The sequence below is a fragment of the Antechinus flavipes genome, chromosome 2, assembly GCF_016432865.1.
Source record: "Antechinus flavipes isolate AdamAnt ecotype Samford, QLD, Australia chromosome 2, AdamAnt_v2, whole genome shotgun sequence".
NCBI classification, from domain to species: Eukaryota; Metazoa; Chordata; class Mammalia; order Dasyuromorphia; family Dasyuridae; genus Antechinus; species Antechinus flavipes.
This window is the reverse complement of record NC_067399.1, coordinates 477,676,955-477,749,043: the sequence shown is the minus strand read 5'-3', so window position 1 is coordinate 477,749,043 and position 72,089 is coordinate 477,676,955.

Sequence of the window (72,089 nt, the reverse complement as noted above, 5' to 3'; positions counted from 1 at the left end):
CAAAAGATCAGAGCTGAATGGAAAATTTGATTTTCAAATACAGAACTTTGGAGAAGCATAAGAAGGTAATCTGAAAGTGATATCCTAAGAGATTTAATAAGGTTTATCTGTTTACACTCCTACACTTACATATAAGATAATACTTGTAACTCATTAGAACTTTCTCATTCTTTTGGCAGTTAGTAGTAATATATATATATAGAGACAGAGGGCACAGTGATATCCTAAGAGATTTAATAAGGTTTATTTGTTTATACTCCTACACTTACATAGAAGATAATACTTGTAACTCATTAGAACTTTCTCATTCTTTTGGCAGTTAGAAGTAGTATATATAGACAGAAGGCACAGATATGAGTTAAATATGAAAGGATAAATTTTTTTTTTAATGATGAAATTATGGGGTAAGAGAAAAATGTACTGGAAGAAAAAGAAAGGGAAAAGTGAAATGGTACAAATTATCCATCATAAAAAAAGACAAGAAATATCTTTTATAGTAGAGGGGAAGAAGAGGAGGAAAGGGTGAGTGAGTGAATCTTATTCTTATCAGAATTAGCTCAAAGAGGAAATAACATATCCACTCAATTAAAATAGGAGGGGAATGGGATATGGGAAAGGAAAAGGATGATAAAAGAGAGGGCATATTGGAGGAGAGAATGGTCAATAGTGAGGAGGGACAAGATATATATATATATAATATATATATATATATATATATATATATATATATATATATATATATGAATGACATGCCCCAATTGAAAAATGATCAAAAGATATGATCTGTGCCCAAAGATCTATACATTTATGTATAACATTTGATCTAACAATACCATTACTAGGCATGAATACCAAAAGAGATTAAGGGGGAAAAAGGGAATGTACAAAATATGTATATATACAAAAAATATTCATAGCAGCTCTTCTATCAGGGAAAAAAAAATTGGAAATTGAGGGGATGTCCATCAATTGGGGAATGGCTCAATAAACTATGGTATGTATTTGTGATTAAATATTATTGTTCTTTGGGAAATGATGAGCAGGATGCTCTCAGGGGAAAAAAAATCTGAAAATTCTTTCAGGAACTCAAGCAAAGTGAAATATACCATATACAAAATAATAACAATGTTCTGAGATAACCAGCTATAAATGACTTTGTTATTATCAGTAGTACTCTGAAAGACTTATGATGAAAACTCCTATCCATACCCAGAGAAGGAACCGATTATGTTTGAATACAGATTGAAGCATTCTTTCTTTCTCTAACCCCTTCTTTCTTTTTTAACTTAATTTTTTGGGGGGAAATCTATGTTTATTTTCCTTACAATTTGACTTTTATGGAAATGTTTTGCATAACTTCACATGGGGTTTCTTAATTGTGGATGGGGATAAGAGAAAGAACATAGAACTCAAAAAAATTAAAAATAAATGTAAAAAAATTCATTTTGAATATAGCTGAGGAAAATATTAAATAAATAAAATTTTAGAAAAAAGAATATGGCATAAGCCAGGCAAATGAAAGTGGGGGAGAGCCTGTGGAAATGAACTAAGTTCAAAATAATAACAAGAATTTATTGTAGAGAAGAGAAAGAGCAGTATGAGATAACTTTATCAAAAACCTTTGCTAAAATCTGGGAAAACCAGTTGCAAATTTTACTTATTCTGTAATTTAGGAAATGTGTCAAAAAAAAGGAAATGGGATTAGTCTGGTATGATCTGTTCTTGATGAAGATAACAAGAATTTTGCAATAATAATGATAGCTAGCATTTACATTGTACTTTAAGTTTTGCTAAGTACTTTACAAATCTTATCTTATTTAACTCTCACAACAACCTTGTTTGATAGGTGCTATTATTAACTTCATTTTACTGATGAGGAAACTGAGTCAAATAGAAGTGAAATAGCTTGTTTGAGGTCATATAGCTAGCAAATGTATTAGGATGAATTTTAATTGAAGTCTTCCTGATTCCAAGCCCAAAGCTCTATCCATTTGTCAAACTTCTCTTTAATAATAAATTCTACAATTTCCCAGAAATTGTTTAGCCTATTAGTCTCGAATTTTCAGTCTCTGTTCTCTTCACTTTTCAGAAAATTGGGACCTTTCCCTTTTGCCAGTCTGTCAATTCTGTTAGTATTTCATGATATAATTCACTGGGGCTAGGTGTGAGCTCATGTAGGGCATTTACTATCTATTTACTTATCTTTGCCACCAATTACCTCTTAGTCATTTTAGTTGTGTCATTTAAAGTTCAAACATTATCCTTCTGGATCAAAAAAAAAACACAAAAAAACCAATAGCACAACACAAATAGTGTGCAATTGCCTTGCCTTTCCTCATTTGTCAGTTACCAAATTCTCTTCCCTAAGCAAAATTCTAATGTAAATAATAGTCATAATAGTGGCAGAAATATAAACAACATGATGTAAATCAAAAAATGTCCATTATTCTCCTTAACTTATGAGATTTTCTTATTAGCTTTCTAAAATTACCCATGAATATTCTTACCTCAATTCTAAGTATCTTGTTAAAACTTTGACAATATCATCTCTTATTAATTTAACAACATTGAATTCCCCTTCCTTAATTTCAGCAACTAGACATTCAGACTAACTTTTTGTTTAACCAATTTGTCCCACCCACCAACCAATTCCATCAATTTGCTGTGTTCTCCTATTACACTTACATTTCTTATTTGTCTTATTTTGTCAACTACTTTCTCATTATCCATTCCTTAGTCTTCCTCTTCAGATTCTATTCCTTGATATTCTTTAACCCTCATTAATTCTTTTATATACTCCCTAATCACCCTTCATCCTGTTCTTCCAAGTAGAATATGAACCAGTAGGTGGGCCTGGAGACTGGTCTTCAAATCTGTCTCAATTATTACCATTTCACCTAAATTTTTCCATCCAAATTTAACCTCTGACCTATTTTACTAGTTTTAATGCTTCCAAGTAACATACATGATCTTTCATTTATCCAGTTCTCAAATCCTTCTCTTTTCTTTCATTACTGCTTTCACAACATTTCCCTACAAAAGCTTTGATAGTTTATTTTTCATTTGTTCAATTTTACTTTTTAAGATTTCATTTTTTCAAGTTTTCTCTATTCAATTGTATTTTAATTTGCATAGCTCAGAATTTTGAAATTCATATTTCATTTCTTTTTGAGTTTCACCTGTGCATGTTATATACAATAGGATACGATACATATTATATATGTATATATATTTAAAATTTTGGTCATTTGATTTTTCTGTTTTTGAACTAATTTAGCTACATTATTTAAGTTTTGATAAGGGTTTTATTAGTTTTTTAAAAATAAGATCCCTGTTTTGTTTTTTTGTTTATCCCTTCCCAAGTTTTTTTGGCTTCCATTTTATCCATTTCCCCTCTAATTTTCAATATTTCTTTTGTGCTAATATTGAATTTATTCATTTGATGATTTTTTAACTTAATATTTTCTTCATTTTTTTTTTTTTGCTTTTCAAATTTTTTTGATGAATGGCTTAGAGAGATTTAGAGATTTTACTTCAAAGATGAAAGACTAGAATCAAAAACAATTAAAAAGGATTTTAAAGTATAGAGAAAATCAAGGAATAACAGAAACAGCCAGAAAAACCTGAAGACAGTCTCAAGAAAGAATAAAGAGGTGATAGTTACAAGATAAAGCAAAGGAAGCAAAGATAAATACTATAGAAGGCAAAGCAATTTATTCACTAAATTCACTAGCTATACTAGTGAAACAATATGAGTGTTTAATACAGTTACTGAAATTAAGTATTTTCTTTCTGATGAAAAATTCTGATGAATTAACAATATTTTGGTATTTTAACAATGTCATTATCCTCTTTTGGATAATTATTTATTATTTAATCTTCCTATTATTTAGTATATCATTGTACTTTAAGAACTGATGAACAAGATGATTTTAGAAAAACCTGTGAAGATCTATATCAACCTATGCTGAGTGAAGTAAGCAGAACCAGATCATTGTACACAGCAATAGCAATACTATAATGATGATTAACTATGAAAGACTTATCTACTCTAATCAATACAATGATCCAAGACAATTCCCAAGAACTATAGATGAAAAATATTATCCATCTTGAGAGAGATGAATGAACTGAATGCAAATTGAAACACACACACATATATCTCACCTTGTTATCACTTTATTTTTCTTGATTTTTTTGCAATATGTCTATGGGAAAATCGTTTTGCAATATTTTTAAATATATAATTGATATAAGGTTACTTGTTTTCTCACCAAGTGAAGGAAGACACAAGGTAGAGAGAAAGAATTGTAGACTCGAAATTTAAAAGAGCAGAATGTCAAATACAAACAAGTGATGAATTTGGAAAATTAAAAACATATGAGAAAAAAAGGTTTTCATTATTAAGTATCCCTTTAGGTCTACAATTTTTTCTTGTGTTTGGTCATTCTCTGCCTCATTTTTTACCTAGCCTTAATAACTGATGAGGCATTCATTGCCTCAGTCAAATTTAGATTGTTAAACACATTAGCCTAAAAAAGCTAAGGTCTAACACAGCAATCAGGGCCATCTCCAGTTGTCCTGATCTAAATCTTTTTCTAAATGGTTCCAAAGGAGAAAGTGAACTGATGACTTTGCACAGTCTTCCTTCACTTAAATTCAATTCACTTGTCATGACATCATTTTCCTGAAGCCAGGGTCCTCTTGGAAAACAAAGGACGAAGAACAACAAGAATGCATAACCTATTTTTGTAATGTTACCATTTTATGGTAAGAATTATGTATATAATCATTTTCTTATTCAGATGACACCATAAGCATTTCAGCTTTAGAATCTCAAAACAGTTTGTTTAGTTTTTACAATTTTAGTTATCTTTGTTGGATGTTTTAGATCCAAGACAAGAACATTGAAGTAAGAATTATAACACTATCATTTTTTTTAATTTAGTTAACCTTTTCTTTATAAATTTACATCCTATATCATGTGGTGCATAAATATTTATTACTGATATTCCTTTATTTTCCATTGTTCATTTAAGCATAATGTAGTCTGCTTGTTTATCTATTTGTTTTGTCTAATAGCATGATTGCACCTCCTTTTTTTTAAACATAACTTAATAATATAGTAAATTTTGCTTTATGTTCTCACTTTCATCTCTCTTGTAAGCTCTTCTCATGTCTCATCTAGAATAAGATAATGACCTTCTAATTGACCTCTTTGCATCAAGTTACTTCCCATTGCAGTCCATCTTCCACATAGCTACAACAGCCTTGTTACTCTACTCCATATTCCATAGTAAACTCTAATGGTCCCCTCTTGCTATTAAAGTAAAACAAAAATTCTTTGGCTTGTCCTTTAAAATTCTTACACAATCAGAGCCCAATCTATATTTCCAGCCTAATTATAGATTACTCTGCTTCCCACACTGCACAGTCCATGTTACTGACTTTCTCTCTGTTCCCACACATAACACTCCATCCCTTGTCACCTTGTCTTTGCCCTCATAGAGTCCTTCTCTTCCTTTAAAATGTAACTCAAACCCCACCTTTTACATTCAGGTCCTTTCATCAACCTTTTAACTTTGAATGTCTTCTTTAAATTCAATACCTGGCTTTAAGTTGAATTTCTTTTATATTTATTTTGCATGTACTGATTTGTATACTTGTAACATAGAATAGATTATAAACTCTTAGATAAGAAGGATTGTCTTATATTTAGAATTTATAACTCCATTACCTTATATAGTTTTTGGCACATAGTAAGTGCCTAATGAATGCTTTATGATTTCTTTAATGAATCTGTAGGTGTTTTTAAATTTTAAGCCAGTTTCTTAAAAACAGCAGAGCATTGAGTTCTGTTCTCTTAACCATTCTGCCACTTGTTTTCATTTTGGGGATTATTTAATCCATTCATACTTAAAATTTTGATTGTTAGGCTTATATATTCCTCTATTCATTTTGCATTTTTTATTCCACTTTTCTTTTAAGTCAATACTTGGTCTCAGTGATGAATTTTGATCATATTACACTAAGGTTAGTCTGTTACCACAGGCTCTCCCTGTTTTCCCATTCCTCTTTCAACACATTCTTAGAATTTACTTAAATTTCTAGTTCCTCTTTCTTTTTATACATATTTATCTACTTCTGCTTCTCTTTTATTCCTATTCTTTTCTGTTCCAATTAAGAAAGTGGTAAAAAAAAAAAATCTTCCCCTTCTTCCTCCTCTTCAATCTCTTTTTTTATGCAACTTTTTTCTATGCCCTTTCCACCAAAATTTTCCTCTGTTTTGTCTACCTTGTGTTTTTTCTTTGCCAGTCTATTCTGGGATTTTATCCAAACCCAGGGTATTTTGAATGCTATAGCATTTACAGAGAAGAACAGAATACAATGTTATGAACCTTTGTGAGAAGAGAATTAGTACAAGAGCTTCTTCAGCAAGTGAATGGTTTGTGGTTTAAGATTCTTTGGAGAGAAAGTGGAGTCAACATTGTGGAGTAAAAGCAGGAACTTGCCAAACTCTCCCCCAAACTTCTCCAAATTCCTTAAAATAATGATGCTAAACAAGTTTTAATGCTACAGAATACACAGAAAAGTGGAGTGGAATACTTTCCAGCTGAAGACAACTTAAAAGCTCAGCAGGAAAGGTCTTTTAGACCAGCATGAGAGTTTAGCCCCAAGAACCCAACATTTGAACCACCACATTTTGTGCCAGCAAAGCAGGAACAGGCCTCTGAACCAGAGGTAGTATTGGCAGTTTCTAGAGCTCTCAGTGCAGAGACACCAAAGATGAAGTTGAGGGTCAGTAGGAAAGATTGGTTAGTAAGATGAGGGGCCTTGGGAAACCATCAGAGAAGGAGCAGACAGTGGTGGCTACAGCAGCAGCAGCAGTTTCCATAGGCTTCAGATCACAGAAGGTCTCCTTACTAGTATTGGGGAAGGACTTTGTTGCTTTAGCACTCTAACACTTAAGCCACAGTGGAGTCGGGGCATTTCTTACATTTCCAGAGTAGAAAAGAGTGCTTGGGATCAATCCTTGGAAGCATCTCTGAAAACAGCTGCACAAAAGCTTGAAGCTTAATATAGTGCCTCCTTCACCCTGGAAATGGAGCCCTACTTTAACAGAGTTAAAAACCAAGTAATAGGCTCAGAAAATTAGCAGACAACAAAAAAAGATTCTGACCATAGAATGTTACCATGGTGACAAAAAAGATCAAAACACACACTGAGAGGAAGATAACAAAGTCAAAGTTCCTACATATAAACTTTTAAGAAAAATAAGAATTGGGCTCAGGCCAGGGAAGAACTCAAGAGAGATTTTGAAAATCAACTAAAAGAGATAGTGGAAAAATTAAGAAGAGAACTGAGAGTGGTGCAAAAGGAAATATGAAAAGCTAATGAGGAGAAGAATGCCTTAAAAAGCAAAATTGGCTAGATGGGAAAGGAGGTATAAAAGCTCATTGAGAAAAGTAACTTCTTGAAATTAGAATTGAATAGATGTAAACTAATGACTTTATGAGAAATCATGAAATAATAAAACAAGACCAAAAAAATGAAATATCTCATTGAAAAAACAACTGACCTGGAAAATAGATCCAGGAGAAATAATTTTAAAATTATTGGTCTACCTGAAAACCATGATCAAAAAATAGTCTAGACATCATCTTTCAAAAAATTATCAAGGAAAATTATCCTGATATTCTAGACCCAAAGAGTAAAATAGAAATTGAAAGAATTCACCATTTACCTTCTGAAAGACATCCCAAAATGAAAACTGTGATGACGCGTATTTTAAAATAAGCTGGAGTCAGGAATTCAGGTTAGGGGAAAATCGTCTATCTTTTTTCTTAGTAGAAGTGAAGAAGGATGGGAGGTGAAGGGGGAATAGCAATGCGAGCAGCTGTGACAAGATGCCAGCCAGCAGTCTCTCTTTCCACTTCCTTCTCCGCCCTCCTGCCTCCACCCACCAAAATCGTCATTTCCTATACAACACATCAGGACTTGCACAAAGAGTGGGCGGGGGCCATTCTTTCTCCAAGCATATATATTAATAAGTATGGTCCAATTACTATTTAGCCTCATGTGCTTGGGACCTCAGTGCATCAACTCGAGCCTCAGCCCATTACAGAAAACTCCCAGGAATATTCTAGCCAAAATTCCAAAAATTCCAGGTCAAGGAGAAAATATTGCAAGCAACCAAAAAGAAACAATTCAAGTATAGTGGAGTTACAGTCAGTATAACACAAGATTTAGCAGCTTCTACATTATAAGATTGGAATAATTCTTTATGGGAAAAGGGAGATATTCAATAAAATAGGGGACTTTCAAGCATTCATGATGAAAAGACTAGAGCTAAATTGAAAATTTGATTTTCAGATATAGGACTCAGAAGGAGCATAAGAAAGTAATCAGGAAAGGGATATCATAAGAGATTTAATAAGGTTAATTTGTTTATATTTCTATGGCAGGCTAGCTAACACAGAATTCATTATTATGGCCATTAGAAAGAGACAGAGGGCTCAAGTATGAATTGAATATGAAAGAATAATATCTAAAAAAATAAAATCAAGAGTGAGAGAGGAATGTATTGGGAGAATGGGAAAGGGAGAGGTGGAATGGGATAAATTATCTGCCATAAAAGAGGCAAGAAAAACCTTTTACAGTAGAGACCAATAAGAGGAGAGGAAGGAGAGTGAGTGAACCTTGTTCTTAACATAATTGGCTCAAAGAAATAATATACAGACTTAATATGGGTATAGAAATCTATTTAACCCTACAGAAAAGTAGGAGGAAAGAGAATATTGAAAAGGGAAAGATGATAGAAGAAAAGGCATTTTGGGGAAAGAGATGTCAGCAACAAAATACTTTTGAGAAGGGTCAGGATAAAAGGAGAGTGAATAAAATAAATAGGGAGGAAATAGACAATTAGCAGTAGTAATTGAGAAAAGAATTTTGAAGCAAGTTTCTCTGATAAAGACCTCATTTCTCAAATGTATGGGGAACTAGTCAAATTTATTTTTTTTTTAAAACTAAGCCTTTCTCCAATTAATAAATGACCAAAAGATATCAACTATGCTCAAAGGGTTATAAAGTCATGCATATTCTTTGATCTAGCAAAGGTCATTTCTAGTTATGAACCCCAAAAGAGTTTTTTTTTTTTAAAAAAAGGAAAAGGGCCTAAATGTACAAAATTATTTATAGCAGTTCTCTTCTTGGGGAAAAGAATAGGAGTCCTTATCAATTGGGAAAAGACTAAATAAACTGTGGTATGCTATTATGATGGATTATTATTGTTCTATGGGAAATGATAAGTAGGATGCTCTCAAAAAAAAAACCCGGAAAATCCTTTGTGAATTCAAGCAAAGTGAAATGTACTGTATACAAATAATAGCAATGTTGTGGGATGATCAGCTGGCAATAACTTTACTATTCTGAGCAATGCAATGATCCATGACTACTCTGGAGGACAGATGATGAAAAATGCTATCCATGCCCAGAGAAAGAACTGATTGTATCTGAATACAGATTGAAGCATATATATTTTCTCTATTTTTCTTGAGAGTTTTTTTTTTTTTTTGGGGGGGTAAGTAATCTGTTTTCTTTCACAACATGACTTTTATGGCAATATTTAGCTTAGCTTCTCATGTGCTTTCTTAAAAACGGGTAGTAGCTGAGTAAGAGAATTTCAAAGGAAGGAATAAAGCCAGCAAGGGCAAGCTAAGTCCTAATGACCAGGGAAATGACTTTTATTTCTTACCATATATACCCTAGACTCTGTGTGTATGTATGTTTTTCCATATCACTCCCAGGAATCTTATCTATACATTTACATATTACAGACATCCACTTTTAAATTATATAGAAGATGTACATCCCATCTTCTATCTATTTTCTGCTATACTCTTACTTGATTCTCTATTTTATTTTATTTCCTTTTTAGGAGAAAAGCTCTTGGATTGAACTATCTCTTCTGTGTGATTATAAAAAAACTATTATTATCTTTGTAAATCTTATCCTACACTCCCCTTTTCTTCTATGCCTTTTAACTTAGAGATATTAGTTCATTAAGAAAGCAATGTTGAATGGAAGCATCAATGTATAATAGTGGCAGTGTCCTACCTTCATCCTCACCATGATAATGTTCAATTCCTATTTGCTTCTACAGTCCTATTCTGGGAGAGGGATGCCCTTGAGAATATAGCTATCTACCTTTTGGGGTGGAATATTCTTCAGGGAGACAGGTAACTCTTTCAAAGAAGCTGATTACCTAATGTGCAAATTTATCTGAAAAAGCCCATCTTGAAATTTCTGTCTTTTATTATAGACATTTATTTCCTCTCCCATAGAAATAGTTTTTAGTGGCAACCTTTTATTTCCACTACAGGTGTAAAACTTCTTCATTTTATCATCTCTACTCAATCTTCTTGCAGGATTGTCTTTATCCCATTCTTTCACAATTTCGCTCTCTTGTTGAGAGATTGTAGGAATTATTTTGCCTTCCCTTGACTTGGTAGCTATAGAATACCTGCTCCCTTCTGTCCCTTCTGCTCTCCCTATTCATGACACTTTCCACTCTCTTATTCCCTTCCACAAAAGATATTGATTCTCTTATAAGGGGTCAAGGAATTTAGTCCATGGAATATTGATTCAGCTTTTCTACCTTCCTTCTCTTGATTCTTTAAGTTCCCCTTAAATCTTTAGCCCTTACATTCTTTCTTTTTTGTCCTTTAATGATTCCTCTTTCTTCTTGCTTTTACCCTATAGATCAATCTTTCTCTTTTTTAAAAAATCAATAACCCATAAGCATGACTGAATTTCTTTCATTATTCAATCTTTTTAAAATAATTATACTTATTCACTTTCCTTGTGCTTCTGTTGTTTGGGATGTTTGGAAGTCAAGAAATTTTCTCCTCTTGAGGATTTTTCTTTTTTTGCAAAGATGCCTTAAATGCTTTTCTTTTTTTCAGGCATCTATTTTTTTTTAATTTAATGATTAGATTTGAAGGACATATTAATTTTAGGTTGCAGTTTGAATTTCTTTTCTTGTTGGAATATACTTTTTCCTTCCCTTCTTTGATTCTTCATGATTTGGGATAATCCTACTTTATTCTAATAATATTTCCTTTGTTTTTAAAAGCCTTTATTTCCCTTTTTTTAGCTTTTTATTTTCAAAATGTATGCACAGATAGCTTTCAGCATTCATTCTTGTAAAACCTTGTGTTCCAATTTTTTTCTCTTTCTTTCTTCCTCCTATTCCCTTAGATAATAAGTAATCCAATACATGTTAAACATGTGCAGTTCTTCTATACATAATTCTATAATTATATGTTGCACAAGAAAAATCAGATTAAAAATGAAAAAAATGAGAAAGAAAACAAGCAAACAACAACAAAAAGGTGAAAATACTAGGTTGTGATCTATACTTAATCCTTTCTCTGGATACAGATGGTTCTCTCCATCACAAGTTCATTGGGATTGGCCTGAATCACCTCGCTACTGAAAAGTCATGTTCATAAGAATTGATCATCGCATAATTTTGTTATTGCCGTGTACAATGTCCTCTTGGTTCTACTCACTTCACTTAGCATCAGTTCATATAAGTCTCTCCAGGCTAAAAGCCTTTATTTCCTGCCAGCTTACAACATGCTTTGGAGTTTAAAGACCAGGAATTTTTTCTGGTGCCAATCTGTAGATTTTCTAGATTAATGCTTTGTTGTATTTGTTCAAATATTCTAGACAATATTCTATTACTTACTGAATACAAGATTTTTTTTCCCTTTTTTTTAAATTCTTAACATCCTTTTTGGAAAATGTATACTTGTTAAATTATCTCTGAACATTGTCTTAAAATTCAGTCACTTAGGTTTGTATAAAATTTTTGTTTTTTTAATTGTCTTTTGCTTCTCTTCTACTTTATTTTCTTTCATTTTTGTATTTTTGAATTATATATATCTTGCTTTCTCTCAGAACTAATAATTTTAGAGAGATTCTCCACATATTCAATTAGAATCACAATTTCTTTTTCATTGTTTTATACATATTTTGAATTTCTTGCTTTTGTTCTATTATCATTTATTAGTCAAAAAAGATTCTGTCTTCTATGGCATAAAATGTTCATTTTCCTTCATATTGCATATATTTAATGTTTTTGTTGTTTTCTCTTTGAGGCTGTATACATTATCCCTTTTAATTTTATAGTCTTCTTTATTGATTTTTCTCCTTGTGAGTTAGATTTTTATATGTAATTCTCTTAAATGCAAATTAAGACAACTCTGAAGTGTTACTACACACATATTAGATTGATTAAGATGACAGGAAAAGATAATGAGGAAAAGGAAGGATGTGGGAAAACTGAGATACTAATACATTGTTGGTAGAGTTGGGAAGTGATCCAACCATTCTGGAGAGCAAATTTGATCTGGAAGTGTCTCATTTGAGCCTGTATCCCAAAGAGATCATAAAAAAGGGGAAAGAATTCACATGTCCAAAATTATTTGTAACAGCCCTTTTTGTAATGACAAGGAACTGGAAACTGAGTGGATGCTCATCTGTTGGAGAATGGCTGAATAAATTATGGGATATAAATGTTCCGGAATATTATTGTTCTATAAGAAATGACTAGCAGGATGGTTTCAGAAAGGCCTGGAGAGACTTACATGAACTGATGCTGAGTGAACTGAATAGAACCAAAAGAACATTGTTCACAGCAACAACATGATTATACAATGATCAGTTTTGAAGGATATGGGTCTTTTTAATAACGAGGTAATTCAGGACAGTTTCAAGGGATGTAATAGAGAGAGCCATCTGCACCCAGAGAGGACTGTGGGAATTCAGTGTGCATCACAACATAGTATTTTCACTTTTTTTGTTGTTATTTGCTTGCATTTTATCTTTCCTTGTTTCTTTCCCATTTTGATCTAATTTTTGTTGTGCAGCATGATAATTTTGGAAATATGCATAGAAGAATTTCACATGTTTAATATATATTGGATTACTTGCCATCTATGGAATGGGGTGAGAGGAAAGGAGAGAGAAAATATATTTGGAACATAGGGTTTTGCAAGGGTGAATGTTGAAATCTATCTATGAATATGTTTTGAAAATAAAAAGCTTTTAAAAATAAATTATTCTCTTGATCTTTGTTGTTTCAACTACATATTTCAACTATATACTTTCATATATTTCCCATCAGTATCTAACCTTTGGACCTTTCAACTGCTGCATGACTCATAACAACGGATCGTTGGGTCATTTCTCATTCTTCATATTGGGGGAATACATGGATTAATTAGCCTAAGTTCTTTCCTTGAGTAACCTCTGAAGGGAGAAGACTGAGTCTAAACTGAATTTCTGTTCTCTTTTCTCTCAGCTCTTATGCTTATTCCCTCTATAACTCTGAGTCTGTAAATTTGAGTATCACTTACATTTTTTCATTCAACCAATGCTTTTTCTTTCCCTGTTTTTCAGTCATTGCCTCTTTCCTTCTTTTCTTCATGTGGCTAAACAGAATTAATATGTGTCACTTCCTTTATTTTTTTACACTTTTGGAGGAGGAAAGGTGTTGGTCAAAGTCATTAAATAAGACATAGCCACAGCCTACTCTGTTCAACCGGCTTTGAGCTTGTTTTAGCCGACTACATTGGGCATACAGAATCTATTGGCAGTAGAGATGTCAAATGAAGGCTCTAGTTATTAAAGAGTTTTGGTTTGAATTCATTACTTTCCCCCTACTATGTACTTGGGTTCCAGGTAATTATTTACAGATCCATTTGGAATTAAAATATAGCTGAAACATAATTTTTTTTTTTTTTTGAGGTTTTGGCATTGAAGAAGTTTGCAAAAAAAAAAAAAAAAAGCAACTCTTCTGCCACCTTTCCAGTCTTATGATTAAGAGATAATTTGATAGAAATAAATATGAATTTTTATATCTGGCTTCAAAAAATTAGATTTATAGGAAGTAGAAGAAGAAAGAAAGGATGGTTAGCGAGAAGATTATGAGAATTTTTTTGACTGCTGGTTCCATATTACTTACAAAGTGATATGGTAACCATGTAATTTAATATTATCTTATTCTATATTGAGAGAGGTATTATGTCTACAACAAAGAAAGTGTTAGTCCTGATGGTATCAGATCTGGTCCATACTGGAAGTATTGTATTCCATTCTGGGAGCATCATTTTAAAAAGGATATTGACCAACTGGACATCCAGAAGGCAAACAGAATAATGAAAGGTCTTGAGTTCATGCTGTATAAGGATTGGTGGAGAAGCTAGGAATATCTAGTCTAGAGATTATAAAATACATATGTGTGTGTATGCATGCACATGTGTACATGTGTGGGAAGATAATGACTGATTAATTATTTGATGGTCTGTCATTTACAAGAGAGATTAGATTTACTCTATTTGGCCCTAAAGTACAAAACTAGGAACAATAGGTAGAATACTAATAGCTAGCAGTTACATATTACTTTAAAGTTTGAAAAGTGTTTTACAAATATTATCTTATTTTATATTGACAATGGCTTTGGAAGATAGGTATTTTATTTCTCTATTTATTTTTACAGATAAGAAAACCGAGATAAAGGTCTATCAACTGATAAGTGTCTGAGATGAAATTTAAATTTGGAACTTTCTGATCCCAAGTCTACTGAACCAATGATAGTAGAAAGTACAGAGAGATAAATTTAGCCTTTGTGTAGGAAATCTTCCTAACAATTCAAATTATCCAAAAATGGAATGGTCTTCCACAGGAGGCAGTGATTTCTCTGACATCTTCGAGGATGGATGACCACTTTTGTGGGACTGAAGAAAAAGGGATATTGTTGTAAAGTTCTTGTTTCAGTAAAGGTTGGACCTATTTGCTCTGATGTCCTCCTAAATCTGAAATTCTGTGATTTTGGTTGTAGTCTCTCACTAATTCTGTGCCAACTTGAGCAAGTCTCTTTCTTTGAGCCTGTTTGTTCCTATATAAAACAATGATGATGGAGGGTTTTATGTGAATCCACATTTTTTGCAAACATCCCAGCAGGTTTAGTGATTCTCACTATTATCTTTTGGGCTTCATTCCCACCTAGGTAACCTCGTAGCAAACAAAGGCTTGGCCCTTTTAATCTAGCAATTGCACTGTAATTTGGCTCTGAGTTCTGGAGGCTGAAAGGAAACAATTATTTCACAGAGACACAAATGTTGGGTTGTTTTTATTTTTTTTCCCCCGATTCCAGGGTGTGCTTCTGAGTCAGGGGAGGTCTGAGCTCTGTATTTCATTCTTGGTGGTAATGCTGATTTATGGGCCACGTGGATACAAAGAAGTCAGTCCCATACTCCCCCAAATGGCCCCACCAGGACTGATCTGGGACTAAATAGCTTCCCAAGGCCAAATGTCAGATATCAAGCTCACTCTTATTTGGCAGTCTAAGGTGCTCTGGCTTCAGACTCCGAACAGAAATATTCTGTAGCAAAAGTCTGCTGAGTGTGAGATCTTGACCTACAAGTGCCATGAAATAATTGAGATGCTGCAGGGTGGCCCATAAAGTACAAAAAAATCATATTTTTACACTTTGGACAACCAAGTATTTGGCACGCAGTCTCAGTCGCTACGTAAAGGCAATCTTTATGCAAGATGTTGAGCCTTGTCCCTCTGCCTGAAGTCTTGCTGACTTCCCTCCCTTTGCCTTCCTCCTCTCCCCTCAAAGCAAACATCTTTGCCTTGGACTAATAGGAATATGAGTATTCCCTGGATTAAGTCATGGCAGGGCATGTCCTCCCCAGGGAATGCAGGCTCCTTCTCTGCTAGCACAGAAAAAGGAACAGCGGACATCAGCTCCAAGTAAGCAGGACAGGGAAGCGGACACTTAGCTCCCACTCCTCACCCTCCGGATTCAACAGATACCAACGACAATTAGAAGCCACCAAGGGAATTCCATCAAGCGAGTTTAATTTTGCTTTTACTTTCTCCTAAAAACGAACACAATCTTAGGAGATGTTAAGGAAAAAATATTTATTTTGTGCCAGACACTAAGCTAAGTACTTTATAAATATTGTCTCAATTTTCTTCCTAACAACAACCCTGGGAGGTAATTGCTGTTATAATCCCCACTTATAGCTGAGGAAACTGAGGCAAACAGGTTACATAAGTTGTCCAAGGTCATACATCAAGCAAATGTCTGAGAGCAGATTTGAACTCGGGGATTGCTGCCTCCAGGGCTAGCACTTGTGCACTGCGGCGCCACCTAGCTGTCTCTGGAGGAGTGACAATAACAGCTAATATTTACATGGTGTTTAGGATGTACTTGGCACTCTGCTGAGTGGTTCACAAATATTGTCTCCTTTCATCTCCACTTTGGGGGGAGGGGCTATTCACTACATTTTTTACAGATGAGACAAAAGGTTAAGTGACTTGCCCCTAGTCCAACAGCTATTAAATTCCAGAGAAGAGATCTTAAATCAAATCTTTGGGTTTAATTTGAACTCGTTTTCTTGTCTCTAGGACCAGCATTATAACCATTGCACCATCTAACTAAGGAGGACAATGACCAATTGGAAGGCTTCCAGAGGACAATCAGTGCTGTATTAAAGATCACGAAGACCTGAATTCAAATCCATACTCTGACCTGAATGAATAGACAAAAAACTGTGCTTACATGAGGATTGGGAGCGGGTGGGAACTGGACTAGATGATTTCTTAAGGTCTCTTCCTGATTTAAAAATTGGTGACTATTATTTTAATTCATAAAGAAAAAACTCGGCTATTTTTTTTTTCCTTTCCTCCTTCCCTCCTTCCTTTACTCCATCCCTCTCTCCTTTCCTTCCTCTCTTTCTCTTTGCTTTCTTTCTTTCCTCCCTCTCTCCTTTTCTTTCTTCCTCCCTTTTTTCTTTCTTCCTCTCTGCTTCCCTCCCTCCCTTACTCCCTCCTTCTCTCCCTTCCTCCCTCCCTTCCTTCCTTTCTTTCTTTTTTCCTTCCTTCCTTCCTTCCTTCCTTCTCTTAGATTTAGTGCACCTGATTGGCTTAGCCTACTGATTCTCAGAACTCCCAAGCTCAAACAATCCACCAGCCTCAACCTCTCAGGAAGCAGGTATTATAAGTGTGTTTCATCATACCTGACAACTAGTTATTTCTAATTTTTTTTTATTAATTCAATCCATTAAAAATTTACTAAGTGTCCATTCTGTTCAAACCACAATACTAACTGCTGGATCAGACACAAAATTTAAATAAGATGATCCTTACCTTATTGTAATTTATAATAATTCCTAAAATAATAAGATGCTTTAAAACAAACTAAAGTCTTGCTTGGTAATAGGGAAGTCATCTTGTATGCTTTTATCCTCCTGCTTCTTAAAAATCTCATCGATTTCACTTAGCAAGAGGAGAAATCTTGGTCATAAGTGTTAGAACAGCACCCAATTTCCCTGTCCAGTCTAGAACACTGCTAAGTCTAGAGAATCAATCCCAGGTTCCTAGGTAGGATAGCCAAGATGCTTCTCTCTTCCATTTCTTCTCTTCTTTTCTCTCAAAGAAGGGACCTGTATTTTCAAGGCACTTGTCTCTCTCTTCTCACAGTGTGTGATGTCTGCCCCTAACTAGTTCTCAATAATAGTTCAGAAATCTTCAAATCCAGTTCAGTCCCAGCTTTTAGGCATGTTGCAAATAAGATCTCACATGTCAAAGATTTAAGATTTGGAAGATCTGTGAGGTTGGTTGGCCCCTCCTGAAAGTTAGGTGGAATGGAGAATTTTAGAATATCAGCCTTGGAGTGAAAGTAGATGTCCCACATTGACATCCACTGCTCTTTCTGACTGAAGTAATCAATGGCAAAGTCTCAGAGTAAGAATTTCATTATTTCCAGCTAGTTTACTTTTGCTCTGAAACACACACACACACAGAGTGCTAATCATCAAGTTCCCATGATTGCCTCCATGATAGTGTGTTGTCTAATGGATACTGATGACTTCAGTCAAAGACTAATTTTCCACCTATGACCTCCTTAGACCTTCATTGATAATTAGAACCTAGTGTTTATGGACTTACCCAGCCCTCTGCATATGATATTCTATCTGCGTACTGTATCTCTTACCCTGGCCATAGGCTTTTGCTTTCCTGGATGATGACTGAAGTCCTCAAAGGACTGAGTTATAATATGAAATTTATTGTTTTTGAAGGCAGAAAACTTAAATCTTGGATCTTGGATCCGCTACTCACTCCCTGGTAATCTTGGGAAAGTTATTACCCAATTCCCATACCTAATTACTTCCTTTGTAAAAATAGAGGTAGGGAGTGAACTTCATATTAAGATCTCTCCTACCTCTATTCCCTGTGATAGGGAACCTTAATCAAAGATTTAGTGCTAGAACAGATCTTTGCTGTTGTTCAATCATGTCCTACTCTTTGCAGTCTTAAATGGAGTTTTCTAGACAAAGACACTAGAACGCTTTGCCATTTCCTTTTCCAGCTCATTTTTCAGATGGAGAAACCAAGACAAATAGGGGTTAAGTGATTTGCTCAGGTCACACAGCCAAGGAGTGACTGAGGCCATGAGCAATCATCTGGTCTACTCTTCCCACTCCGTTTTATAGAAGAAGAAAGGTAGGCCTGAGGTGGGGTTAAATAGTTTGTACAAAGTCTGGATAATGATTTGTTCAAGGAAGTGCTAGAGGCAGGCTATATAAACCCAGGTCCTCAGACCCTCGCCACTGAGGCCACGGAATCTGGAAATAGTAAAGGGATCCAATAAGACCCACAGCCAAAGAGTGGATTGGAAATGGAGAGAAGTGTACAAGGTAGGGGAAAGTGTGAGTTAGATGCCTAGGGAAAAGGTGCAGCCATAATAATCTCATTAAAGTATTTAATCTCCAGAACCACATGGAGCTAGGGAGTGTTTGGGTGAGCTTGGATAAAGCTTTTAGTAAACATACTGCAGAACATACTGTAGAAAGACTGGAGCTGTTCTGTTCACAGCAGGGCTCCACAGGGGGGCCCAGTCCCCTGGGTAGCCCCAGGGGACCAAGTTTTTTTTTTTTTGGTTTTTATTTCGTTTGTTTTTTGGCTTGTGGCTGTCACCAGTGGGAAGCCCAGGGAGTCCCTGTTGTATTGGGGGAGCACAAAAACACAACACATAGGAAGGGAGTGTTCAGGAAAGCAAAAAGCCCACGGCCAGGGCAAGGGATTCAATATACAGATGGAATGTCATATACAGAGGCCTGGGTGAGTGCATAAACACTAGGACCTAATTATCAATGATGGTCTAAGGCCACAGGTGGAAAATTAGTCTCTGCTTTTGACCCAAGTCATCAGTACACATTAGACAGCAGGCTATCATGGAGGCAACTTGATGATTAGCAGTGTGTGTGTGTGTGTGTGTGTGTGTGTGTGTGTGTGTGTGTGTGTGTCAGAGAAGAGGAAAAAGTAAGTCCTTACTCTAAGACATTGCCATTTGCCCCCAAATAGTTTATTAAGAGCCTTGTTTTATGCAGCAATCATAAAACAAATAATAATTGTCCAGGCCACACCCAAAACTCAGAGCTAATGAGAGTATATTTTAAATATCAGCAGTCATTCATAGACTCCCAGAGGAGGAAGGGGTTTTAGAAGGCTGCTATTCCAGGACGGCTGAACAAGAATCTATTCTGTACTGTTCCCACATGTGGTCGTCCAAGCTCTATTTGGAAACCTCCAGTGATGGAGAGGGGATGAGGGGTTTGGGGGCGGGGGGGGGGGGAGTGATCTCATCAGCTTCCATGGATTTAATTACCATCCCATTGCTGATGATTCTTATTAATTCTACCTACTCTGCTCCAACCTCTCTGTTGATCTCCAATCTCACATCTTCAAATGTTTTTCACACATTTCATACTATATGTCTAATAGACATCTTAAATTCAATATGTCCAAAACAGAGCCATTATCTTTACTGCTAAACCTCGCCCCTCTTATTTTCCCTTTTATCATTGGGGGCTATTCCATCCTCCCAGTCCCTCAGGCTCACCACATCTCCTCACTCTCTCTCCATACCCGCCTTCCTCTATAGCTAATCACTTGTCAAGGCCTTCCAATTTCACTTTTGCAAAGTCTCTCAAATATGTCTTCTCCTCTCCTCTGATATTGCCACCATTTAATGCAGCCCTCATCATCCCACACTCCTCCCTCCACTCAGCCACCAATCTGATTTTCCTAAAGCACAGGACTGACTATGTCATGACTCTACTCAATAAACTCCAGGGGCTTCCTATTGCCTCCAGGATCAAATACAAAATCCCCTAATTAATCCTCGAAGTCCTTCACAGCCCAGCCTCCCTTATCCCCACCACATCCTTTCCAATATTAGCTGTACCTCAACCAAGACATACAATCTTTCAGCTCTTAACATTTTCTCGGAATGTCTCTCCTGCCTAGAAAGCTCTCCCTCCTGAACTCTAATGACCAACTTCCCTGACTTCCTTTAAGTCATAACTAAAATACCATCTTTTACAGGAAGCCCATCTAAACATTTCTTAAATTTAGTGCTTCCGCTCTTTTAATTATTTTCTACTTATCCTGCATATAACTTGTTTGTATATATTTATTTGAGTCATTAGACTCTGGTCTCCTCGAGGGCAGGCACTGTTTTTTAATTCCTTAATATTTCTAACATTTAGTACATATTAGGTACTTAATAAATGTTTATTGATTAATTGATTGATGGGGGGGGAACAAGGAGCTCAAGACCTCTAGAGGAAAATTTTCCCCATTGTGGAAAACTCAGAATGTTGAGGAATTCTTCCATACATTTAGTCAAAATGTTTAACATGTTCCTTGCTCTGTTCTCTGGAACCAAGTGGAATAAATCAAATCCTTTTTTCTGAGAATAGCCCTTCAAATACTAGAAAACATCTCTTATCGTGCTACCCTATCATCATTTTCGCCCCAGTGTCTTCTCCTGGCTAAATATTCAAAGAAAAATTGTGCTTCTTAATCAGTTTTTGGAAGTTATCGTCATGGTATGTATGTGTGCATATAGATATAGATACAGATACAGATACAAATATAGATATAGATATCATCAACATCATCATCATGAATCTGGAATCAGAATACCTGGTTCCAAAAACTGATTCTGCTGTTTGGGGTGCCTCATTTAATCTCAACAGATCTTAGTTTTCTCATCAATAGAATGACGGTTTGGGTGATAGGAACTTTAAGGAACCTCATAGCTCTAAACCCTATGTAGTATAAAATACACTAAGCTTTGTGAAGTACTTTACATAGATTATTTCATGTGAGACCCACAATAACCATATAAGAAAGGTATAATACATCTTATTCTTTTATTTAGCCTTCAGAGAGGCTAAGGCATCTTGCTAAGTATGGGGGGTATATGAAGACGTAAAAGACAGTCCCTCCTTTCAAGTCTAATGACAAGCCACAGTCTAATAGGTGAGACAAAGTGCCAATAAATATATACAAACAAATATTGAGTCCAATCCCCTCATTTTACAGAGAAATGAAGAGACTGAATAACTTGCTCGGAGTAATGCAGCTAATAAGTAAGGCAAGATTAGAATCTGGTTCTTCCTGACTTCAAATTCAATTCTCTATACCAAAGTGTTTTAAACTGTGGGTCCTGACTCCATGTGGGGTCAGGTAACTGAATGTAGGAGTTAATGAAATTATGATTTATTATCAGTAAATGTTTGATTTGTATACCAATTGCTGTTAGCTATATATCTGGAGTCATGTAAAAATTTCTAGGGTGAAAAGGATTTGTGAGTAGAAAAAGTTAAAGAATCCCTGCATTATACCATGTATAATGTGTACGAGAGGGCATCCTAGGGTGGAAGATGGGAGGAAAGGAAGGAAGAGAAGACAGAATCTGACCACCATTTTTCATTAGTCTCTCTAGCCCTTGTATTTTTCATCCATTTTCCCTGAAGTTTTTTGCGTGAGAGATTGGGTCAGCGCCTCTGCACCGCTTTCTCGAGAGCTGACACTTGGAGAGCAAATGAAGCTAATGACAAGAGACAATATTTTAATGTTAATTAGATATTTCATGTGTCTTAGTTCATCAGAGAAATATTGCTCTTTTATGTATCACATGAAAGCAGAGCTTTCGCTTGGAGGAAAACAGGGTACACAGTCAGGGAAAAGAAGCATTTTCGGTTTTGTAATTATTCAAATTATCGTTGCATTTTAGAAAATTCAGAAGGCTTTGAAAGGCCAGGGGATGATACTTAGCAGTAACACAACTGTGTGACAGGAAGCCCCCGCAGAGGCTTTGGAACACTCTATACCCACCTCCCCCTCCTCATTTCAGAGAGCATTGTTAAAACAGTGCTCTCCAATTAGGAAAGGAAGCCTGATTGAAATGGACTTGGGTCTCATTAGACAACCACAAGGCAGGTAGTGCCCAGCCTACTTCCAGAGCTATCTTCTGTCTTCACTTTGCCAGTGCAGGGTCATGCATTTAGAGCTGGGAGGGACCTTAGAGATAAAGATAAGATAGACCCATTCCTTCACTTTACAGGTAAGGAAGCTGAATCCTAAATAGGTCAAGGATCTGAGGTATCAAAGAGCTAGGAAATGAAGATGGGTCTTTGACTCTCACATCGTTATTCTTTCTGCGCACCAATAGTCTTTCAGACTTGCAGATTTTCTCTCAAACAGAGTTGTTCACGTACTGGTTTTAGGACATAATCACTTAGGCCCCATAATTCCAAGGAGTACCCATTGGCATGAGAACACCTCATCCTAAATGGCTGTTCAGTCATTTATCCAAGGTCCCAGTCACATAGAACCACACTACAGAGAACAGGCACCAGATAGAGTCAATGGACCAGGATGGCCCTGTTATCATTCTTACTGGGAAGAAAAATAAATCATTTAAAAACAGGAGTACCAGAAACAGAGTATAGAGTCTTAAGAATGTTAGCACTGGAAAGAACATGAAAGACCATGTAATCCAACCCCTTCATTTTACAAAGGAGCAAAATGAGGTCTAAAGGAGGGAAATTACTTGTTCTGTCAGAGAGAGAGCCAGGAGTCAATTTTTTTTTAACTCCAGAATGAAGGGATTGGGCTCTAGATCTTTTAGATCAATGTATGAGTCTCTATGATCTCATGATTATGCTCACCTGTCTTCTCAGTCTTACTATCATATTCTTTCACTAACTTTGTATTCCAGTTAAAGTGACCTCCCTTCTCCTATATACAACACTGCATCCTCCTGCCTTTGTGCCTTTTTAAGGATGCCTCTCAGCCTGGTGTGCACCTCTAACTCCATTATCATCTTCCTTGTAGATGTGTCTCAGGTGCTACCTTCTACACAAGGCCTTTTCTGGCTTCCTCTTCCTGCACTGTTAGTATTTTCTTTTGCAACAGCTTTCTTTGGCTTTGTATTATTTAACATAACTTAGATATTGTTAAAATTTGCTTATTTCTGCAGAAAATGTATGCCCTAGTAGAACCTAAGTTCCTTGAGATCAGGGGCACCTCTTACCTAAAGGGATGACTAATAATCACAGCTGACAAGGAATGGACTTCTTTGGGAGATTACTGGAGCCTTCATGAGGAAGCTAAGAGTAGAGGTGTCAAATTCATGGCATCTCAAAGTGCTACCAGAACCAGATTAAAATGTAATTGGTACATGTTTAGTAAAAATAAATTAAAATGCAATACAACATAAATAATATTAATTTGTGATTTTCTAAATTAACATGAGGTCTGGATCTATTTCTAATTGAGGTTGACACTAGTAGTTATAAATAGCAATTCTTAAAAATATTATAGAGGGGACTCACATTTCTGGGGTGGATCACTAGTTAATATATTAACTTATTTTAAAGCATTTATATAGTGATTTAAAGTTAGCAAAGTGTTTTATAAAGTAATGATTCTAGGAATTCAATTCTATCATTTCTATAATTTCAGCATTCTACTGAGCTACCTTGCTGCCTGAATAGCATATGAAGTCCATATTCATTCTCTTAAGAGTCTATAATCCCATTTGGGGAAGGGAAGGAAATAAATATTTATATATAGTACCTATTATGTGCTAAGTACTTTATGAATTTTATCTCTTTGATCTTCACAATGTTTTTAAGAGATACTTGGGCAGTTGAGGATACTGAGGGTGAGCTTGTCCAAGGTCACAAAGCTAATAAATGTCTAAAAATGGATTTGAACTCAGATCTTCTCGACTCTGGATTCAGAGCACTATTCACCACTCCACCTCACTGTCCCAATGGACTGGCATTGTGCATTACCAAAGAGACAATCAAGGCTGAGTTTTGTTTGTTTTTTTTTTTTTAATCGTGTTTTCATCTTTTTTTTGTTGGCATCTTAAAGACCCAGGCAGAGAGCTGTGGAGTCTGAGTTTCCCAGAAATAATCCTCCAGGGAACCAGTAGCTCCAGAACCCAATTCAACTCAATTTAATAAGCATTTATTAAAACAACATGGAAGGAGACAATGACTGGGAAGGAGAAAAACTGGATTCCCTTCTTGTTACTAGCAACAACTTTTGACATTTGTTTAACGATCCTGTGTCTCAGTTTCCTCCTCTCCTAAATAAACTCAACTTCTCTCTAGAGACCTCTCTGAGTATCTGAGAAAGGAATTTAGAAGCCAGCAAAACAGAAGGGGCTACTAGCCTCACCTGTAAGAAAGTCTTGCCTACAAAAATAGCTTCCCAAGGCAGGCAACTTATGGGGTGATTATTTGCACTATAAAAGGATTAATTGCAGGGTTCTTTTTAAAAAGTTAGTTCTTCAATAAAAATGTTAGTTCCTCAAGGGGAGGGATGTAATTAAATTCCTGAATAATTGGCAGAAACTTACAAACCAGACACATAGTAAGTAGTGTTCTGTAAACAAGCAAACTCACTGAGTTTTCTTTCGGAAACATTTCAGGAGAGAGATTGAGAGTTAGAAAGGGTTTATCTACCCAATCCCCATCTACTTACAGGAGAAAGTGAGCACTAGAGAAGGAGAGTTATTTGTCCAAAGTCACACAGATAGTAATAGAATCAGGATTTGAAACCAGGTCCGCTGAAGTCAAAGCTAGTCTTCTTTCCAAGGTGCACTCTGTAAATATAGGAGAGTCATTTTCTGTCTGAATCCACTTTGCAGAAGGGAAAGTTTCTGAAAAGAAGTAATATAACAGGAAGATCTATGTATTCAGCTTGTTGCTGGTGAAGGAAGAGAGATAGAAGTGGAATGAGGTAGAGGAAGGGGGAATAGATGTTATTATCCCACATCTCATATCAATGAGGATCTTCAGAAAAGAAAACCTCTGAATGTATATTGTCGTTGCTGTCTTCTGGGAACCATAATCAAACCAATATTTTTCAATGATCTACAAAAAGGAATGTCATTCAACTCCACTATAGCTCTACTGACCAGCCCTATCACTTCTCAGACCTAAATTTTGTTCCCTTGCCATCACTTCTTCCTCTTATTAGACTGTATGTTCCTTGAAACCAGGGACTATCTTGTTTCAGGGATTTGTATCCTTGCTTCTTAGCACAGTACAAAACTATATATATTTATATATTTTAATTTATATATATTGAAAATCAAATTTTTTTTCATTCCATAGAGTAAAACATTTTTGGTATCCCACAGGAAAAGAGATATTGCCTTTATTATCTCTGGATAGTTTCTGTCTCTAGTTTTCTTCCTTATTGACAGAGTTTTTGGTGCTGAAATCTAAAGCTATGAAGGATGGAAAGTAGGAAAAACTAGGAAATATATAGTAAGAATGAAAAAATACTAGGCAAGAGGTCAGCTGGTAGAGTAGAAAGATGGATTTGAAGGCCAAAGACAGGCTTAAATCTCAACTCTACTACTTTCTATGCATGAACCATTGAGCAGGTCTATAAAAAAGGTCTGTCTTAGAGCCTTTCCAACTCAAAATCTATGACCTTTTGTCCTGAATTTTAGGACCAGTTTTGTTATTAAGCTTTATATGAACTTGATTAAGTCCTACACACACACACACTGAACCTTAGTTTCTCCTGTGGAAAATAAAGAGTTGAACTAGACAGTCTCTAAAGTATCTTCTGGATTGGACATCCTAGTTGTTCTTTCAACTAGCATTTATTAAGCACCTACTGGATACTAGGTATTTTGTTAAGCACTAGGAATACAAAGAGAAAAAAAAATGAGACATTTTTGTCCTCAAAGAGCTTACATTCTAACATAGGGGGTGGAGGATAGCTAGAACACAGAAAAGTAAATGCAAAATTTATCTAAAGTAGATATAATTTCCAAGAGGAAGGGATGCTATCAATTGAAATCAGAATAGGCTTCTAAAAAGTGGCATCTGAGTTGTACTTTTGAAGGAAGAAAAGGAATATGAATGCATTCTGGGCCTAGAGGAAGAGGCTCTAGAAAGGCATAGAGATGGAAAATAGTCTGTCATGAAATATCTCTAAAGCAAATAGAGCATTTTGGCTATAAAGTAAGTGTGAGAGACAGAAATGTGCAGTAAGTCTAAAAAAGTAAGATGGAGTCAGATTGAGAAAGGGCTTTAAAAGCCAATCAGTGGAGTTTATATTTTACCCTAAAGGTAAGAAGAAGCCTCTCAAGTCAACAAGCATTCATTTTGGTTCAGACAGGGTGCTAAAGGTAAAGGATTCAAAAGAATTTTAAGACACAGTGCCTGCCCTTAAGGAGCCTATATTCTAATAAGGGAAACAATATATAAATAATTAGGTAGATGCAAGATACCTCCTGAGAAGATGGAAGGCTTCTTTGAGCAAGGAAAAGCTGTGGTTGAACCTGTGCAGAGTTGAACCAGATTCTGTGATTTTGGTTTCAGTCTGCCCTGCTGCCTGGCTCCCATTCCAGGGTCCCAAACATATGAAAACTCCTATCCCCCTCCTCTGCCATTACATAATGCATAATCTTAAATCAGTGTCTTAAACTTATCATCACTGTACAGAAGAGGTGGAGAAGGAGCCCTATCAGGGAGTGGAAAGGATTGGGGAAAAGGAGCTTCCTCCCTATAGCTAAAAGCATAAACTTCCTTCTGTGTACTGAGCTCAGAATTTTCAGGGAGGATTAAAATACAGGGGACTTGGGGAAGGTGGGGTAGGATGATTCATTCAAATACATTAGTGATTGGGCTTTGACTGATAACTGGATACTCACTTGGAGGCTCTCTGCTGTTTGCTTCAATTTGAGTTTCTCTGTCCTTTGGGGCTTGAGAGTGGACAGATCAAAGGCAGTAAGGAATCCAAGGTTGCCGGTATTCTAAGTTATATTGGAGAGAAATAAATAAGCCGGCTCCCCATACTTCAGCTCCGCTATAAAAAGCCCGCATATGCTCTGTGCAGGTTTTCTTAAGGTGAGGGACCGAGCCTCGCAAAGCTCAGGCTGCTGGAGCTGCCCATATGGAGAGGCGGTCTTTCACTGATGATTTTGCAGACAGAAATCGCCCATCTGCACTGTTTGCAGGTGTTTTGAATGATTATATTATTAGCTCTGTCTGTTCAACTTTGCTTTTTTATGGTGGCTTTAGTATTGCAGTAAATAAAAAAAAAAGAAATATAAAGGCAGCCATCTGGTTCCCCATTTTTGACTAGCACTCTTTGTCAAGAAAGGAGAAAGAATAGTTCAGGATTATCTCCTTCCTCCCCAGCCCCCTAAGCCTGCCTCTGCCCTAAAGCAGAATGGATGGGTTTGAACTTACTGCTGGGGCTGGCAAGGCCAGCATCACCGTAAAGATCATTAGGTTACTCTCGAGTTCTTTTTTACTTGAGGTTTTGAAATGGCCCTTGGGGTTTATCTGGGCTAGTTCTCGTTGACAAGTATGCACAGAGGACCTGTAGCCCCTTCAGACAGGAAGGTGACTGTGGGTCGGTCAAGGTGGAAGGGAGGACAGGTGAGAAGGTCTGGGTGGGGGAAGCCTCCTAGAGACTGACCAGAGTCTCCCTTCCTGCAAATTATTCCAGGGCTTAATTTGATCTGTGGATGACCTTTAGCACTTTACAGGGTATCACTATTGCACGTAGCAAGACAGAGATTTATTTGATTATCTGAACACAAGTAATTTATCAGTGAAATGCTATTTATGTCAGATGTCACAGAAACAGGAGGATATTTAGTACTGTACATGGCAGCAAGGAGCACCAGGAAGCCAGGAGCTTTTTAACAAGGTCACTAAGCTCATCAGCCCCTTGAGAGCTGAAGAATAGACTGGATGCCATCGTCTACCCTTTACTCCTAGGTTACATTTATCAAAATTCAAGGTTAAATAAAATCATTCTCAAAACATGTTTTTTTAATATTTAATGTTTTTATTTTCCCCAGTTACATTAAAACATTTTTTTACATTTGTTTTTAAAACTTTGAGTTTCAGATTCTTTTCTTTCTTCCCAACCCTATCTCTCTTTAACAAGGCATATGTGAAGTTATACAAAAGATTTCCATAAAAATTGTTATGAAAGAAAACATACATCTTCTCTCTCCCTCCCCCTCCAAAAAACCCTCAAGAAAAATAAAGTAAATTAAAAAAGAGTATATTTCACTCTATATTCAGACACAATCAGTTCTTTCTCTGAGTATGGAAAAACCATAAACATTTTTATCATATTTTCAGAGTAGTCATGTATTTTTGTTTTTTAATTTTCATTTCTCTTTTTTTTTTTAATTTAATTTTTATTTAATAATTACTTTATATTGACACTCGGTTCTGTTCCGATTTTTTTTTCCCTCCCTCCCTCCACTCCCTCCCCTAGATGGCAAGCAATCCTTTATATGTTGGATATGTTGCAGTATATCCTAGATACAATATATGTTTGCAGAACCGAACAGTTCTCTTGTTGCATAGGGAGAATTGGATTCAGAAGGTATAAATAACCCGGGAAGAAAAACAAAAATGCAGATAGTTCACATTCGTTTCCCAGTGTTCTTTCTTTGGGTGTAGCTGCTTTTGTCCGTCATTTATCAATTGAAACTCAGGTCTCTTTGTCAAAGAAATCCACTTCCATCAAAATATGTCCTCATACAATATCGTTGTCGAAGTGTATAATGATCTCCTGGTTCTGCTCATTTCACTTAGCATCAGTTCATGTAAGTCTCGCCAGTCCTCTCTGTATTCATCCTGCTGGTCATTTCTTACAGAACAATAATATTCCATAACATTCATATACCACAATTTACCCAGCCATTCTCCAATTGATGGGCATCCATTCATTTTCCAGTTTCTAGCCACTACAAACAGGGCTGCTACAAACATTTTGGCACATACAGGTCCCTTTCCCTTCTTTAGTATTTCTTTGGGATATAAGCCCAATAGAAACACTGCTGGATCAAAGGGTATGCACAATTTGATAATTTTTTGGGCATAATTCCAGATTGCTCTCCAGAATGGTTGGATTCATTCACAACTCCACCAACAATGCATTAGTGTCCCAGTTTTCCCGCATCCCCTCCAACATTCATCATTATTTTTTCCTGTCATCTTAGCCAATCTGACAGGTGTGTAGTGGTATCTCAGAGTTGTCTTAATTTGCATTTCTCTGATCAATAATGATTTGGAACACTCTTTCATATGAGTGGTAATAGTTTCAATTTCATCCTCTGAAAATTGTCTGTTCATATCCTTTGACCATTTATCAATTGGAGAATGGCTTGATTTCTTATAAATTTGAGTCAGTTCTCTATATATTTTGGAAATGAGGCCTTTATCAGAACCTTTAACTGTGAAAATGTTTTCCCAGTTTGTTGCTTCCCTTCTAATCTTGTTTGCATTAGTTTTATTTGTACAAAGGCTTTTAAATTTGATGTAATCGAAATTTTCTATTTTGTGATCAGTAATGGTCTCTAGTTCATCTTTGGTCACAAATTTCTTTCTCCTCCACAAGTCTGAGAGATAAACTATTCTATGTTCCTCTAATTTATTTATAATCTCGTTCTTTATGCCTAGGTCATAGACCCATTTTGATCTTATCTTGGTATATGGTGTTAAGTGTGGGTCCATGCCTAATTTCTGCCATACTAATTTCCAATTATCCCAGCAGTTTTTATCAAATAATGAATTCTTTTCCCAGAAGTTAGGGGCTTTGAGTTTGTCAAACACTAGATTGCTATAGTTGACTATTCTGTCTTGTGAACCTAGCCTTTTCCACTGATCCACTAATCTATTTCTTAGCCAATACCAAATGGTTTTGGTGACTGCTGCTTTATAATATAATTTTAGATCAGGTACAGCTAGGCCACCTTCATTTGATTTTTTTTTCATTAATTCCCTTGAGATTCTCGACTTTTTATTGTTCCATATGAATTTTGTTGTTATTTTTTCTAGATCATTAAAATATTTTCTTGGAAGTCTGATTGGTATAGCACTAAATAAATAGATTAGTTTAGGGAGTATTGTCATCTTTATTATGTTCGCTTGGCCGATCCAAGAGCACTTAATATTTTTCCAATTATTTAAGTCTGACTTTATTTGTGTGGAGACTTTTTTATAATTTTGCTCATATAATTCCTGACTTTCCTTTGGTAGATAGATTCCCAAATATTTTATGGTATCAACAGTTATTCTGAATGGAATTTCTCTTTGTATCTCTTGCTGTTGGGTTTTGTTGGTGATGTATAAAAATGCTGAGGATTTATGGGGATTTATTTTGTAGCCAGCTACTTTGCTAAAATTATGAATTATTTCCAATAGCTTTTTAGTAGAATCTCTGGGGTTCTCTAGGTATACCATCATATCATCTGCAAAGAGTGATAGTTTGTTTTCCTCATTGCCTACTCTAATTCCTTTAATATCTTTCTCGACTCTTATTGCCGAGGCTAGTGTTTCTAATACGATATTAAATAATAATGGTGATAGTGGGCAACCTTGCTTCACTCCAGATCTTACTGGGAAAGGTTCCAGTTTTTCCCCATTGCATATGATGCTTACTGATGGTTTTAAATATATGCTCCTGACTATTTTAAGGAAAAGTCCATTTATTCCTATGCTCTCAAGTGTTTTTATTAGGAATGGATGTTGGATTTTATCAAATGCTTTTTCTGCATCTATTGAGATGATCATATGGTTTTTGTTTGTTTGTTTACTGATATAGTCAATTATGCTAATAGTTTTCCTAATATTGAACCAGCCCTGCATTCCTGGTATAAATCCTACTTGGTCATAGTGTATTATCCTGGTGACGATTTTCTGTAATCTTTTTGCTAATATTTTACTTAAGATTTTAGCATCAATATTCATTAGGGAGATTGGTCTATAATTTTCTTTCTCTGTTTTCAGCCTACCTGGTTTAGGTATCAGTACTATGTCTGTGTCATAAAAGGAGTTTGGTAGGACTCCTTCAATCCCTATTTTTTCAAATAGTTTATATAACATTGGAGTTAATTGTTCTTTAAATGTTTGGTAGAATTCACATGTAAATCCATCTGGTCCTGGGGATTTTTTCTTAGGGAGTTGATTGATAGTTTGTTCTATTTCTTTTTCTGAGATGGGACTGTTTAGGATATTTACTTCTTCCTCTGTTAGTTTGGGCAAGCTATATTTTTGGAGGTATTTTTCTATTTCATTTAAGTTGTCGAATTTATTGGCATAAAGTTGGGCAAAGTAACTCCTAATTATTGCTCTAATTTCCTCTTCGTTAGTGGTGAGTTCTCCCTTTTCATTTTTAAGACTAACAATTTGATTTTCCTCTTTCCTTTTTTTAATCAGATTTACTAAGGGTTTGTCTATTTTGTTGGTTTTTTCATAGAACCAACTCTTAGTTTTATTAATCAATTCAACAGTTTTTTTACTTTCAATTTTATTGATCTCACCTTTTATTTTTAGAATTTCAAGTTTAGTGTTTGACTGGGGGTTTTTAATTTGTTCCTTTTCTAGCATTTTTAGTTGCAAACCCAATTCATTGACCTTCTCTTTCTCTATTTTATACAAATAGGCCTCTAGAGATAGGAAATTTCCCCTTATTACTGCTTTGGCTGCATCCCATACATTTTGGTATGATGTCTCATTATTATCGTTTTCTTGGGTGAAGTTATTAATTATGTCTATGATTTGCTGTTTCACCCAATCATTCTTTAGTATGAGATTATTTAGTTTCCAATTATTTTTTGGTCTACTTCCCCCTGGTTTTTTCTTGAATGTAATTTTCATTGCATCGTGGTCTGAAAAGGATGCATTTACTATTTCTGCCTTACTGCATTTGAGTTTGAGGTTTTTATGTCCTAATATATGGTCAATTTTTGTATAGGTTCCATGAACTGCTGAAAAGAAAGTGTATTCCTTTCTGTCTCCATTACATTTTCTCCAGAGATCTATTATATCTAACTTTTCTAGTATTCTATTTACCTCTTTGACTTCTTTCTTATTTATTTTGTGGTTTGATTTATCTAATTCTGAGAGTGCAAGGTTAAGATCTCCCACTATTATAGTTTTACTGTCTATTTCTTCTTGCAGCTCTCTTAGTTTCTCTTTTAAGAATTTAGATGCTACCCCACTTGGTGCATATATGTTTAATATAGATAGTGCTTCATTATCCATGCTACCCTTTAGCAAGATATAGTGCCCTTCCTTATCTCTTTTAATTAGATCAATTTTTGCTTTAGCTTGGTCTGAGATCAGGATGGCTACCCCTGCTTTTTTGACTTCACCTGAAGCATAGTAGATTTTGCTCCAACCTTTTACCTTTAACCTGCATGTATCTCCCCACTTCAGGTATGTTTCCTGTAAACAACATATTGTAGGATTCTGGCTTTTAATCCATTCTGCTAACTGCTTCCTCTTTATGGGGGAGTTTACCCCGTTCATGTTTATGGTTAGAATGACCAATTCTGTATTACTTGCCATCTTGTTAACCCCGGTTTATGCTTTTCTCCCTTCTTTCCCCTTTCCCCCCCTTCCCAGTATTAAGCTTGTGAGCACCACTTGTTTCTCACAGCCTTCCCTTTTTAGTATCCCTCCCCCCGCCTTAGAGTTCCTCCCCCTATCTTACCCCTTTCCCTCCCAGTTCCCATATTCCCTTCCGCTTAGCTTATTCCTTCCCTTTTCACTTTTCCCTTCTCACTTTTCAATGAGGTGGGAGAAGTTTCACCATAGATTGAATATGTCTTAAGATTTTTCACTTAAAGCCAATTCTGAAGGCAATAAGATACCCACTATATTCATCCCCCTCCATTCTTTCTCTCAGATATAATAATAGGTTTCCTATGCCTCTTCATGAGATGTACTACCCCCACTTTACCCTTTTTCTGATACAATGTCCTTTCCACATCAATTTCTAGAACAAGGTATACATGTATTCTTTATACATCTATATAGTCAAAATATAGTTCCCAAGATTAATCTTTACCTTTTTAGATTTCTCTTGAGTTCTATATTTGTAGATCAAACTTTTTGTTAAGTTCTGGTTTTTTCATCAGAAATAGTAGATCAAACTTTTTGTTAAGTTCTGGTTTTTTCATCAGAAATAGATGAAATTCGCTTACTTCGTTGAATGTCCATCTTCTTCCCTGGAAAAAGATGCTCATTCTCGCTGGGTAAGTTATTTTTGGTTGCATACCAAGTTCCTTAGCCTTTCGGAATATCATATTCCAGGCCCTTCGATCTTTTAATGTGGATGCTGCCAGATCCTGGGTGATCCTTATTGTGGCTCCTTGATACTTGAATTGGGTTTTTCTGGCCGCTTGCAATATTTTTTCCTTCATCTGAAGGTTCTGGCATTTGGCCACTATATTCCTTGGTGTTTTGATTTTAGGATCCCTTTCAGTGGGTGATCGATGAATCCTTTCAATGTTTATTTTTTCCTCTGTTCCTATGACTTCTGGGCAGTTCTCTTTGATAATTTCCTGGAAAATAGTGTCCAGGCTCTTTTTTTCATCATACTTTTCTGGAAGTCCAATGATTCTCAGATTGTTTCTCCTGGATCTGTTTTCCAGGTCTGTTGTCTTCCCCAGAAGGTATTTCACATTCTTTTCCATTGTTTGATTTTTTTGGATTTGCTTGACTGATTCTTCTTGTCTCCTCGAGTCATTCAATTCCACTTGTTCAATTCTGATTTTCAGTGAAGTATTTTCTTCACTCACTTTTTAAAAATCTTTTTCTAATTGTCCAATTGAGTTCTTTTGTTCTGTGGAATTTTTTTACATTTCGCCAATTTTGTTTTTGAGAGAGCTATTTTCTGTTTCCAGTTCACTAATCCTATTTTTCAAGGATTTTACTTCTTTATCCACTCTCTTTTTAACTTTCTCCAGGCTCTTTTGCCAAGCCTCCCTCTCCTTTTCCCAAGCTTCCCTCTCCTTTTGCCAAGCCTCCCTCTCCTTTTCCCAAGCCTCCCTCTCCTTTTCCCAAGCTTCCCTCTCCTTTTGCCAAGCCTCCCTCTCCTTTTCCCAAGCTTCCCTCTCTTTTTCCCAAGCTTCCCTCTCCTTTTGCCAAGCCTCCCTCTCCTTTTGCCAAGCCTCCCTCTCCTTTTGCCAAGCCTCCCTCTCCTTTTGCCAAGCCTCCCTCTCCTTTTCCCAAGCTTCCCTCTCCTTTTCCCAAGCCTCCCTTTCCTTTTCCCAAGCTTCCCTCTCCTTTTCCCAAGCTTCCCTCTCCTTTTCCCAAGCTTCCCTCTCCTTTTCCCAAGCTTCCCTCTCCTTTTCCCAAGCTTCCCTCTCCTTTTGCCAAGCCTCCCTCTCCTTTTCCCAAGCTTCCCTCTCCTTTTGCCAAGCCTCCCTCTCCTTTTCCCAAGCCTCCCTCTCCTTTTCCCAAGCTTCCCTCTCCTTTTGCCAAGCCTCACTCTGCTTTCCCCATTTTTCTTCTAGCTCCCTTGTGAGAGCCTTTTTAATCACTTCTATGAGGTTCATCTGTGCTGAGGAACAGATGATCTCCTCCTTTGGGGATTCACCTGGGGACTGCCTGTTTTTAGTCTCCTCAGGATTTAGAGTCTGCTCTCTATCTGTGTAGAAGCTGTCAAGGGTTAAAGTCCTCTTCAGCTTCTTGCTCATTCTGTCTAATAATCAGAGACAAACTACCAAAGAAAAACAGAAAAAACTGGAGTCTTTCTTTGGGGGAGGGGCTGGGTGTGTTACCGAGCTTCCTCTCCAGACTGCAGGAGGCAGCAGTGAGGCACTAGCAGGACTGTGTTGTGCGTGCGCCCTGAGATGCCAGAGCGTGCTGAGTCACTGTGGGGGGGGAAGGAGGGGAGGAGCGGCCAGGTCCCGGGAGACTCCAGCTGTTTGGGGTTGTATTCTTCAGCCCCGGTGTTTTTAGCTTCTCTGCTGGGCTGCTGACTTGCTGCCGGAGCAAAGTATCCAAACCTGTAGAGAAGCTCTCCCCGCAGAGACGGCTGCAATCACTCCCCACCCCCTCTCCAGTCTGCTCCCGTGCTCTCACTGCCGCTGCCCGCCGCCTGCGCCCGATCTAAAACCGCCCCAGCCCTCCAGTAAAGACAGACCTTTCTTGGCGAATCTCAAGGACGGCTTCTCTTGGTAACTATTTGTGGGTTTTTTTTCAGTCAAGCATTGATTCAGAGGCTTGTAATGAAGTGGGTAGTGAGAGAAAGCGCAGAGCTTACGCAGCTGTGAGCCTCCTCTCCGCCATCTTAACCGGAAGTAGCTAATTTTCATTTCTCTATCTCCTTCCTTCCTGGTCCCATACTTGAAAAGGCAAGCAATTTGATTTTTATTATATGTTTGATGCCATGCCAAATATGATTACACATTAGCTGTTATAAAAGAAAAAAACAAACAAAATAAAGCAATACAAATAAAAGAAAGTGTTTCCCCCCTTAAGTTTGCTTCAATCTGCATTCAGAATCCATCTAAGTCTTTCACAATTTATCATCCTTACAATATTATTGTTACTATGTGTAAAGTTCTCCTGGTTCTGCTCATTTCACTTTGTGTCAGTTTATATGAGTCTCCTCAGGATTTCCTGAAAGCATCTTGCTTTTCATTTCTTATAGTATAAAAGTATTCCATCACAGCCAAAAGTATATCACAACTTGTTCAGTCATTCCCCGGGCATCCTCTAGATTTCCACTTCTTTGCCACCACAAAGAGAGCTGCTATAAATACTTTTGTAAGTAGTATCTTTTCCCCCACTTATTTTTTGTTTTCTTTGGGGTACAAACCTAGTAGTGCTGCATCAAAGGAAATTTATAGTTTTATAGTCCCTTAGGCAGTTTCAATTTGTTCTTCAGAATGGATATGCTAGCCCTATTTGTAGTGGCTAGAAACTGGAAAATGAGTGGATGCCCATCAATTGGAGAATGGCTGAATAAATTGTGGTATATGAATGTTATGGAATATTATTGTTCTGTAAGAAATGACCAGCAGGATGAATACAGAGAGGACTGGCGAGACTTACATGAACTGATGCTAAGTGAAATGAGCAGAACCAGGAGATCATTATACACTTCCACAACGATATTGTATGAGAACATATTTTGATGGAAGTGGATTTCTTTGACAAAGAGACCTAACTGAGTTTCAGTTGATAAATGACGGACAAAAGCAGCTACACCCAAAGAAAGAACACTGGGAAACGAATATAAACTACTTGCATTTTTGTTTTTCTTCCCGGGTTATTTATAACTTCTGAATCCAATTCTCCCTATGCAACAAGAGAACTGTTCGGTTCTGCAAACATATATTGTATCTAGGATATACTGCAACATATCTAACATATATAGGACTGCTTGCCATCTAGGGGAGGGGGTGGAGGGAGGGAGGGGAAAAATCGGAACAGAAACGAGTGCAAGGGATAATGTTGTAAAAAAAAATTACCCTGGCATGGATTCTGTCAATATAAATTAATTATTAAATAAAAATTTAAAAAAAAAAGAAGTAAAAGAGAAAAAAAAAAAAGAATGGGTATGCTAGTTCATAACTCTACCAATAATGTATCAGTGTTATATTTGTTTCCTGTAACTTCTAGCGTTTGTCATTTTTCTTTTCTTACATATTAGCCAATATGATAAGTGTGGTAGTCTCTGAAAACTAAATTTGCATTTCTCTAAGCAGTCAAGATTTGGAGCATTTTTTAATGTGATTATTAATAGTTCTGATAGCTTCTTCTGAAAACTGCTTGATCATAACCTTTGATAATTTATCAACAGTTGAAAAAGTTCTTGAAAAAAAAAAAGCTGGCTTTGATCCAGCAGTGTTACTACGAGGCTTATATTCCAAAGAGATCTTAAAGGAGAGAAAGGGTCCCACATGTGCAAAAATGTTTGTGGCAGCCCTCTTTGTAGTGGCTAGAAACTGGAAACTGAGTGGATGCCCATCAATTGGAGAATGGCTGAATAAATTGTGGTATAAAAATGTTATGGAATATTATTGTTCTGTGAGAAACGACAGGCAAGAAGATTTCAGAGAGGCCTGGAGAGACTTACATGAACTGATGCTGAGTGAAAAGAACAGGACCAGGAGATCATTGTACACGGCAACAAGACTATATGAAGATCAATTCTGATGGACATGGATCTCTTCAACAATGAGATAATTCAAACCAGTTCCAATTGTTCAGTGATGAAGAGAGCCATTTACACCCAGAGAGAAGACTGTGGGAACTGAGTGTGATTCACAACATAGCATTTTCACTCCTTCTGTTGTTTGCTTGCAATTTATTTTGCTTCTCTTTTTTCTTGTGTGGCATGATAATTGTATAATTATGTATGCATATGTTGGATTTAACATATATTTCTAAGATGTTTAATATATATTGGACTACTTGCCATCTGGGGAGGGCATGGGGAAAGGAGGAGAAAATTGGAAGACAGGATTGTGCAAGGGCTAATGTTGAAGAATTGTCTACACATATGTTTTGAAAAATAAAAAGCTTTAATTAAAAAAAAAACTGGTTTAGTTCTTTATGTAGTTAAGAAATGAAGCATTTAAATATATAAAGAACTGTGTCAAGTTTATAAAAATACAAGTCATTCACCAATTGATAAATGGTCAAAGAATATAAGTAAAAAATTTTCAAATGATAAAATTAAAATCATCTATAATTATATGAAAAAATGCTCTAAATCACTATTGATCAGAGAAATTCAAAATAAAATAACTCTGAGGTACCACCTCATACCTTGCAGATTGACTAACATGACAAGAAAAGATAACAATAAATGTTGGAGAGGATGTAGAAGAACTGGGACACTAATGCATTGTTAGTGGAGTTGTGAAAATGATCCAATCATTTCTGGAGAGCAATTTGGAATTATGCTCCAAGGGCTATAAAACTGTGCATATCCTTTGGCCCAGCAGTGCCACTACTGGGTCTGTATCCCAAGGAAATCATAGAGGAGGAAAAAGGACCCACATGTACAAAAATGTTTGTAGCAGCTCTTTTTGTGGTAGCAAAGAATTGGAAAATGAATAGATTCCCATCAATTGGGGAATGACTGAATAAGTTGTGGTATCTAAAGGTAATGGCATATTATTGTTCTATAAAAAATGTTGAACAAGCTGAATTTAGAAAGGTATGGAAACAAGCAGAAACAGGAAGACATTCTACACAATAACAACAAGAATGTGTGATGATCAACTATGAAAAACTTGATAGAAAATGCCATCTCCATCCAGAAAAAAAGAACTAGGGAGACTAAATCAACATATGCTATGTTCACTTTTTAATTTTTTTTTTAATCTCTCCCATGGTTTTTCCCTTTTCTTCTTATTTTTCTCTTCCAACATAATTCACAAAGTAATGTGTATTAAAAATAAATAAATTTACTTAAAAAAAAAGAAAAGAAAAAAACTTATTTCCCTGTTTTGACCTGTTTACTTTCTAATTTTGAGTATACTGCTTTTGTTTGTCCAAAACCTTTTTAATTTCACATAATTAAAATTATCTATTTTGCTTCCTGTAATCTCCTCTGTCTCTTTTTTGGAAATAAATTCTACCCTTATCTATAGATATCCATTTCCTCCTAATTTATTTATGATGTCACCCTATTTATCTAAATCCTTTATGCATTTTTACCTTATCTTAGTAAATTATGGTATGAGATGTTGATCTAAGCTAGTTTCTATTAAATTGCTTTCCAGTTTTTCCAGTAATTTTGGTAAAATGTTCAGTGCTTATTCCCAAAGCTTGGATCTTTGGGGTCCAATTATCAAACACTAATTTATTATGGTCATTTAATACCATGTATTATGTATGTAAAGTATTCCATTCATTCTATTTCTTAACCAGTAGTACCAATTTATTTCAACAATCATTGCTTTGTAATCTAGTTTGAACTTCTAAGTCACTTTTCTTAATATTTTGTTTTTATTGATTCTTTTCATATTCAAACTATTGTTCTTCCAAATGAATTTTGTTTCAATTTTTTTCTAGCTCTATAAAATAATTCTTTGTTAGTTTGGTTGGTATGGTACTAAATAAATTAAGTTAGGGAGAATTGTCATTTTATTACTGATGTTGGCTTGATCTACTGATCAAGCAACTGATATTTCTACTATTATTCAGATCTGTGTTTATGTGAAAAGCATTTTGTAATCTCTGGGTTTGTCTTGTCAGGTAAACTCCTAAGCATTTTATATTGTTTGCAGTTATTTTAAATGGAATTTTTCTTTTATCTATTCCTGATGGATTTTGTTGGTAGTATATAGATGTGCTGATGAATTATATGGGTTTATTTTGTATCCTACAACATAATTGAAATTGTTAATTGTTTCAACTAGTTTTTTAGTTGATTCTCTAGGAATCTCTAAGTGCATCATATCATCTGCAAAGAGTCATAGTTTTGTTTCTGCATTGACTATTTTTATTTCTTCAATTTCTTTTTCTTGTCTTAATGCTATAGGTTAAGATTTCTAGTGTAATTTAAAATAGTAGTATTAATGAATATCCTTGTTTCACTACTGATTTTACTGGGAAGACTCCAAGTTTATCCCCATTACAAATAATGTTTGCCATTGGTTTTAAATATACATTACCTATCATTTTAAAAAAGTTTCTATTAATTCCTATGCTTTTTTTTTTAGCATTTTAAATAAGAATGAGTATTGTGTTTTGTCAAAGGGTTTTTCTGCATCTATTGATATAATCATATGATTTTTGTTTGTTTTGTTATTGATATGGTCAATTACGTTTACAAGTTTTCTAATATTGAACCAGCACTACATTCCTGGTATAAATTTTACATGGTCCTAATGTAGAATCTCCCTGTTAGTATTTGTTGCATCAATTATTGTATCAAAATTCATTAATTAAATTCATCTATAATTTTCTTTCTCTATTTTTGCTCCCCTTGTTTAGGTATCAAAATCATATTTTGGTCATAAAAAGAATTTGGAAGGCTTCTTTCTTTATCTTTTTAAAAAAATGTTTTAAAAATATTGGAATTAATTATTCCTTAAATATTTGAAAGAATTCATTTGTAAAAACATCTGGTCCTGGGTACTTTTTCTTAGCAAGCTCATTAATGACTTATTTAATTTATTTTTTCTAAAAAGGGGTTGCTTAATTATTCTATTTCCTTTTCTGTTAATGTAGGTACCTTATTACATATATTTAAAAAATATTCATTCATTTTAATTAGCACATAATTGGACAAAATAATTCCTAATCATTGCATTAATTTTAGCTTCATTTGGTGGTACACTCTGCTTTTTTTCATTTCTGAAACTATTAATTTTGTTTTCTTTCTTTTTTAAAAATCAAATTAATCAACAGTTTATTTTATTTTCATAAGGCAGTTCCTAGTTTTATTTATTAATTCAGTGTTGTTTTCTTCTTTTTTTAACTTTAATTTTATTCTTCTCTCCTTTGATTTTAAAGATTTCCCATTTTGGTAGAAATTGGGGATTTTTATTGGGGATTTTAAAATTTGTTCCTTTTCTAGTTTTTGTTTTTGTTTTTGTTTTATTGCATGCCCAATTCATTTATCTGCTCTCTTTCTTTCATGAATTTAGAAATAAAAATTTTCTCCTAAGTATTGTTTTGGCTTCATCCCACAAATTTTGGAATTTCGTCTCACTATTGTCATCTCTTTAATGAAATTATTGTTTCTATGATGTGTTTTTTTCACCTATTCCTTCTTTAGGATTAGATTACTTAGTTTCCAATTAGTTTTTTTAAATCTATGTTTAGATAAATCATTTATGATCATTTATGAAATTTTATTTTTTATTTCATTATGGTCTGAAAGGACTATAATATTTTTGTGTTTTTTATATTTAGTTGTGAGGTTTTAATGCCCAATATATGGTCAGTTTTTGCGAAGGTGTTGCATATAGCTAAGAATTGTCTAGAATTATATTATTCTAACTTTTCTAAGATTCAATTTGTCTGGTTCACTTCTTTATTGTGGTTAGATTTATATACCTCTGATAGGAGAAAGTTGCAGTTCACCACTAGTATAATTTTACTGTCTATTTCTTACTATAATTCATTTAAATTCTCCTTTAAGAATTTGAATGTTATATCATTTATCCATATGTGTTTACTATTGACATTATTTTATTGTCTCTGGTTCCTTTTAGCAAGATAGAATTTCCCAGCATAACTCTGTTAATTGGTTTTATTTTCTTCCCTGCTTTGTCTGAAATCATGATTATAAGTCCTGCCTTTTCTTTTCTGTTCTTTTCTTTTCTTTACTTCAGATGAAGTATTATAGATCTACTCCATGACCTTATTTTAGCTTTGTGTGGATCTCTCTGTTTCAAGTGTGTTTCTTATAAACAACATAATGTTTCTAATCCATTCTGAAATCCATTTCCATTTTATGGATAAATTCATGCTATTCACATTCAGAGTGATGATTACTAACTGCATTTCCTTCCATCCTATTTTCTTCTGTTTAACCTTCTTTCTCCTTTTATCCTGTCCCTTCTCTAAAATTTATTTTGCTTCTGATCACTGCCTTTTTTTATCTGACCTCCTTTTTATTATTTCCCCTTTTCTCTATTTCTTTTCCCTTACTTCTCTGTTGGGTAAGATAGAGTACCACTTGAGTAAGCATATGTTTTCCCTTTTTAACTAATCTAGATATAAATGAAGTTCAAACATTGTCTACCCTACCCAAATAAAACATATGCCATTTTCCTTCCATGCTAAAAAATGCCATTCTTTTACATGAACTGATTATCTCCCTTTTTCTTCTTCCTTCCTCCTTTAAGGAATCTCTCTTTCTTATCTATCCAATTTTTATCCCAATTAAGCAGCTCATTCCCACATTTTCCTTCCATGTAGAATTTTTATAATTATTCCAATAATGACAAATTTTTAGATGATACATATATCATCTGTCCATATAAAATGATAAACAGTTTAACTTTAATGAGTCATTTATAATTTCTCTTTCATGTGGGCTTTTTTATGCCTCTTCTTGGGTCCTGTATTTGAAAGTCAAATTTCCTATTCAATTCTGGTATTTTTTAAAATCAGATATGCTAAAAAGTCCTCTATTTCATCATATGCCTATTTTTCTCCTTGAATAATTATGTCCAGTTTTGCTAAGTAGCCTATTTTTGGTTGCAACCCTAGATTCAAAATGTCATATTCCAACCCTTCTGCTTCTTTAATGTGTTAGCTGCTAAATCTTGTGTGATGTATGGCTCCATGGTATTTGAATGTTTTTTTTTTTTTTTGCCTGCTTGAAATATTTTCTTTTTGATCTTAAAGCTCTCAAATTTGGCTATTAGTTTTTATTTTGGAATCTCTTAGAGGAAGTGATAAGTGGATCCTTTTGATTTCTGTTTTATACTATGTTATCCATTTTCTAAGACATTAGGGCAGTTTTCCTTGATGGTTCCTTGAAATATATCTATGTTTTTTCTTTAATCATGGTTTTTAGGTAATGTAACATTTTTTAAAATTGTCTCTCCTTGACCTGTTTTCCAGATTTGTTGTTTTTCTAATGAAATATTTCAGATTTTCTTTTATTTTTTCTATTACTTTGATTTTTTTTCTTGGTTTCTCATGGATTCATTAGTTTATATTTGCCCAATTCTAATTTTTGAGAAAGCATTTCTTCAGTAAACTTTTGTATCTCTTTTTTCATTTGACCAATTCTGATATTTAGAAAGTTATTTTTTGTCAGTAAATTTTTGTATTGCTTTCCCCATTAGACTAATTATGTTTTTGAGGGTGTTTTGATCCTCTTTGATTATGCTATTAATTGTATTTTCATAATTTTCTTCTTTTGCTTTCATATCTTTACCTAATTTTTCTTCTACCACTCTTATCTGATTTGGGAAATCATTTTGTAGCTCTTCCAGGAATTTTTTTGTGGGGCTCATGTCCAATTCTCTCTATCTCTGCCCTCTGTCTCTCTGTTTCTGTCTCTCTCCTTCTCTCTCCCTCTTCCCTCTCTCTCTCTCTTTCTCTCTCTCCATAGTAGCTTTTTTATGATCAGGTTCTTTTGTTGTTGTTTGCTCATTTTCCACCCTATTTCTTGATTTGGAAGTTTATGTCTATCAGGATTTCCACTACTTCTTGATAATAAGTGGCTTTCTCCACCCTTGAACTACAATCCAGATATGGGTATAGGAAATAAAATTGCCAAATAGTTGCTCCTCAAGACTCCTATTTCCTCTTAAACTATGCTCTTGAACTATGACTCAGAAGTAGATATTGGCAATGGGAGTTGCCAAACAGCATCTGGTTCTACTCCAGTTACTCACACTGGTATACCCTGTAATGACCTTCTGATCATTTCCCAGGATGTTCCCTTACCATCTCTTGCTTGAAAGCTTTCAAATCTGGAGGCACTTCTATCACCATCCTTCAATCCTGCTATTGGTGTTTTAGCCACATGACCTACAGGCCAGTTTTTTTTTTTTTTTTTCCTGAGGCAATTGGGGTTAAGTGACTTGTTCGAGGTCACACAGCTAGGAAGTGTTAAATGTCTAAGGCTAGATTTGAACTCAAGTCCTCCTGATTTCAGGGCTGGTGCTCTATCCACTGCACTACCTAGCTACCCCTCAGGCCAGTTTTTTCTGTGTCATATATCTCTCTGACTTTCTTCGTTGTCGCTGAAAAGATATACTACTCTGACCATTTAAATTATATTCAAGGCATTATTTTTAAAGGGAAATATAATGAGATCTTGGGTGAATGCTGCAGTACTCCTTTATCTTGTTTCTAGCTCTGGAAGTCAGCAAACATACTACTAGGTACAATACATTGTGCAATCTATCAATAGACTAGAAAGGCAGAATCCTTGCCCTTAAAGAGTTGAAAATCTGATGTGGAGATTGACATACATATAAATAAGACAGACCATCATTCATGCATGAGAGAACTACAGAGTACCAGGAGAAGAAGTGATGATTCCTAGAGTGTGGGGAAGGAAAGAAGAGAGAAGAGAGTCCAGAGAACTCACTAAGATCACTGAGTTTTAAGATAAGATTAAAGTGTCAAGTATTCACCTGCAATAATTCCTAATGTACAAACTAAATCAAATTAAAATGTAAGAAATATTTCAAAAAATAAAAATAAAATATGGATTATGTTAATATTAGTTTTCTAAGTTGAACTGTATTAGGCAGAAATTCTATTTGGAGTTGATACTACTGATGTAGTTTGACCCTTTCATTGTATAAATAAGGAAACAGGCCCAGAGAAGAGAAGGGACTTTCCTAATGTCACACAAGTAAGTAGTAGAGTAGAGAGTCATACTTAAGTCTTCTGACTCTAAATCCAAGGTAAACCCTATCAAAGCCACAGTTATTTCTACTATAGTAATAAGAACCATCAAGTTGGAAAAACCATTCAAAATTGGTTAGTCCCTTCTTAACCTTTTTTGAATCATGGACCCCTATAAGAATCTGATGAAACCTATGGACCACTTCTTAGAATAATCTTTTTAGATATGTAAAATTCCTTGGATTGCAAAGGGAACCAATTAAGTTGAAATCAACTTTCTAATTTTTTTTATCAAAGTTCATAGATCCTTTGAAATATTTCTATTATTAGGTTCAGTAGACCCCAGATTAAGAATTTTTGATTAAGTTCAATTTTTTACAGATAGGGAAACTGTGGTTCAAAAAAAAAAAAAAACACAACAGAGTGTCTTTACTTCTTATCTGTCCTGTAATCTCTGTAATATCATGCTCTTTCAGACAGCAGAGGACTTTTGCTTTGGATCTCTGTTGGGGTAGATGGTAAGTCCCTCCAGATGTTCCTGTTTGCAGTTAGCACAGGGCTGAAAACATCAAGCTTCAGAACACTAGAGGACCTCCTCAATGAGATCCTTGGCCACGCGAAAAAGATGGGCCTAACAATCCATTATGAGGAGAAAGGAGAAAGCAAGTGAATAAAGAATGTCTGTTGTCCAGATAATGCTGTGCAGCTGGATGGGCAGCCCATTGAGTTAGTCCATCAGTCCATCTTTCCTGGACAATCACTGCATATGGACAATGAGCTGGGCTCAGGACTGAATAGGGATGAGAGTAGGCTGGAATGCATTTAGAAAATTGTGCACTGCTTTCAACAATCCAAGCCGCTGACACAAAACACATCTTTTTAACACCAATTTTCTCCTAGTGATGCTATATGCCTATGAATCACAGAATGCCAAAACTGCTAAAGAACTGAAATTGCAGGTGACCCAAAGAGCACTGGAGAGATGCATGATGGGTGTAAGCAGGATACATACAGCATATGGCTGAGGATGACTTGCACTCAAGAAATGGAATAAAATAAATCATCCAGCAGAGATGATATGGTACAAGAGAAAGAATTCTGAATCTGAAATCAGAGGGAGCTAGATTGTAGCCCCTGCTATTTAAAAGCGATAAATGACAATAAGCAAATCATTTCCCCTCTCTGATGTGCACATTCCCTCAACTATAAATTAAAAGGGTTCAAGACTTCTGAGATACCTTCAAGTTCTAGTTTTATGATGGAAGGAAATATGCATCATTAAGTGCTTACTAAATACAAGGCACTTTGACATAAGCACTAGGGATATAGATACAAACGCAAACAAACACAATTACATTCTAATCAAAATATACAACACACAAAAGGTAGATGAAAACCTATGTGGAAGGTGGGAAGTGGAAGGAGGGAAAATAGTGGTTTGAAGCCCAAGCCAGAATCAGGAAGAAAATGAAAGCCATCCTGGATCCATTCACAAAATGGAAGCTCCACAATAAATTCATCATCTTAGAAGAATGAGAGAAAGTTTTAGCAAGGGATATTCCAGATTGAGAAGGCCACTAGGGATTTTGGATGTTCCAGGGAAAGAAGAACATGGGTAGTAAAAGAAGTTCCCTGATGAGACAGCATAATTTGGAAGTCTGGAGTCAGGGCTGAGCCTGTGAATAATTATAAGCCCATATTTAATTGGAAAAGGAATTAGGCCAGTCATATAGGTCCCCCCCTCTTTTTTTTTCTTTTTAAAAAATATTTTATTTAAAAAACAATAAGAAAAAAGAAAAACCGAAAAGGAATACGAAACAAAATAAAACAAAAGAGACCATTGTCATGTGCCCAGCAAAACATCAGGGAAGATTCAAAATATATAACAATGAATTACCAGATCAAAAAAGTGTGTGTGTGTGTGTGTGTGTGTGTGTGTGTATCAGTAGAAGAAATTATACTCATTAGTGTCCATCTTTTCTTTACTTCCTCATAAATTGTTCTTTTGTTCCCCCCTGTACATCTTTTTTACTTTATTTTTTTCCCCTTTCATCCCTTCCCCACCTCCTCCAATCAGGTAATCGTTAAGAAAGGATATATTTATGTTATATATGTAGATACACACACACACACACACACACACACACACACACACACACACACACAGAGAGACATCTTTTCTATCCCTGCTGACTCTGCTTTAATTCTGCCCTTTAACTTTCCTTGCTATTGCTTAATCTTCCCCCACCCATGGATCCCTCCCTTTGCTTCTCTATCTGCCCATTGCTCTCCCCTTATTTATAGATTTTGAAGGGTTCTATACCTTTCATGGTATTGATGTAGTTGTGCCTACCACTTTTAACCAATTTAATTTAACCAATTCCTGATGTGAGTAGGTTTTCAGAATTGTGAGTCCTCCTCTCTCCTCAAATGCCTCTGTCATACTTCCTCTGTACCTCATTTATATAACATAATTACTAATTTTACCTTAACTCTGCCCCAATTTTTCTTTTGAGCCACCCTATTGCTGAGGTCAATCTTAAACATATGGTATACATTTCACATGTTAAAAAAACCAAACAATTTGTCCATGTCAAATTCCTTGAAATTGATCTTTGATATTGGGTCTTATATGTTAAATTTTCTATTGAATTCTGATTTGGTTGATAGAAAGTTCTAAAAATATGCATGTTTGTTGATGTCCATTTTTTCTCATTCAATATTGTGAATTATTTTGCTAGGTATAATATTTTTTATGGCAGGCCTAGTTCTTTTGATTGCCAGTAGGTATGATTCCAGGACCTGCAGTCTTTTATTGAGACTGCTAATAAGACCTGCACAATTCTAATTATAACTCCAGCATATTTGAATTGTTTTGTTTTTTGTTTTTTGTTTTTTTTTTTTTTTTGTTCCTTGAAAAATTTTCTCTTTGATCTGGGAGTTTTGAAATTTTTGTTTTCCACAAAGGATCTTCTTTAGGTGGTGATTGGTGGGTGTTTTTCTCTTTCTACTTTCTTCTCATGTTCTATCACTCCAGGAAAATTTTCTTGGATCATTTCTTTCATTATGTGTCAAGATTTTTTTTGGTCACAACTTTCAGGTAATCCATTTAATATTATGTTTTATTTTCTTGATCTTTTCTCTAGATCTGTTGTTTTTCTTATGTTTCATATTCTATTCTATCATTCTTTATAATATGTTTTGTTGTTTTTTGGTCTCTCTTAGCTTCACTGGCTTCTCCTTGCCCAGTTCTATCAAAGAGTTATTTTCTTCTTTGAGATTCTATCTCCTTTTCTAATTGGTTAACTTTTTTTGCACAATTTTCTTATTTTTCTTGGATAGTGGGTTTTTTGTTGTTGTTGTTTAGTTTAGTTTAGTTTTTCCTCAATGCCTCTCATTTGATTTTTACTTTTTTAAAAAGTTTTTCTATAAATTCTCTCTGGGCAGGGAGCCATTTAATGTTACTTTTTGGAGTGGAAGAAGATTTTTTTTTTTAACTTCAGTATCCTCCTCTGAAAATAAAGCCCTGTCTTCCCTGTTCCCATAGTAAGTTTCTATGATTGGGTTCTTTCTTCTTTGCTGTCTCATTTTTTATATGAGGTATTAATGTAAGTACCTCTAATGATGGAGTGGGGATGGTGTCCCCAGCTTCATTTCATATTCCCCCTTTGATTTAGAACCCCAAAACAAACTTTACCCACCTGCAAGTGCCTGCAGCTAGCTTCATCCCTGCCCCACTGCTTCTCCACTCACCCAGTGTGTTGATTGCTTTTCATCAGAGACTGTGTCTCTATAGCACAGCTGGCCTGGGGTTTCCCATCAGCCCAGGTTCCTTCAGTCTTCCTGGACTCAGATCCTGGACTCCTCACACAGTCAGGGAGATGAAAGTCTCAGTGGTTCCTGCTGAGGCTCCAGCCCAACCCATCTACCTCCAAAGGCCCCCACTTGGTATTTATAGGGAGCTAGCTGGGGGTGTTTTCACCTCACACAGATTAATCCTCAGCTTCTTGAGTTGTAACTGGAGGATCTCTGCTCTGCCACAAGCCTACTATGTTCACTCTGAGATGCAAATTTGTCCTATTTGTGGGGGAAATCTGGAGAGCTTGAAATTTACTGATCTATTCCACCATCTTCCCAGAATCCTCCCCCAAAGTTAGTCATATTGTTAAAGTGAAGGAGGACAAAAGGATATCCTGAATTCTGCAGAAGAGCTAGAGAAAGGCCTCCAAAGTACAGCAGTCCTTTATGGAGGGCAATTAAGTGACATAGTAGACAGAGTTCCAGGGATCAGAGTTGGGAAGACCAGAGTTCAAATCCAGCCTCACACACTTACTTAATCATGGATAAGTCATTGAACCATTTTCCTTTTAGTTTCCTAATCGATAAAATGAGCTGAAAAAGGAAATGCCCAACCATTCCACTACCTTTGTCCAAAAAACCCAAATGGATCAGAAAGATTCAGACACAACTTAACTGAATAATATCAGCAAAATATTAAAATAATCATTTACTTCTTCACCATAATAACAAAATTGCATAAGATAGTGGAAAAGGGACTGAACATGAGGTCAGGACTCCTGGTTTGGTTTCTACCTCAGACATGTACTAGTTATATGACCATGAGTGATTTTTCTCTCTGAGTATCAGTGTCTTTATTTGTGAAATGAGGATAGCAACCTTTTACTCTTCACCTCACAGGATTGTGGTAAATTAAATACTTTGCAAATCTTAAAACAATATGTAAATTTGACTTATTAGTCCTTTAATACAGTTACAGCTTCATTCCTCTATAAATATGTGACCCTGAGAGGGGGCCATATTTAATTAAGTAGTTTCTCACACACCAGGAGTTCAGAGTGCTGAACTTGAGGGTGACAGAATCTGAATTCCAATCAATCCTGACCCCATCTGGGTCTCAGGTTTCTCATCTGTCAAATGAGGGGTTGGATTAAATGGTCTCTATTTATTGACCCTTTCAACTCTAGATCTATGATCTATGATTCCATGAACATATCATAGTGTGTATGTGTCTGTGTGTGTATGTGGGGAGAGACAAAGACAGAGAGAGAAACAGACAGACAGACAGAGAAGAAGGGAGACAGAGACAGAGAGAAAAGGAGACAGAGAGAGACAGAAACAAAGAGAAAAAGAGAGAGAGAAGAAGGGAGAGGGACACACACACACAGAGAGACAGAGACAGAGATACAGATGAGAGAGAGCAAGAGAGACAGAGAGAGAGAGAGAGAGAGAGAGAGAGAGAGAGAGAGAGAGAGAGAGAGAGAGAGAGAGAGAGGAGCAAAGTATTTTGAAAGTCAAAAAAGGGTGTAAGTTGGAAAAAGAATAACAGAAGTCTCTTGCAATTTGCGTAGATAAGTGATGATTTCTGTTTGTGTTTTCCTCAAAATTGATCACTCAAAGGAGAAAAAAATAACCTATTTCCCTATATTCAAATGGAGGAAATAAGGAAGTGCTCCAACTGCCTCCAATCCTTGGGAAGTTTCAATGAGGAAGCAAGGAAAATCAGAAGAAAAAAAAAAAGTACAGGAGGTGGAGCCAAGATGGTAGAGTAAAGGTATGGTCTTGATTGATCTCTTCCCCCAAATCCTCCAAATGTCTTTAAATAATGTCTTCAAATAAATCCTAGAGGAGCAGAATGCACAAAAAGATAGAGTGAAACAAAATTTCAGCCTAGATCAATTTAAAATATTGGCAGTAAAGGTTTGCCACAGCTGTGGGTGAGAGTAGAGCATAGTCTTGGCCCCAACAAGCCAGAAGCAGGCATTGGGAGCCCCCAAAACAGAAACAGTAGCAGCCCTGCTTTTGGGTCTCTCAGCCCACAGACAATGGGAGGGGGGTACACTGGTCAGGAGAATACTGGGGTCTCTTTGCTAGGACTGAGACAGGACTCTCTCTTTGTTCATATTCAGATCTGGGTTGCAATCCCAAGGTGAAAAGGAGGACTAGCATACCAGTGTTTGCAACCAGGGTGGAGCAGGGACCCTTCTTACAGTGTCAGAGCATAAAAGAATGCTTGTCAATTCACAGACCAGAGCACTGTCCAGGAGAGTATAAATGCCTCTCCTTAGATCATACTAACTCAGAAGAACTGAAAACTTACAGGTTCCTCGAAATATCTCTGAAAACAGTGTCACAAAAGCCTGAAGCTTGGGGTAGTGCATCCTCTACGCCAGAAGCAGAATTCTACTTTAACAAATAAAGGTCAAATAATAGCCTGGCAAAATAAGCAAACAATAGAAAACAATTCTGACCACAGAAAGTTAGTAAGGTAAAAAAGATCAAAACACACTGAGAAGGTAATAAAGTCAAGGCACCTACCGCCAAAAAAATACAAATTGATCTTAGGCCAGGAAAGAGTTCAAAAAGGATTTTGAATATCAAATAAGAGAGGTAGAGGGAAAATTGGGAAGAAAATTAATAGCGAGGAAAGAAAATCATGAAAAAAAGAGTCAGTATGTTTTTGTGCTTTCTTTATCAAGCTATTGACTCTTCCATGATACCCTAAAAAAAAATAAATAAATAAAATAAATAGTAAAGGAAGTACAAAAAAACATGAAGAAAAGAATGCCTTAGAAAGCAGAATTTGCCACATGGGAAAAGAGGCATAAAAATCACTGAAAGAAAAAACTCTTTAAAAAGTAAAATTGGCCAAATGGAAAAGGAGTTAGTAAAGAAAATAAATGCTTAAAAAATAATTTAGTGAATGGAAGCTAATGATAAAGAGAAATCAAGAAACAATAAAACAAAACAAAAAGAATGAAAAAGTAGAAGGCAATGTGAAATTTCTCCTTAGAAAAACCACTGACCTGGAAAATATATCTAGGAGAGATCATTTAAAATTTATTAATCTCATTTAGAGGTATCATCCAAAAAAAAAAAAAAAGGATCCTAAAAATCATCTTTAAGAAATTATCAAGGAAAACTGTCTTGAAATTCTAGAATCAGAGGGTAAAATAGAAATTCAAAGAATCATTTGATCACTGAAAGAGATCCTAAAATGAAAATCTCCAGGAATATTATAGGCAAATTCCAGAGTCCCAAGTCAAGGAGAAAATATTACAACTAGCTAGAAAGAAACAAAGCAAGAAAAGTAGAGCCAAAGTCAGAATAATACAAGATCTAGTAGCTTTTACATTAAAAGGTCAGAGGACTTGGAATATGATACTCTAGAGGTAAAAGTGCTAGGATTCCAATCAGAAACCACCTACCCAGTAAATTTAAATATAATCCTTTAGGGGGGAAATGGATATTCAATGAAATAAAGTACTTCTAAGCATTCATAATGAAAAGACCAGAAAAGAATAGAAAATTTGGCTTTAAAATATAAGACTCCAGAGAAATGTAAAAAGGTGAACAGAAAAGGGGAAACAATAAGGGACTTAAAAGGGATAAGTTGTTTACAATCCTACATGGGAAGATAACATTTTTAACTCAAGAACTTTCCCATTATTAGGACAATTAGAAGGAATGTTTTTGAGAGAGGGCAAGGGTGTGAGTTGAATATGAAGGGATGATATCAATTTAGGAGTAAGAGAGGAATCTACTGGGCAAAAGGAGAAGGGAAAAGCAGAATGAAGTAAATTATCTCACATAAAAATTGAAGAAAAAATTTTTGCATTGACTGACTTCCACACCTATAGCATACTTTTTCACTTATTTCCACATTGTGAAAATCCTTTGTGAATTTTTCAAGGCTTCATTTAAGTATAACTTTATGCATGAAATCTTTCCTATTTCATGGTGCAACCAAAAAAAAAGTAAGAAAAATAAAGAGAAAAAAAATTGTGTTTCAATCTTCATTCAGATTCCATCAGTTCTTTTGTGGACATGGTATAAATGACCCACCTATTATTGTCTATCCCCCAAACAATCTTGTACTTATTTGATACATATTTTCTATAAACTCATATGATTACAGATTGTCTCCACTGATAGAATGTAAATTCCTTGACCTATGTGCACAAGATTATTTACAGAAACTTTTTTTCTTGTGGTAAATAATTGGAAATCGAGAAGATGAGAAGATGTCCATAAATTGGGGAATAGGTGAACAAGTGGTAGCATATGATTATACTATTATAAATATATATATATACATACATATATATATATATATATATATAACTATATAGCAGAATATTATTTTGCTATAAGAAGGGACAAGCTGGATACTTTCAGAAAATCTAGCAAGATTTATATGAAGTGATACAAAACGAGGTGAGAAGAACCAGGAAATCATTGCATACCACTACAGCAATCTTGTATGATAATCAACTGTAAATGACTTGGCTATTCTGATCAATACATTTATCTAAGACAATTCCAAAGGACTTATAATGAAAAATTATACCATGTCCACAAAAGAATTGATGGAATCTGAACGAAGATTGAAACACAATTTTTTTTTCTCTTTATTTTTCTTACTTTTTTTTTGGTTGCACTATAGCTAATTTAGAATTTTTGCATGATTTCACATATATAATTGATATCACCTTTTTTTGACTCTTCAGTGATAGGGGAAAAGGTGAAAGGGAAGGGGAGAATTTGGAACTCATATTTTATTTTTTGAAATTAAGTGTTGAAAGGAAATAATAATTGTTTTTAAAAAGAAAAAAAATTGTTTTAATTACTCTTAAGGGGATTGTCTATACATAGATAATATATGCACATATATTTATATAATTTTAAAGTAATCAATAATCTTATAATATTTGTAGAGTCTACAGGTTAAATATGATTTGTAAAGTTAGTAAGACCTAAGATGTCAGTATCCTTGGGGTTAGAAAATGATACTATATATCAGAGCAAAATTCCCACATTACAATTTTTAACTTTATCATGTTTAATTAGTCACTCTAATTAACCTTTCTTTTGGTTCATGTTTCAAGGATTATTACTAAATGCATTGCAAAATTAATCATGTTTTAAAACGTGCTGGAGAGATGAAGGAAGGAGGGAAGGCAGGAAGGGGAGGGAAGGAGGGAAGAAGGGAGAAAGGAAGGAAGGGATAGAAGGAGGGAAGAAGGGAGAAAAGGAGAGAGGGAGGAGGGAAGAAGGACAAAACAAAATAAGGAAGGAAGAAAAGAAGGAAGGAAAAAAGAAGGAAGGAAGGAAGGAAGGAAGGAAGGAAAGAAGGAAAAAAGGAAGGAAGGAAAAAAGAAGGAAGGAAGGAAAGAAGGAAAAAAGGAAGGAAGGAAGGAAGGAAGGAAGGAAGGAAGGAAGAAGGAAGGAAGGAAGGAAAAAAGAAGGAAGGAAGAAAGGAAGGAAGGAAAGAAGGAGGGAAGGAAGGAAGGAGGGAGAAAGGAAGGAAGGGAAGCAGAGAGGGAGGAAGGAAAAAAGAAAGGAAAAGGAAGAGAAGGGAAGGGAAGAGGAAGGAAGGGAAGGGAAAGGAAGAGAAGGCAAAGGAAGGGAAGGGAAGGAATAAGAGAAAGAGAAAGAAAATCATTTTGAAATACTTTGATATTTTGTTCTCCCAAATACTAGAATATAAGAATGAATGAGAAAAAATGCAAATAATCAATATTTTTAATCTATAGGGGTGTGTATTTACACAGATCAATGGACAAGACTTAGATTGTAACCATTTATAATGTATGTTGTAGGCACAATACCAAGCAAGTCAGGGCATGAATGGTTTCTCAGACAGCTGAGCTTCTGGGTACCTGCAGCTGCTGAGCTATTACTCAGGAACCACAGCATAACTACAAAGGTGAAGATTCTGCATTTGTGTGTGAAATTCACCTCAGGATTTGGCCCCTGGCTTGTCCTGTAACAAGACGACAATCCTCTCACCTAAGAAAGGAACCAATGAGCACCTTCCTACTTACCTTTACCTCCAATGGGATAAAGCCTCCCTATCGCCAGATATTCTCAGGGAATCACCAGGCCCTCATCAATTAAAAAAGGACAAGGATTTCTTCAAAGATGTATCCATATGGAATGTGTCTTGTTAACTTTGAAATGGTCAGTTCAGCTTAAATCCCCAGCCGGCTTGTTTAGTTATGACAAGGCTGTGGTGGAGTGAAGATTGATGCATTCAACCATCAGGAAGGGGCTGGATTTGAATCCAAGAACTGAAACAGTTCTGGGAACCTGATCTTTCCAGCTTCAGTTTCCTCATCTGTAAACTAGGGGTGTTAAAAAAAAAAAACACAGTAGTCAATGAAAGAACCTGTATAAAGTGCTTTGCAAATCTTGAAGTGCTAAATAAATATTAACTGTCATTTGTCTCTAACTTACAGCCTTGAAGAGTTGAGTGACACCCAGAGCAGTAAAGCTTTGCCTTGTGATCTCAAATCTAATAAATATGAAGGGCAAACCTTGAATAGGGCGTCTGTGCTGGAAGGCCAGAAAGAATCAAGCTCAAATCCAGCCTCAGACACCAGCTGTGTGACCCTGGACAAGTAACTTGCCCTGCGTGCCTCAGTCTCCTCGTCTGTAAAATGAGCAGGAGAAAGAATGGCGAACCGTTCCAGTATCTTTATAAAGAAAACCCCGAATGGAGTCACGAATGGAGTCATGTATAACATACATGGGACAAGACTGAAAATAACTGAACAACAACTATAAAGAACTTTGAATCCTCTTCTTCTTTAATCAAGAGTCCAGGACACTGTCCTCAAGACCACACTACCACGTGGTTGTGTAGACTCAGTCTCAACACATTTCTTATTTTAAACAGGGGGTTGTGGAATCTCACGCAGCTGCTTCTTAGTATTGACTCTGTGTTCTTTGGAAAGAATGGGGGTTATCTGCTCTGATTATTGACTGTCCCCTCAGTATGCATTTATTTATAGACACTATGGGAAAACAGAGAGTCCCAGACAGTTAGACTCAAAAAAAAAAAAAAAGGTTTTTCTCCTTCACTTTGGACCTCTTAGAAAAAACCCTCCCAAATTAGTACCAAACTAGAGAAGGGAGGGGAGCATGAGAGAATAGCTAGGAGAAACTCTCCTTACTTTCAGGATATTTTAGTAGCTACAGGGATGAGATTTGGGCTTATACAATGGTTCCCCCATATACTTGGAATGGTTGTTCTATGCTATAGTTGGAATGATATCTCTCTAGGAGCTCAGCTCCTCTTCAGGCCTGGCTTGGCCTTTGCTTGAGTTATGAGATATAAACAAAAGAGGTATTTATTTTAATGGAAATTGAAAATCAGAGAATGTCCCTTCAGAAATATGCTATGTTTTTTCCAGATAAAGTCAGCTTTTTAAAAATAGGTTAAATCATGCTGTAGTTTTTGTGGCAAAATTATTGAATTGATGCCATCAAATGTAAATTATTTAGTGCACAGTATCTTTAGATTTGTCTTAAGTTAAGAGAGAGAGAACTCAAGGTTACACTCTATTTTATACATCACTTAACATCTCTCAGCCTCAGTTTTCCCATTAACTAAATAAGTGGGATGGATCCTGAGGATCCATCCAACAGTTGTAGTGGTAGTGGTAGTTGTTGTGGTAGTTCTAGTTCTAGAGAGATGTAAATAGAAACATTGACACATTTGGCAGAATGATGCTTCTATTTCAACACTGATTTGGTTTTCTTCTAGGCAAGTCTAAATGAAGGAGATGAATTTTATTTTTATATAGTCATAACTGCTAGGCTTTCCTATATTCCTCTGGTGTCTGTATCCTGAAGTCAGGAAAGTATATATATCTAAAGCTGGAAGGAGCTTGCAAGGTTATTTACTTCAATCCTTTCATATTGTAAAGGATATTTCATCTAATGAAAAAACTGATGTCCAAGCAAGTTAACCGACTTGTTAGTGATCCCCAAACTAGAAAGTAGAAGATTTCAAGATATGAACTCTGGTCTCGTGACTTTTGTCTCAGTACCTGTCCTGAGATTGTGTGTTTTAGTTTCATTTGGTTTAGTTTGATTTCCTATCACTAAAGCAACAGTTTAATGGAAAGACAGCTGAGGGAAATAGTATAGTTTCTAGTGCAAAGCAACTTGGACTGGGAGTCATATCCTGTTTTACAATCACAGGCCTTTCAACAAGTAGCTCCTTTCCCTTTCTATATACTCAACTTCACCCTGTATAAAATGAGAAAAGCAGATTAGCTGACCTGTAAGCTGCTGTTGTTTGTCCTTCATTTCAGAGAGGTCCAATGACACCACGAGGTAATGTCTTGACTTGCCTGTGAATTAAATTTAAGTAAGGCAGAGCTGCACAAAGTCATCAATGTCACTCTCTCTTCCAGAGTCATCAAAGTCTTTATGGCAGGACAAAAGTCAAGATGACTGATGATGACGGAGAATTCAGGGCATGGCCCAGCTCTAAGTGCTCCACAGCACCTGCTTCAGTTCTTTCATGGTCTTTGGAAAAAATTGTTCTCATTAGCCATTCCTCCATGGAAGTCTTAACATGCTTGGGGTAGAAACCCCCCAACTCACCATCATGTCTGAGGCCCATCAATTATCCTCAACCTGGTTTAGATTGTCTGCCCAGATAGTTTACTAAAATATGTCCACTCTCTATGCCATAGAGCCTCAGGTGAGAGGGGGATGCAGGTTGACACTAAAGATGGATGAGCAGCCCTGAAAAGACTCAGCAAGCCCTCATACCAGAAGTATGACCTCCCTGAATATTCCATACACTCCTATAGGTTGTGTGGTTTTTTTGAAAAGTCATACATTTCAGAAAGTAGTTTTAAGTTACTTTGGATCTGGATCCATATCAAAGGATATTTATTTTGGAAAATAAATGAAAAGAAGATGAGAATATTATTGTTTCTTAACTGAGCCCAAAATAATTTCTCTGCTCTAGAGTGTCCTTTCTCACTCCTCCCCACTTACGCAGAATTCCCAATCTTATGTCCTCCATGAAACAGTGGTCTTTTCATCCTTTGAATTCAGAAAGCATCACAGTACAGTGAAAAGAACATTGTTCCTCGTGTCACAAGACCTGGGTGTGAATCTCTTGCTAAAGTGATTGTTATTTTGTGATTTTAGACAGGTCACTCAACATCGCTAAATCTCAATTTTCTCAATTATAAAAGAAGAGGGATAGATTAGATGACCCCTGATGTCTATCTAAGAGCAAATAAACATTATTATTATACTGTACCTAGTATCACACAAACATTGAATCATATTTCTCTTCTTTCATATGGCATCCTCCCATAAAACATAAAGATTTATTCACTAAATGCTTTTTTTCTTTAAGAGGGGGTAATAAGATTTAGAGCTAAAAAGAGATCTCAGGAGTGATTCAGTCCTACCTCCTCATTTTACAAGCGTGGAAACTGAGGCTCAGAGAGATTCAAGTATTTTCCTGTGGTCACCTAGCTGGCTTTTAAGTGGCAGAATTAGGATTGAAACTCAGGTTCTTTGATGATAGTTCCAAGGTTTTTCGAGTCTAACCTACTGCCTGGCTCCCAGCTGTCCTTCAGCTGACATCTTAGACTAGCACCATATTTCGCTTTCCCCTGTAGCACCTCCCTGCAGAGACAGTGCATGAGGAGCACCACGGGAAAAAAGAAACAGGCCTGATTTAAAATACTCCCTAAGCTGCTGACAGGGCCACCAGGCTAATTGGGGAGTATGGTCCAGCAGCAAGCTGATTGCAGTTTCTGCTCTGCCCTGATCTCCATGTTGCCTGTGTCTTTCCTATAAGAGTTTTCATATGAGGCAGGAAAGTGTACTCCTGATGAGACAAAACAATCTTTTCAGTGAGGAAAGGGAAAAGACAGGCAGGAGAACTGAGATAAGTGGCTACGACCCTAATGAAAAGTAGAAACAGCCAGGAGAATTTGGGATGAAGATTAAAAGGGTCCAGGCTGTTTGCTTTAAGAAATATAGAATTTAAACAATAAAAAAAAAATGACCTGAAAGCTTCCAGGAACTAAAGAATGGATCACATCTATATTCTGAAGAAAGAAAGGAGCTGGCATTTCCTACAGACTAATGACAAATTTATTATTATTCCTGATATAAAATATATCAATAATGAAAGAGTCCCAATTATATGTTTGGATCGGGTCAAATGGAAAAGCACATTTTGCATCTTGATGATTTCTAGGAAAAGAAACTGATTCTTGACATGCCTGGGATCAAAATTAGTAGGAATTTTGCACCAAAAAGAATTAGTGGATTTGGAATCTAAGAAACTGACTTTGAGTTGTGGCTCTGTAATATGCTACCTGTGAAACCTTAGTCAAACAATTTTCCTTTCTAGATCTGAGTTTCCTCATCTGTAAAATGAAAGGATTGGTCTAATTTAGTTTCTTAACTTTTTTTGCATTATGGAGTCTTTTGGAAGTCTGGTGAAATCTATGAACTCTTCCTAAGAATCAAACTTTTATATGCATAAAAGAAAATATACACAATTATAAAAGAAATCAATTAAAGTTAAATATGCCTTTTCATGTATATGCATGTATGAGATATGTGCAGATATGTGTGTACATATATATACATATATGTTTGTATGTTTATATATATATATATTTGTGTGTTTGCTAATTTACAGATACAAGGTTAGGAGCCCCTAGACTAAGTAATGACTAAGGTTCCTGGCACTGTGTGCCATTCTCCCCCACCCTATCTCCCATTTCAATATATTGCAGCCCCTAAAGATATTTCTTTGAACCATTTTAATTTGTATCCCTTTGAAATCAACAGTACATTCTAGCACCTGGTAGTGCTTAAACAATATTTGTTGTTTAATTGATTAACTAAGTTTAATAAGGGAGGTTGAGATATGACTCGTTTGGGTGAATGTTTTTAAAGAAGAACAAACATCATGAAACAAAGATACATAGTCAAGATGATAATTGGTTTAATTCAGATTCTCCCTTGAGGTATAAAAGATGCTTCCTTATGATGTGAAAATGACCTGATTTCATGAAGTCTGTGGGATGGTAGTCAAATGAATTAAGCAACATCCTTTCTCCAAGGATCTGCCTGGTTAAATTCAGATAAGTTCATTTCCAGGTGAACACAAAGGAGATTACATTTTTGGTCATCATATCTCTCAAAGCTCACATACCACGTTGTGAAGAGGTAACAATCTAGAACAGAGATAAAAAGCTCTCACACACATATGTCAATCACAAGCCTCTGAATTCACCTTCAAAAAATTAGTAATAGTAAATGGACCTATATAAAAGACAGCTGATCCTAGAAAATCTCATCTGATCCAGCCCTCATGAAGAAAATGAAGCCCATAGAAGTCAGAGTTATTTAGGATCACATAGGAGCTCAAAATTTCTATCTAGCTTTCCAATCTTCTTAGACCTTATGCACCTTCCCAAATATTCTTTGATGTAATGACAATGTCCTCTTTGCAGTTCCTTGAAAAAGACACGCCATCTCCTTCTTGATTTTAGACATTTTCACTGGCTGTTTTCCATATTGGGAATGCTTTCCTTCTTCTTGGCTTCCATAGTTCCTTCAAGTTCCAGTTAAAATCCTACCTTCTACAGGAAGCCTTCCCCATCCCGCTTAATTCTAGTACTTTCTCTCTGTTGATTATTTCCTATTTTTCTTCTATTTAATTTGTTAGAAAATAACTGTTAGAAAATCATTTCTGTCATTAGATTGTGAACTCCTCGAGGGTAAGAACCCTATTGTCTTTCTTTGTGTCCCCAGAATTTAGTAAGCACATAACACTTAATAAATACTTATTGATTGACCGATTTCTGATATTTTCATTTGAGGCCCAGAATTCCTAGTTATGTCAATAGTCTGGGGATAGTTTCTGCTGAAGCAGTATTAACAATCAAAAGACCACCTCGCATGTGGATACAATAGAGTCAGTTTCACTAACATGTTTTCTTTGGAGTGTTTCCTTTCAGATTGCCACTAAATACAGTATAGTTGAGCCTTGCTCAACAACTTTCAAGTTTGGTTTGACCCGTGTAAACAAATTCAACTTGAAGAAAATCCAATTTGAGACCTGAATATTTGGACAAGTAATTGAAAGTGATTAGATTGTATAGACATACCATTTGCTATTTTCTGGCGTTCTTTCATCCAAATTGTGCTTTCTTCTGGTTCATGTGTAGAATGTAGAATGTAGGAAAAAAAATAAAAGTTCATGGCAGTGTAAGAGTTTCAAACTAATTTGTTGGGTATACTTTGGATGCTCCAGTTCCCTCACACCTTATTTTATCAGCATGCTGTGGGGAAGGGAGTCTGCCTACTAAATCTCCTCCCACTCTAATCCACCAAAGTGATTTCCTAGACTGATCTTGTCACTTCTCTATTCATCAATAAACTCCAGTGGATTCCTATTGACTCCGGGAAAAAATAGAAAATATTGTTTGGCATTCAAGCCCTTCTATTCTAGCTCCCTCCTACCTTTCCAGGTTTCTTATACCTCACTCACCTTTGACACTGGCATGTTGCCTGTTCCATGAATAGACATTTTATCTCTTAGCTCTGGACTTTTTCTCTGGCTCTTCCCATTAAGAGAATGCTCTCCCTCATCTGTTCTGACCACTCTCCTCCCTTGCTTTCTTAAGTCCCAACTAAAATCTTATCTTCTATAGGAAACCTCCAACAGAAGTTCTATTGCCTTCCTCCTATTAATAATTTCCTATTTATCCTGTTAATAGCTTGCTTTGAATATTTTTTTGCATGTTGTTTCCCAATTTGATTATAAATTCCTTGAGGGCAGGGATTGCATTTTGCCTCTTTTTGTATCCCCAGCATTTAGATGCTTAATAAATACTTATTTATTTGACTTTTTGTGATTAATGCTGTTTATAGGTTTTTAAAGCCTGTTAGGGAAGGACTAGATATCAGCTAAAACAGTGGGTAATCCCCAAAGTAGTCTTAGCTTCCTGATAAGGTCCATTTCAGCTATAATCTTCACAGTATTATAAGATCATAAATTTGGAGCTCCAAAGGGCTTCAGAAGTCACAGCATCATAGCTTCACAGATCTAAAATTAGCGAGAACCTCAAAGGTAATCTAGGGCAATTTTTTTTTTTTCATTTTAGAGCTGAAGGAAATGAGGCCCATATTATGATTTTATTTTGTTTAGCCTTTTCAGGGCATATTCAGTCACAGGGTCAGGGACTAAGGGACCTGGCTTCCAGCCCCCTCCTCTCTCCCTCCCCCCACCATCAGTGAGAACTTGGGCATGTCTCTATCACTTTCTTGTCCTCCATTACTCTGTTTCTTTACAACTAAAGTAAAGTAAATGGGGATAGGGAAGGGAGTAAGTACTTATACGGTGCCTACTATGTGACAAGCACCATTCTAAGCACGTTTTTTTTATAAAGATTCTTTCATTTGATCTTAGAAACCCTAAAAGTAGTTGCTATTATTATCCTCATTTTATATCTGAGGAAATTGAAGCACACAGACTTTAAGAGATTTGTCTATAGAAAGTAAGCATCTGAGGTACCTTATCCACTCTGCCACCAGCTACTTTTAGACCCTTTTAACTTCAAGTTTTTTCATTTCATTTTTTTGTTCTATTTATCATATTTTGCCAATATAATAAAGAGTAATTTCATTTTAATTTTTTCAAATTATCACAGAAATATCACAGAATGATAGCAAAGTTAGGCTTGGATTGAACATTCAATAATAACAAATGAATAAGCATTTATTAAGCACCCACTGTGTACAGAGCATTATTCTAGATGGCCAGAAAGATAAAAAGTTTAGATAACACACGCTCCATACCTGCAAGGAACAAAATCAGCCATACACACTGAGACAATGAAAATCGGATTGCATCATTTTTTGGTCAAAGTTTGATTTCCAGGTGGATTTGGGTTCTTAGAACAAAGCCCCTGGAAAACATAAGAATGTCTTAATAGAACATAATTAGTGACATAATGACTGATTCTTCTGTTTTCATAAAGATTTGTATTCAATTCACTTTTTTTTCCCCCAAAAGGGAGATCCTGGTTACCATCTATACTAAATTAGGCATTGTGAAGAATACAGGTAGAAGACGTATTTTCCATCCTCAAAGAGTTCACTGAGGTCAAACTTTGAAAGGAGCTATAAGGAACATTTATGTATAGGTCCCAAATGAATGGCACCAGTATTACCTGTGCAAAAGAAAGAATGGTCAGCTTAGGCTGCAATATTAGCTTCAAAAGCTTCAAGTCTAAGAAGGAATGGAGATGACACTTGAAGAATTAATGAATGAAATTCATTAAGAGGAAGCTATGAATTACTATATTTGAAGCAAGTACTTTACAGGAGACAGCTTTGGGGGAGGCTGCTGTGGGAGGTAGGGATGGGGCAAGAAGAAGCTAGACTTTATCCCAACTTACCAGCTGATAGCTTCCTATTTTAATTAATTATTTCTATTAACTATATGCCAAACTGTGCCATTTTTAAATGCTAAAGGACTGCATATAAAATCTACACCCTTTAAATTTAATGCCCTAGCATAAAACACAGTTTTCCATCTGAATTGCATATGGATGTGAGAACTGGATAGAAAGGGAGTAGTAGGGAGGAGAGCATTCTAGTTGGGGATAAACTCTGGCTCATAATGCTTTGAACCCTAATGCCTTTAAATCCAATAAGAAATTGCCTTCAATTCTATTAATATGCAGGATATTATGACAAAAGGACTTTCAAGTTGAAACATCAACATTCAACAAAGACTTAGACAATAATTGTATTCTGTTATCATGTAAATTTGTGTTGTGTGGATCCTTAGTGTTGTTGGTGTTGTTTTTAATCACATACATTTTCCAAAATTCCTCATCGATATTTGGGAAGAGAGTCACATATTCCCATTTACAGAAGAGGAAACTGAGAACCCGAGATAATGATTTATCCCATATGAATATTAGTTGAAGAATTGGTATTATTTAACATGGAGGGGACTTTGCAGGGGAAGGCGAGGAATGTAGCTATCTCCAAGTATTTGAAGATCTGTCATGCTGAAAAGGGACTAGATTTATTTTGTTGGACCCTGGAGAGTAGAATTGGGGAGAATGCACAGAAATTGCATGGAAGCAAATTTAGGCTTCTTATAAGAAAAAAAAAAGCAAAACAAAACTACCTAATAATTACAGCTATGCTATAAGTACAATGGACTGTTTGGGGAATAGTACCTTTCTCCAAATTAGAGGCCTTCAAATAAAGGCTGGATGTCCATTTGTTGGTCATGATCTAGAAAGGATTTTTAGTCATTTTATTGACTGGGTGATGCCCAATATGGAAATTTCCTTTTTTTTTTTTTTTTTTTTAATATAGGTCAAGGTTACCCTGAAAGTCAGTCACAAAACCTAGCAAAAAAAAAAAAAAAAAAAAACAGACGTTTTAGAAGTGTAGTCCAATCTAAGACAATCTCTACTGAAATCCACTGCCCCTTCCCTAAACTTGATCCATATTCTAGATTGTACAGACAGCTTGGATCTCTGAGCTGACCCTGGTGACTCTTCACTCAGTTTTTTTTGCCCTCCACAGGACACAACTTCCTGTTTGTTTTCCCCAAAGGCCAAGAACAGCTTTACCCCCCCCCAAAAAAAAAAAAAATTCAAAGGGTTTCCTGACAACACAATGCTTGTAAAAAGCAATATTTTGGTGATTTAAGTGTAAATGATCAGAAACATGTGGGTTTTATTTCCCTTAAAATACACATGGGCTTGAAAATTAAAGGAAAACGTGCTTGGCAAGACACATCCTGGGTTTCCTCAAACCCCTTAAAGCTTGAAAAGTAGTTTAAGATGTTCGGTAAATTAAAAAGGAAACTTAGTCCTACTTCCTCCATTCTCCCTGCTGCACTTGCCCTTATCTTCTAAGATAAGCTTGGAACTAATACCCTTCAATTTTTCCCTTAAGCTTACATGGTATTAGGGAAGAGGATCCCGTGGGTTTGGTAATAAGGGAATACATCCTTCCTAGGGCTCTGCTATCCTGAACTACAGGGCTGAACAAATGAAGCAGGCAACAAGGATCTCAGAGAAATGCTTCTGCTCCTCACGCCCTTGATCTGTGGGGTGAGCTTTCCACCAGTATATTTTATCTTTCCTCTTGGAATTGACCCTTTGACTCTGGCCACATGCCACACAAATAAAAAAATAGATAGATAGATCGATATAGATATAGATATACAGACATATTATATTTATATATAATGACCAAAATCAAGTCAGAAAGAGTTAGATAGGATCTCCTCCTACACAATGGGGTTGGGAACGTAGGATTTTTTTTTTGGGGGGGAGGGGGTTCATTGGCTAGATTTCTTTCTAAAGAACCTTGCCTTAAACAAAACCAATCTGATTCTCATTGGCCACCAGTAGGTCCCAGGCCAAGCCCTGTTTGGTCATTGTTTGGCAACTGATTGACTCAAATTGTATGTAAATAGCAGTCGCTTCTGCTTTGACCAGAAACTCTGAGGGCCTTCCCTCCCTCTCCCAGATTTATTTATTTATTTATAGTTTTTTGTTTTTTTTTTTTTTTTTTGGGGGGGGGGCCTGGATGAAAGAGAAGATTCTTTGCTTCAATTGCTATTTAGCCGTAAGCATTGAATGGATGCAGCCGCAGTCACACTGAGACCTTAAACTGGCCAACGTCTCCCATCTCATCCAGGCCCATCTCCCTCATCCTGATCTATCTCTAGCCACTGGCTCTGGAGGGGAAAGTGAGGCAGGTGACCTGCCCAGCCCTCTCTCATTTAAATCCAGCTCACTTTCATGACCTCGGAAGTCCTCTTCCAAAATGAGACACAAACAACAGCAACAGGTTCTTCCAAAGAAAATGGAGCAATAATGGGGGAGAAGGAGCATATTGGAAGGAAGAAAAAGCACAAAAAAGGCCTCTTGACTTTGGAGCTACAAGGATTTTAAGAGATCATCCAGTCCAATGCTCTCCTTTTACCAAGGAGGTAACCAGGACTCAGAGAGCTTAAATGACTTTCCCAAAATCACATAGGTAGGAAGAGGAAGATGGTCTGAATGGTCCTCAGTTCTGTCCTGGGCCCTCTTCTCTCCTCCCTCCCTTTCCTTGGTGATCTCATCAGCAGCCATGGATTAATTACCATCTTTAAGCAAATGATTCTCCAACCTACCTATTCAGCCACTACTACTACTAACCTCGTCTCTCATCCCCAACTGCTTTTCCGACATCTCAGATCGGATGTCCAGCAGACATCTTCAACTCAATCTGTCCAAATCAGAACTTACTATCTTTCCCCAAACGGTTCCTACCCTTGACCTTCCCTATTACTGCAGAGGGCAATACCAGCTTCCCATTCCTTAGGCTCACAAAGTCGGAGCCACCTTGGCTGGCTCACTGTCCCTCAGCCCCCATTATTAATCAGCTGGACATTTCACTTTTGCAACAGCTTTCAGATCTGTTCTTCTCTGGCACTGCCTTCGCTCTGGTGCAGGCACTCATCACTTTCTGGATCAGCACTGACCAGTCTTCCTGCCCAAGTCCTTCATACCCTTATTCCCTCTCTACTGGACACTAAAGTGACTTTTCCTAAAATGCAGATCTGATCATGTCACACACACACACACACACACACACACACACACACACATTCCATATTGTTTCCAGGAGAAAATACAAAACGTTCTGTTTGTCCCTCAAAGCCCTTCACATTCTAGCCCCTCCTACTCCTCCAGTCTTACATTCTAGTCTCCAATACCTACTCTCTGAGCCAGTGACGCACACTGGCCTCCTGGCTCCATATATAAATACTTTATGTCCTGGCTCTGGCTGACCCTCCCACCAAGCCCAGAGTGCTCTCCCTCCCCTGCTCAGACCCTGACCTCCCCGACTTATTTTTTAAAAAATTCCACCTCCCACAAAATTATTTTCTATTTATTCTGTATGTGTATAGCTTGTTTTGTATATGTTTCTTTGAATGTTGTCTCCTCCACTAGATTATAAGCTTCTTGAGGCAGGGACTGTCCTTTGCCAATTTTTATATCCTTCTCACTTGTACTTAGAAGGTGCTGAATCAGTATTTATTGAAATGAATCAGTTATCTGATTTCTTGTCTTTTATTCTTTCCACTATAATAAATATGTCCCTATTCTATCTCCTTAGAGGACAAGAGAATATGAAGCAAATGAACAGAGAGGAGAAAAGAAAAAGGAAGGGGGAGTAAAGAACAAAGATAGTATATATAAGTAAGTGTAAGTATGTGTAAGATAGGTAGTGGGAGTAAAAGGAAGACAAAAGCAATCTCAGGGCCCATGTTGTGTTCATAGACCCACAGGGGCGAAATCCGGAATAGACTTTCAACAGGGTAAATGATTTGAATCAAGGCATACTGGTACTAAGTGACAAAAGCAGGATTCTCAGTCATTTATTTTGACTCAAAATCGAATGATTTTCCCACTTCTTCAGTTTCGTCTTCCTATTAGGATTGGATACTCTTCCTGGAAAGATTCACTACATACACTATATATAAATAGTAGCAAGGAGGTGGAGGTGAGATGGGGAATTGTTTCTCTGTTTTTGTCTCTATGCTTTTGACATGTAAATCAACTTAGAATATTGAGAAAAGGTAATCTTCCATCTTCTTCTCCATCATCCTTCCTGCTCAGGCCTTATCATTGTAGATGTTATTGACATCATTAGACATTATAGACATATTTTAGACAATGTAGACCTTATTAGTCAACATTAGAATTGGAAAGAAACATTTAAAGTCATTTGGTAAAAAAAAAATACTCATTTTTATAATCAAGGAAGCTAAAGCCCACAGAGATTAGACATGTTACCCAAGGAATGAACATCCAGATACTCTTTAATAATTTTCATTTATGTCATTTGTGACCCTGTCCTTGTTTCTTTTACTATAAGTCTGTTGAAATCAAGGACAGTACCATCTCTTTCTCTGTTTCTTATCTCATAATGTGCCCTAGACACTTCAAATTTAAAGTGAAAAATTTCTCCAGAGAACATCATTTGTGTGCCTAACACTGAGCTGTCATCCAGAAAGAAGTTCAAGATTCCACTGTTACCCTAAAGAATTCAGAGTCAACTTGGAGACCTGGGATCAACCAAACAGCAACATATGAAAACCTGTTTTTTTTTTAAACACCTGTATTCTCCCAGTGGTATTACATATTTATGATTCATAGAACTTCACAATTTCTGGATCATCAAAATAGTAGTAAGGTGGAAAAACACATAGTAGGTGTATATGGATTTTTCCAGTACTGGACTGTTCCCCACAAAATGTTAAGGAACAGAAAAAAAGTCTTTAACACATTATGGGGAATTTCTTATGAGAAGACATGGACAAATATAGGAGTAGAAGTCAGGAATGAACAGCTATTTACACCATAGATAAAACAGAAGGCATATTTTGGAGATATTGTAGATTTGGTTCTAAACTCCCACAGTAAAGGGAATATTGCAATAAAGTTACATTAAATTTTTGTTTTCCCAATGTATATAAAAATTTTGTACCCTATTAAGTATGCAATCGAATTATTTCTTTTTTTGAAGTATATACATTAATTTAAAATACTGCCAATTGTCATCTAAGTCTTCAGGAAGCTATAATCCTTTGCCAGTAGAGGGTCTCATCTTGATGCTGATGGCTATTGAATGTTCAGGGTAGTTGTGGCTGAAGTCTGAGGTGACTGGAAATTTCTTAAACTCAAACAACAATGAAGTTTATTGCATCAATTGACTGTTCCTTTCACTTGAATATTTAGAGGCTATTGTAGGATTATTAATGGGCATAATTTCAATACTGTTGTGTCTCAGGGAATAGGGAGCCCTGGAGAGAAAGAGAGAGAGGGGGAATAGCCAATTGGTGGAGTAGTCAGGAAACACAACATTTGCTGATTAAAAATTCTCCACTTTATATGGGCATGGTTCATAGCATCCTAAAACAATTACAACAACAGAATAAGAAGATCACTGATCACAGATCATCATAATAAATATAATAATAATAATAAAGTCTGAACTATTACAAAAATTACCAAAATGTAACAAAGAGAGACACTATTGGAAAAGGGGCCCCAACAGGCTTATTTGACTCAGGGTTGCCACAAACCTTCAATCTGTAAAAAAATGTAATATTTACAAAGCACAATACAATTAAACCAAGATATGTCTGAACCCCTATTGAAGAGAGCTGTGATCTACTAAAGAAGTAGGAGCCACTGAATATTTCAAAGTAGACACTATACTATAGGAGGAAGCCATTCTGTGAAATGTCCTACAGTAGCATTGCAAATGCCACACTAAAACACAGAACCATCGTTCTGCCTTGTCCAGATGGAGTAGTTTTGATCCAGCCAAGTCATCGTCCCCTCCACAGAGTCCTCATGCATCTCAGACGTGGAAACTGCAGCCAGCGAGGTGATGAACAGATTTGTTCCAGAGAAGTCAGTCAAGCCATAGTATCATGGGGACCAGGAGCCACATCTCTGTATTTTCTCTAGGGCTTGGGTCAGGGCCAGAGCAGCTCAGTAAGAGGTTTCATGTAAGGGCTCCTGACGTTTGGCAGATCTCGGAGCCGAAATGAGCTTTTAAAGGCCTCCGCACCATTCACCACAGCTCCATTTGTGAGAGCGGTTCTTGGAAGGCGGCATCTGCCACAGAGAGTCAGAAACAGGGCAATGGAGAGATCCCTTTGCTCTCGGGCTTTGGATGGCCTGGATTAAGTTCATCACTAATTAGAGAAAATTGTAAAGCACAATTATTTATGAACCTTCAGTGGCCAAATTCATGAAAGGAATAACGAGTATATATTTTCCTTTTGTAGAATGTTAATGAACAAGTGGTGTTGTCATTCATTATTTATCTATGTTCAAATTGCAATGAATAGACCTGTGACAAATATCAAATTTCTGTATTTACAGAAAACCCACACATGTGTAGATAATAGCCCAATTCAGCAGTTACTGTATAAAGCACAGACTTGTTCTTTAATGTAGAAATTTAGTAATTATCACTACAACTATTCATTAAAGTGTGAACATAGATAAATAATAAATTGAGAGGCCATTTATTACATGCTACCAAAAGGAAACATCTCATCTCTCTTTTGGAAATCTGGCTGAGGGTTTCTTTCTAAATATTCCATGCTTTGTACCCATGTTTTCTTCACTGGGATTTGGATAAAAGGGTGAGAAGGAAAGAGTTGGTCCTTGATAAAAGGCTTGTTAATTGATTTTTCCTGTTTGACATAGCTACTGAAGATCAGAGACTCCCTCTGACCTACCACCAATATAATCTACCAGGACTTTTCCTTCACTGCTCAGTCACCCCTTCTTCCACCCTCAGAAGCAGTATATTTCTTTCCTTTCAGCATCCATATATTCAGTAAAAAATGAAAAAAAAGTCCAAAGGTACATTCCCTCTCTTCCAGGTTTCATCCCATCTCTTTTTCTTCTATTTCCGTAAGTGAAAATTCTATAGAGGAATAGGTTTGCAAAACAATTTGTTCACAATTTTTTGAGAAAGTAGTAGAAACTTTATTAGACCTGTTTTACAGATGAGGAAACTGACTTAGCTATCATCCCATAGATAATAAATACATAAAGTTGTATTTCAACTCAGTTTTGACTCTAAAACATCTCAGAAGTAGCATCTGGGATTATTTGCCATCTAGGGGAGGGGGTGAGGGGAAGGGAGAGTGAAAAAAATTAAAACACAATGTTTTGCAAGGGTGAGTGTTGAAAACTATTCATTTGTTTTAAAAATAAAAAAGCTTTATATGATATTTATATATAAAGTTTTTTATTTTCAAAATATATCTTTATCTACTATCTATCTATCTATCTATCTAAAGTAGCACTTGAACAAGAGTGATAGAAATGGAAATTCAGAGGATTGATCATATTCAAGATTTACAGCAGAAGGAGAAGCAATAGGACTTGATAATTTTTTTTGGATTTGGGGGATGAGAAAGTTGGAGAGCCAAAGGTTACACAAGATTGTGAGATTTGGAGGTTTGGGTACTATTAATAAGAAATGAAGGATCTCCCCTAGGATTTTGCAAGTAGGTATTCCACTAAAGTTTGATGATGATGATGATGATGATGATGATGATGATGATGATGATGATAAAGAGGAAAGGAAAAAAGTACAAGGAAGAAAAAGAAGAGAAGGAAGAAGACAAAAGCATGTGACATAGTTATAAAGGCCTGATTGGCTTTAGTTTAAATAGAAGTAATAGAAAAGGGCTACGGAGGAGAAATGATTGGATCATTCTTCCATCACACCATTAAAATGCCATAGAGCAGCAAAAACTTGGATTCTACCCATAAAAATTGCATTGCCTCTTCCCTTTATAGTAGTAGGCATTTGTTTGATCCAAAGCAGCTCAAATTTTCAGTTTCCTAATACCCCAATCTGAATCTCAGGACCTGATCCAGTTCCCTAAATTACACAGATTTCTATCAGGAAAGGATGTTCTAACCCACTGATGACAAAATCTCGGATGCATTCAGTATCCAACAAACCAATTTATCCACATGAGTGGTAGTTGCACTAACCTTCAGTTATAGCCAGGCATAGCCACAGAACAGGCTTTTCTAAATGGAGCCTCAAAGGAGGCCAGATTGTTATTCTTTATTCTTTAGTATTTTACTCTTTCTAAGGGGACAGGATTATATTTGAAAAATATGGGGAGCCTTCTACCAAAAGCATCCTTTCTGAATGTGACTGGTAGTGTTTCCTATCCCTCAATCCTGATTAGCTCTTTTAAAGGCATTTTAAAAAAACCTTTGGCCATTTTTAAAAAAATGGACTTTTAAAAACATTGGCAGAGCAAGCTGCTTTTGTGATATCTCAAGTTTGTTCCTTGTATCTAACATTTCCAAAGCACTCTAAAAACCAATTTTACACTTAATAAAGTTTAACTATTCAATATTTTTCATTTTAAAACTAAATAACAGACATTTAAAAGAATATTTCTTTTTTAATGACACACATGATACTATTTTAAAAAGCTGAATGACATCCACTGTGCATTCCTCTCTCTTTAACTGCCAAATACTCTATTAGTCAAGTTTGTTCATATTTACAAGATTTTTTCGGATGTTTTACTGCTATCAGAAGATCTAACATCTGTTTCTCCAGGGATTCTGCATGTGTTCCATAGTTTACAACAATTGGAATCACTGTTTTTGAAATACATTTGGATTAAACTCAATGTACTAAGACTCGATTCACAGGCGCCCTACACATACATCTGGGGCTTTCTCTGATGCCGTTTTTCAGAATGGTAAAGTCATTCACTCTGGATTTGGGTGGGTGATATAAAATAATAGTGGCACTCAATGAAGCATATGGATAAAATAATGCTGTTAAAAGCACCCAAGTATGATAAGAAGAATGGTATATCTTCTATGGATACCTTAGGATTCCTCATGGGATATAACATGAAAAAAGGACATTCACTTGATTTTATATCTTTTAGAAATCTGGCATCTGTGCATTCATAGGTTCCTGAGACCAGATGTGCAGAGGTAGTTGGTTTACTCCTTTATCTTCAAATAGAATGGTACCAAACCACTGCAGGACAACAGCTTGCTCTTTTTAATTGTCTTAAAGAGATGCTTTGCTTTGTTTTGAATGAGTCTGAAGATTCATTGGCTCCACTGTTGGAGAAGAGAAGCTAAAAGGAAA